Here is a 72,089-nt window from a genome sequence, read left to right as displayed (position 1 = left end):
GTCATCCTCCAATCTGCTGTCACTTTTGAAAGTCTATAAATGTTGGAGTCAGAAATTAAACTTCGTTTCTTTTTACCTTAGAAACTCCAGTATCCATGTCGTTTTATTTCGTATCCTATAGCAACACAGGTAGCACCACAAAGTGTCTCACCACTGTCAGTTCTCATCATAGCCAACCCGGGAAGAAAACCAAAATGTTTTGCATGGATTGAGCAGATCATCCATGCTCCTCCTTTAAAGTCCTGCTGCGCAAGGGAACTTGGCATCTAAACAGCATTTTGGCCTTTAATGCTTCGTCTGTAGATGCAGCCTATTTCCTCAGTATCAACACAAGTGGATTTATGGATAACTATTTTTTTAATGGATTCAGATTATGAAGTGGCTGAGATTGCTTGCAGATTTGCCTGGTTTTTTGTGGTTTTTTTTTAAGAATACCTGAAATTTTCAGTTGTCAAAGTGTAAAGCTATAGTGTTTAAAGATTTTTTTCTTCAAAAACTTATCATTCCAAGACTCACTGGAGCTACCTAGGAGAGAAATTCTCCATAAACAATTAAGGTTTGGCGTATCTGACTTGGGCAATCATTTGATCTGTGTTCCACTGATTTTTTATTATTCATGCTCCTTGATAACCAGGTAAAACAACCCTGCAGAAGCCCCAGTACAGGGCACAGACATAATTATTTCCATGAAATAAGTCATAATAAAAGACGCCAAGTTAATTGAGTCACACGAGATCAGTTGTTCATAACTTCATATCGATCGACATTAATTATACTATTTTTACTTAAATTTGTTATGAAACCATTCCATTATTTTAACTGACACTATATCAAATTGACTATAATGAGCCACTTATCCCTTTAATCCTCTTACATTTTGACATCAGCATCAAACCTTGTAGAACATCCCCTGTATTTCAGTGGAGTTGAAGCAGGGCTCACTCTCATGCTTTAGCCCTAGCAGGCAGCCAAGCACCACTCAGATTTTGTCCCTACTCACTTTTAGGGCACTGGGAGGAGCAGAAAAGTCCCTGAGACTGTGCAAGCACTGCTTTGGTCAAGGTCAGCATTAGCTAAAACATCGTTTATCAGAGATAGATTTGTACTTCAGAGCAGCAAGTTTGATAATTTTATATTTGTGATAGATTTAGGGTTTTCTTTAATTATTCCATGTGTATTTAACTTCTGAGAGGCAGATTTGGTAACAATAAAGTGACTGAATTTTACTTAAGGTTGGCAATATAGTACATGCAGAAAAACTGAAATCTCAGTTACGGTTATTGTTATAAAATTGGATATATTTTGTTAAATTGTTATAATTAGAACCCATTTCTGTTGAAGCCTGTGTTTCACAAACACCTCTAAAAAGTAAGCAGATTTAGTTCAAAAGCAAGACTAATCATTTTAACAGGCTAATCAGCATGAAAATATAACTCCATTTTTTGTTATCAAAATTTCGGTTCTGTTTTGTTAACATTTTGGAATCAATTTTGTTGCAATGAAACTAATTTAGATGATCTATACAACTATTAACATATTTCCGTGTTACAAAAATTAAATCAGCATGGAAACAGAGAGTTTCCTGTATTAGCTGATTTCACAACATTGTTGCTTACACAGCACTAATAGCATTTGTTTCAGATCTCTAAATAACAATTTGGTTTTTCTCACTCTGGCCATCCATATTTTCAAAACCACCTAAATACAATAGCAGTTGCTCACATTGTCAATTCATCTGACTGCTGAACACAGACAGCCCATGAATCTGTATATAATTTATTTCTGTCAAAACCAGGACATCATCACTTTTGTTTCAATACAAATCATTGTCTTCCATTTTTAAAAGTATAACATCTCAGTTTTGCAATTGATCTGTCAAAATACAATGAAGATTGATTGGTTTTGAGATAGAAATTGGGCCTTTAAGTATTTCTATTTCAAGCAGACCCTGTTGCTATTCCAAACAACTCTGTCCTTTCCAGGGGCCCTTCTGATCAGCCCCCTGACTTAGGAACTCATCTTAGGACCTCTCCTAATGTTATGGAAAATGTTAGAAGAAAAATTAAGGGACAATACATGGCACAGGCCTGTTAATAGCAAATGTAGCACTACAAAACCATCTCATCCAAATTCTTAGTTTGCAACAAATACATCAAATTTAAGCTTAGGTAAGAATAGAAGGATATCAAAAAGGAGGTGTGGAAAGTCATTCTGCATAATGAAGCAGAAGATGTGATAAGACCTGAGCAGGAATTGCTGATGGAGTTAGAGAAAGAGACGAGTTAATTAGAGGTGATTTTATTCAGCAAAATACTGTCCTTTGGCTTTTCCCCTGGAGAAAAAAAAAAAAGAAGACCTGCTATTTTGATATATTCATCACCATTAGTTTTAACCAAGGAAGGTAGGAGCACTTGGAAAAAATATTTCAATTTGTCCAATCTTTGAAGAATAAAAACAAAACAATGACATGGTAAAAATAACATTTCTTAGTGTGTACTCAGATAATATTCTCTAATATATGTGTTTTAAACACATACTTTTTAATTTCTGACTGGAGCTAACATGCAAAAATACAAAGGGTTAAAACCAATCATCTATGCATGGCCCTCCTGGGAAATTTTCAATGAGAAACAAACAGTATTCAGTTGCTGCATTGCATTTTGTATTCACTTCCCCACATTATTAAATGGATCCTGAGTCTAAGAACGCTGTAAAACAATTATTTCGTCAGTGGTTCTAGGGGAAAAGAAAAATGAAATAACATTAAAAATTTTATCACTGCAGTTGAAAAATATCTCATAAAATATGTAGCAGCATCTCTTTCACTTTCAATATTCAGATGGCTTCTGACAAACCTTATTAAACCTTTAAAATATTTGTGAGATGGTGATTTTGTCTGGAAGATCTTACAGGAATGTGTGTGGTTATTCCCATTCCAGCAGATCTGCCTTGAAACCTCTGCCAGGACACTTTGCCTCTTTGAACTCCTTCTCTCTGATGCAGAAAGAACGTGTGTTAAAAATCCAGAGCAAAAAGGTTCTCAGACAGAATTTTTCCCAGATTTTTCCTTGTAAATGTGGAGATCTGCTTCATTCTTGGGGAAATCTGAGTTCTCTGGGGTCAAAAGTCATTCATTCCTTATTCTGTAGGGAACAAGGGATGTGAGCTCCACAGCAATTCACTGGCTCTTAAGCAACTTTTCAGCTGTGCTGATTCTGTTCCACTCATGCACAAAGTTCTGGATGTCCAGCCTGGCTCTGGGAGCAATCACATTGCATTTGTGAGTACAGCAGAGAACACAAAATAATGTGGCCATTTTATTTATTATTTTTCACGTAACAGATTTTCTCACTTAGGACTTCCTGCTCCAGTGAGGCATTTTAAGTAATCCCTATAGGGATTATTTTTTGTTATCTCCCATTTCAACAAGAAAGGAACTGTGAGTTCATGAAAGTCCATATTTGTAAAGGTATAAATTTTCCAAAGTATCACACTTCTATGCCTGGCATTTTTGTGCACAATATAAAATAGTATTTTGAGTCTGCAAGAGTTAAAAATGGGATTAACATCACAAAAAGCCTCTTTCAACCTGTTCAGAGATTTTGACAGACATTTCCTATTTCATTCAGTTTTTCCTGGGAAAGATCCTTTCAAAATAAACATGGAAAAAACTTTCCTAAAGTTTTACTATTTGTTTTGTTCTGGTTACTATTACAATAATCACTCTTGTTGTAATGACAGTATTATTCATATTGATAGTAATATTAGTAACAATAGTAAGAAGGATTTACTCTCCCAATTTTTTTTTTTTTTTGATGTCCCATAATCTTGTAAAAACAACTCTTTGCATTTTGGTCAATCTGCTGCTATATGGATTCATTTGGCACTAAGAATGGCCACATTATGCAAAAATGATTATGATTTCATCACCCCTCTGTAAGATTTCACATGCAATATACTCAGGTAGATGTCAGGTGGGAAAATGAATCCTGTTTATCCTTCTGCAGAGGTGGCTCTCTTGAGATCACCTGCAAGCATATAGCAGGGCCCAGGAACTGCAATGAGTAAAGAAATAGAATATGAAATGACTGGGGACAGCAGCAGCGTAATCTGTTCTTAAAAATCCACTGCCAGAGTCCTGAAGCATCCCCAAGGGGTAATCCAAGATATGTTTCCTGCATTAAAACTTCCTCAGAAATTTTGGTGAAGGAAATACAAAGCATTAAGAAAAATGAAGATCCTGAGTTGGGGTTGCCTTCCAAAATCTGGTGTCCTGTCCCATAGGAAGAACAGAGCACAGCTGCAGTTTGATGTGGAGGCTGCTGCCACTTGTCTTCATTAAGATTTAGTTTAATCTTCTCCCTGTTTCCTGAGTGGCCTAGCTAGTTAACCTCCATCCTTTGTAAGTTTAATTTCCTGAGCAGCCTGCAGGACAAGAAGTCCATTTAGCTTCATCCTTCCAAATGCACATGAGCTGTCCAGGGCTGCCACAGTCCCTGCCAGGATAATAAACCTGTGTGGTTTTATCAGGCTTTACTTTAATGTGTATAACTAAGAATCTACCCTTTTCAGTAAGGCTGGTTATTGAATTTGAAAATTATTCTGTGAAAGTCAATCCTGAAGAATTTTGTAGACCCTTCCATTTTTAACTATCCCAAAACAGCTTCTTGTCTTGTCTCTATCTCAAGATATATTTGAAACCTATTTCAACTTCTTACAAAATTATTTATTTATTTAAAAAAAAAAAACGAAACCATTTTCAGAATAAAATTTAAAGGAAGTTTCAAATTTCAATGCCATTTTTGCAGATTTCTTTTCTTTATATTTCAAATATTTCAACGGCATAAGTTTTGTTTCACTTATAATTAAAAAGAGACATCCTTTTTTTTTTTTTAAGAAGTTAGTCCAACATGCTCAAAAGTTTTTTGTACAGGCCACTGTCTTTTTACACAGGTTTTAAAAGAGAAAAACATCCTGTGCCTAAGTCTTGCTCCAAGCTCAGTGGGAGAGAGGCTCCCTCGTGTGGAATATGAAGTCTTCATAACTTTTCACTTACACATTAAAAATCCCCTAAGGAAGTAATCTGTGCTTAATTTAGTTAGAAAGTAGTTAAATTTTGAAGGCAATCAAGAAAACAAGACATTTAGGCCAAAAGCTGTTATCAAATATTTTGAGATTAAAAGATTTGGGCATTAAACTCTCAGTGAAATCTCAGCAGCATCTCTTGCTGAATTTATCTCGACAGAGCTGAAATTTCTTTTTTATTTGAAAAGATTGGTCTGGAACTTTTACTAAAGCTTGCTGCTCTCAAATTTTCTAAGAGAAGGTTAAGCAGATTTGGAAAAACTCATGGAAAAACAGAGTGATGCAGGAATTTCCATCTAAGAAGAGCACCATTCAATAGTTAAGAGGCAAAATAACTGAAGAATGTCAGAAAGCTCCCCTGATGGCATCCTCTCTTTATCCTTTTCTGTTTAAAGAAAAGAAAGATGCAGACTTTGTGTATTTGAAGATCTGAAAAAATTATTTGCAGATGGATTATGCTGACTTAAGTTAAAATTTTCTCTTTTTTTTTCAGTGAAAAGGACTTTTGCTTAAATAAGGAATATTTCCTGGGTATACACCAAAAGCACTATATTAAGGATTTTTTTAACTTATTATAAAAATTTTATAGATTAAAATGCTTATTCACCATAATCTCTCTCTTAATTTTCTTCTTTTATCCTTACATATTTGAAAAATGCTTGGAGCATTTTTAAGGCAGTAGGACATTCATTGAAGAAAAGAAAATTATGATGGAATAACACCATTAAATAATGCATTTTTAAATACAATTTGCTTTTGGGCTCTTTTTTGGTGCTTTTTAATGAATGGTACATATGTGATATCACTGCTGCACTTCCAGTTCTCCATTTAATTAAGTGCATCACATTTTTAAAGAGCCTAGTGTCTTCAGGTTACATAAAATAATCAGAAAATTCAATCAAGGAGAAATATTGTCTGAGTTTTTGATTAGTGTCATTAGATTTTGTGTGTGTGTGTGCGTGTGTGTTTCAGTGCAACATTACCTAGGCATTAAAATAAAAAATAAAAGAAAACTAAACCCAACACCACAAATAAACAAGGTGGTACAGCCCTTATATTGTTTCAATTCTTAACAACATATTTCAGCTTACATGAGCAAATTTCTGTATGTTTTATCTTAGATAAATAGGAGCTACCATAATGAAGATAAGCAAAACACTCCCTTTGAGCAGGAATAGAATTTATCAATAATTGTAGACAATGGGTATTTTGGTTACAGAAGGCTTGTAAAGGACTTGTTTAGCAATTTGAAATAAGTAAGCTACAGTGGATCTTGCTTTTGAAAGTTGATTAATTGCTTTCATTCTCAGGCCAGCTGCTGTTTCTGAATAGGTTGGTTGTGTTCAGGTGTTATTGGTTTATAGAGCAAACATCCCCCAGGACAGTAAGCTCAGTTTCTATTCTCAGTCACTATATTCCATTAATTTCATCACTGGTGCACAGTAGGCACTGGCCAATTTATTCTTTATTCTTTATTCTTTATTCTTTATTCTTTATTCTTTATTCTTTATTCTTTATTGAGAATTACTTCTTAATAAAGTAATCATACTTTATCTTTGCCTTTTGTCTCTCAACCAGAATGAGTGGGAAACGTGCATGGTGGGAGAATGGAGCCTCCACTCCATTCTTCCCCTGAGCTTTGCTGGGCTGCACTTGAGCAGCTCATCCAACATTTCCTTCATTCTTTTCCTTTCTGTTGGAGCCCTGGATGCTGAGAATTTTAAACTTTCTGTACTGAAAGGCACAGACTTGCAAGAGAACACTGCAATTGACCTGAGGCTGTGGAGAAGGCTTCCAAAATTGATTGATAGCACTGGGATTACGGGCGTGTATTTGATTAGAAGTGTGTAATACCACAGGGTGGAAAACTTGGAGTTTGGGGTTTTAGAATACAGAAATAAATATGAAGCAAGATGGAGGGTTTAGGGCAGAGGCAGGTTGTTCTTCTTTACCTTCTTCTTCCTTCTTCTTCTTGGGTTTGTGTGATGTTTTGTAATTGGACAGAAAAGTCCGCATTGCAGGATTCGAGGGATCAGTTATTGGGTTAAAAGGGAAAATAATCTAGATGTCTAGTTCTTAATTGGATAGTTTAGTCTTAAAAGACCTTGTAAGAAGAGATTGTTGGCCATTTTGTGCCTTGCTAATGAAAGGCTGCAGAACTCATGGTTGTGAGGCTGTTTCACTGATAAGAAATAATAAACACCTGAGTCAGAGCATGAACTACTGTCTCAAGTGCCTTCAATCCTGACCTTGAGAAACCAATACCTTTCTGCCACTACAGTTTTATCAAAACACATCTCCATCAGTGGGATGTCAGTCTCATCCTGCAAGTTGAGGCTGATGTGTAGAAGAAAAAGACTTTCTTATAATTTTTCAGAGCTTTTAATTTCCATTTATCACCATTAATTGTAAGAAGAAAAAGTATATTTTCATTGAGCTAGAAAAGTCTATTTTTGTCTTCCAGATAAACCTGCTTCATTTAGGCAAACCATATCTTATTTTTAAACCATATCTTATTTTTAAACCATTAAGACTTTTAATGAAATATATGCCACACATTTATAAATAGACACAAAGTGTTATATTAGTAGGAGCACACTATTTCCTTGCATGAAACATGATGAAGCCATCCCCACTGATTTCAATCTTCTTTCAATTTCTAAATGTCCTTTTTTTAAACTGAACAGTTATTTCTCTATTTGCCCAGCATAAGCCAGTGGCACACATATATGTTCATAAAATGACTATTATAATTCTATTCAGAGAAAGAACAGTAACTTAACTAAGCATATCTTTCCAGCACAGCTTAAATTCCGTCTTTCCATGGTAAAGTGGAAAATTATCTCACTCTCGACCAAAATGACTCTTGAAAGTCTCAGTAATCACACATGACATAAGTAATTTCATTTTAGAAACTGCAAGAAGATGAGCGTCCAGATATTAAAATCCAATACTGCAAAATCAGATACAGCTGTAAAATTAGAACTCAAGTAAATAATCTGCTCAGTGTAGCAATCTGACTGCAAGCATAATTACTCCTCCTGTAATTAATTTTAATTAGATGAGATGAAAATAGGTAGATCAGTTTAGTAAACAAATCTTAATAAACATAATCAAGAGTGGCATTGCATCAAAATCTCCTGATAGCACTTTCTTTTCTGCTACTAGCTTCTTACAGTCATTTATTTTTCTTAAAGTATGTATTTTAATAGAGTTGCTGCAAAAAGAAGAGTGTATGTAAAACATGATTTATGTTACAGACCTAACTCTTTTTCAATTACAATTGCAATATGAATTTGCCCATGCCTTAAACAGGTGGATCAGAAATTAAATTACAGGCTGGTTACATCTAGCAATTAGACAATATTATTCCAATTCCATTTTGGAGTTTGGCCTGGACAGTCTCACAGAATAGTTGAGATGGGAAGGGATCTTCGGAGACCATCTAGTCCAAATGCTTGCTCACGTCAAGGTCAGCCAGAGCAGACTGCTCAGGGCTGTGTCAATCCTGGTTCTGTGTATCCCCAAGGATGGACAACCCACAAGACCTCTGGGCAACCTGTTCCAGGGGATGACCCCCTTTTTCCCCTAAATTAGCCCATGTTCCCTTTCCTTTTCCCTTTTAATTAGGGAAATTAATTCATGGAGCAGGTGATTATCTGTGCCCACACAGTAGATCACTCTTGGAAAATACAATCCATAGTGAAATGATGGACAGGAGTAGCTCATGAATATGATGGAAGACCGTATTCCAACTGGGTTGGCACAAATCAAAGGTATTCTTGATAAAATGGAAGGAAAATCTCTGTCCAGACTGTACTCATTTACTTACAAATGAATGCTAAGCCAATTTGGAAGTTGCATTTTTGAGCCCTAGGGAGCTCTGCTTTTCTTACTCTGGTGAGGATAAATGCATTTGAGAAAATATTTCAATCCTGATACCAGCTTTGAAGCAATGTAAAGCTGGATTTATTTGATCATTGAAATCTTGTGGTTTTCATTTTTCCAAGTACTCATGGCAGTGATGAGAAGTTTGGTTCCAAAGAAAAAAGTCTAAGTAGAACTGCAATGGTTCATTGTATTTTGTGTGTGCTGAGGCTGAAAGCAAAGCTCACTAAAAATGATTTGTGAAAATCATTACTCAATTAAAAATTGGCCTCTTGGCCTCATCTTATCTCACACAAACAGCCCAACACAACAGAGTGATAAATTCCAGTCCCAGAGAGTCATCCAGCATTGAGATTTTAACAGGGGCTATAAATTCCTTAAATTTTTGGCCCTAGACAGCTTTGATTTCCCCCTTCTTTTGCCTCATGAAAGTCACCACAGTTTGGAAGACACATGCAATATCTACAACTCTTGACTCAGAATCTATAACAGCAAAAATGAAAGTCCTTTCCTCAGCTTTGGCCATCTTCTTGCTTTACCTCAGATATAAGGTGGAATATCTGGGGTGCCCTTTTTGGAAAGTCTATGTAGTAGAGCTGTGACTGACTTCTGAGCCTCAAAAATATCTGTATGATACCCTTGGCCAGCAAATTACAATATTTGACTGATCTTAAGCCTTCCATGGAAAAAAAGATTTAAAAGGCTTGCACAGAGGAATCTTGACAACCATCTACCCCTTCTTCCAGAGTACCTTTGGTGTCATGTTCACCATATAGACCAGAATTTATTCAAAAAGCTGTTTTCCTTTGCTCAGGAGTACAATGGGGTTTTTTTAACTACAGTTTTGTCGACAACCACAGCACTGCATGTGTTGAACAAACTCTCTGACAGCTAATTGAGATTTTTTTATTAGCATGTTTTGGATTGTATGCTTCAGTTCTTTTTACTTGAAATTTATGAAGTTAATTAAACAACTCTGAACACAATTAAAAATTCTAACTTGGCAACCTATTAATTGATATTAGCTTGTACATCCCATATAATATTTGTACAATGCCTATTTATTTGTCAGCTGCAGGGAAGTTAGAGTATTTTGTCAGATGATAGTTTAATAAACTTTGAGCACAAGAAAAATTGCTGTTCAAATCAGTCATGTTTTGGTTTGGTTTTTTAGTACAGTGCCATTTATCTTTCTCAACAAAAATTTTCCTGTGTAGGTTTGAAACACAAATCAGTTTTAAAAAATAGTACAAAGATGTTTTAAACACTATGGTTCTTCTGAAATTAAAAAAAACTGCATGTTTTTATGCTGCAAATCAGAACATGAAGGCATAGCTGACAACAGAAGAGTGGCTGGAGTTGAGAAGTCTTATTTCAGCTAATATCACAATCCAACCAAAGCAGGACTATGTGGAACAGACAAATTAAAGAGTTATACTAAGAATGCTGATAGCAGGTATTGAGAAAGAAATAATGCAATAAAATTACCTTCTTTTAGCACTGCTCCTAGTAAATGCTACATACAATACTGAACAGTGGATAGAAATGAATATGTACACTGTATAGAAATGGCTCCTTTAAGGTTTCGCACATGTAAGAACACAGGACTGTGTCTCCATTTTATATTTCATTCCCAAAACAATGCTGTGAGATTACAAAGAACTACTACAGGTCAGTTTTTACCCATAGGAATAATTTTGTGGTTTATAATTTCTAGTTGATGGCCAAGGCACATACTGAGAAAAGCCCCTTGGGCAGTCTGTTACCTCCAGATGACATGGAAAATACACACAGAATGTTCATACTCAGCATTTTTTGGCAAAGTCATTTAATTCTTCAGTTCCAATGTCTTCATATTGAGTTTCTTTTCCTTCTTTCTAGTTTTATTTGGGGAGTAAAAATACGCTTGCAAGATTAATATCACAACATTAAAATCTCATTTCCAAAAGAAGCTGGAGTTTATTGCTAAAGTTGGCCTATCCTTTATTTGAGCCACTTTGAAAATTCAGTTTAATGCAGCCAGGTTCATATAAAGTTCCTTCAGTGTATTTACTGATCAAAATCCAAAGTTCTTATCATATCAAAAGGCATTTAAACAACACATGACTCATTTTCCGTTTGTTTACTCTGACCCTTTCCACTGCAAATTTTCCTATAATTTATTTATTGCCAGATTTTTGCTGGCCAGGCTAGAACTGTATATATTCTATGTGTGTCTAAACTCCCACATTTCTTAACTCAAAATCCTTGAATTCATAACCTTGGGGCTCTCTTCTTGAAGTTCTCTTAGTTAAAGCTGCAAGCTTTAATTTATATTGTGTGTCAGTGATTTGAGGGCTTTTGTGCCAGGTATACTCATTTCCAGGGAATGAATACTCATTCCACATAGTTATACTCATTTCCACATAGTTATCAGTGATGATAACTATTTTATAGTGATAAGATATAGAGATTTCAGGTCCTCTCTCCCCTGAAAGATTCACAGAAAAGTCTCTCCAGAGGGAGAAGCAAAATCCACTTGGTGTGGTTATTCTTCTGTTGCTTTTCCTTCAGGAGATGGCATCTGCATGGCTCATAAACACCTACACACGTGCCCAACCAGCCATTCCTCACAGTCCCTGTCACTCTGCTGCTCCCTTTGATGCTTCTCATCCTTGCTGCTCTTCTGTTGTATTTTCAGAGACCCCGGACAAAGGGAGGAAGGAATGATGAATCTGACTCCATGTTTTTAGAAGGCTAATTTATTATTTTATCATCTATATTAGATTAAAGAATAATAAACTATAACTATACTAAACTATACTAAAGAATAGAGAAAGGATACAGACAGAAGGCTAGAAAGATACTAATGAAAAAGTTGTGACTCTCTCCAGAGTCTGACACAGCTTGGCACTGATTGGTCATTAAGTCAAAACAACTCACAGCAGAAACCAATGAAACAACCACCTGTTGGTAAACAATGTCCAAACACATTCCAAAGCAGCAAAACACAGGAGAAGCAAATGAGATAATTATTGTTTTCATTTTTCTCTGAGGTTTCTCAGCTTCCCAGGAGAAAATCCTGGGCAAAGAAATTTTTCAGAAAATATGACAGTGACACTCTTCCTCCAATAAAATAAAGCCACTGAAATCACTGCATCCTGACCTCCTGGTTTGATACAGACCTTCAAAGACGGAAAAGTCACATGCAAGCTATGCAATATTCTTTTGAACTACACTGTAGACACAAAGAAAAAAATATTGAACAGCCTGTAAGAACTTGCTTTCCTGCATTGCCTTTCTGGGAAGCAGAATGTCATCCTGTGGTCAACTTTATACAGACTGGAGAGGCGTAAAATCCGACAAAAGATAGCTGGTCAACAACTCCCAGGGACGAAATCTCATTTTTCATAAAGATCCAAGAGAGTGGGGAAAATCACTCAGGCACTGTGCAGCAGCACAAGAACAACAAAGAGCAGCAGAGCAGAAGGTCCTGGAGGGCATCTGTGTATAAAAACACTACTATCCCAGAATTGAAACATTTGTGTGATGGTTTAGCCTGTTTCTTCTTAAATGTGCATGACAATAATGCAGCAGTTCCTCTGGTTTCCAAGACAGGACTCTGAGCAACCAGATCGAGGTGAAGACGTCCCAGTTCATTGCAGGGGGGTTGGACTAGGTGGTCTTTAAAGCTCATTTCCAACACAAATTATTCAATGATTTTTTTTTCAGGATTCATTCAATTATCTGAAATGGGGTCTTCCATATTTTCCATCAATATCCCACAAAAGGCAGTACCTTCCAATCTTAAAAGATATCATTGACTTAGCTTAATTTAGGTTGCCTCTGGCACAGAACAGGTTGTTTCTGTGAACAGAAGCCTCTCTGACAGATGAATGCTCAAAGTGATCCTTTCATTTTTTCTCTGTAGGAGATTTTTGAACTCTTAATGATTATCGCATCTCAGATGCATCTCATAGAGGCTAAATTTAAAGCTAAAAGCTCTCCTGATGGTCATAGTTAAAGTTCACACCTTTCAATAGATCATTTTGTTGGACATGCAAGAAATGTCTTTATTTCAGCCATGATTTATCACTGTTATTTCAATGTAAAAATTTAAAAACCAAAATAAAAACAAAGATGACTTTATTGCTCAAAATAAGTCTTTCCACCCTCAGTGGCCTCTAGGTTGCACAAACCAGTCATTATTTTATAGCCATCATACTTTATCCTTGTTACTCCTAAAGTGTTGTTCTTGTGCAAATAACCCTTTCTAGAGCTGTAATGTCCTGGATGGGTTATAATATCCTTGAGTGGAATTGTATTTTTAACTTCGATGTAATTTCAAAAGGCTACTATATTCTATCTATTTTTCAGGCCTCAACCCATAGTGTATGAACAGGTAAACTTCCAATTTTTTATGGACATCATGTCAGTTTGGTCCCAACAGAGAGAATATCCCACAATGTGGGATAATATCCCACAAATCTTCACTTTCTGCAGAATATAATGTGATGAGTATGAAACATGCAGACTCATTAGTACTTTATGAATCCCCATTTCAGTTTATAGTGTGATAAATTCAACCCACCCTTCCTTCTCTCTTACATAAAATAACTTTCTTAAAACTTTTACTGGCCTCTGTGACCAAACAGAAATTGTCATTTTTCTTTATTATTTGTCTCAGTAAAAAGTTTAGAAGTATAAATTAGAAAATAAATCATCCAGATTTTTAATGAGACATTTTATGATATCGCAACATATTCTGCTTTCAGAAAGTTGTTTTACATTTTCAGATTTATGTTTATTACAATAATTTAGCATATTTATAGTCTCATTACTATGCTTATTGTAACATGTAACTTGCCTATATTTCCAATCTTTTATTATTTTCCATTAAAAAGACACTAACAATACAGAGACACAATTCAAAGTTCATTAAAGTTTGGAGCAGATTGATTCAACCCCAAGTCCAAATACTTTCTTGCTATTATTATTCAATTCATGAAGTCTTTATTCTCAGTGTGAATAAATCTAACACCATTTCCCATCTCTTTTTATTATTCTTTCTTCATCATTTCCTACTTATTTCCTCTTCATGGAAACAGAAAATGTGGCTCTTTCCCCATCTCTGGGCTGGAAGCAGATTTCACCCTGCTCAAGATAAGCCATGGTGTTTACCTCCCCATCTTTGCTCCTGCCTGAAACACTTCCTGCAAAGTGTGCACTAAAGAAACCAAAGAGTTCAGTGAGTCTCACAGAACTTAATTCCAATATTTTCATGTGACTTTGAAGTCAAATAGTATATAAGCACATTTTCTTATAACTCCTTCAAAATTGTCATTAGCTATATTCCAAGTAACCTTTTACTAAGTTTGAAAAAGGAAAATAACACTTTGAGCAATTGTAACTTTAATTGCAATTTAATTCAAAGATTAAATCTCTGTGCTTTTTAATTTCTTTCTCAGTAGGCTACAAGATTACATAAATTCTGAAAAGGAATAACACTGTGTAGGAAAAGTGGCTGACAAGTGCAGTCACACTCTTCTTCTATGCACAGTAACCAAGAAACAATGTCAGTAATTAAAAATCAGCTTTTGAAGAACACAGAGAAGACCTTATGTTTGACAAATGTAGTTAAGTTTCAGCAAAACATCCTATTTTGATACACAGACACTTTTTTTTTTTCTTAGTTGCTTTTATTTCACATTGAAGCCCATAATATATTGTTATCCTTTATAAGATGGAATACCAATATAAAATTTGTCTTTGTGAGTACTTCTCCTTGTGGAAGAGATAAAAACAGGGATAGAAGGCTCTTAACTACCTGAAGAGCATTATTGCCATTTGATGATTAATACAAGAGAAATGGCTCAAAGAACCATTCAATTCATACTTAGAACAAAGCAATTGCCAGCAGAAGGGTCAAAGTCCTGGACTGGATCTCAGGATTCAAGACCTGTATGACTTTAGGCAAAGTGAAGTAGGAGATCTCCTGGGGTTTTCTGTTGTCTCCATTTTCCAACTGGCAAGTTTGGATTTGTCATGCAGCTTTTTGCTACCATGTTAGCCTGACTTACTGAGGTTATTTTTTAAAAGATAAATTCAGAGTGCTCCTGAAGTGGACACAGGCTGTGCCATGGGCAAATCCCAGCTTATACAAGGATGCAAGGCTCACTTTTTTTTTTTTTCGCCTTTTTTCAATCCCCTTTGTCACACCTTGGCTTTCGGGGGAAAGAAGTGTGGCTACATGAAGCCAAACATTATATAATGCAGCCATGTTATTTTATTTATATAGCCAAATTCCATTATTCTTTTATTTTATATAGCCAAATTCCCATGAATATGATGGCAGAAGCCCAAGGCATTTTTGTCGCCCACTTCTATTGCAGACAGCAATCCGTGGAAAGATACAATGAGCTCTGTACTGATACAGCTTGGGAAATATATGGATGAAAGAAGGGTCAAACCTCTACTCTGGTTTGGATGAAACATGCATTCCTTGGTCCCACATACAAGCACTGAATGCACAGATCTGTGCTCTTCATGTTGTAAGTAATTTGTTCTTGGATTTTTTGTCCATGTGGAATTGCAACTGATTAAAACCTCGACATCCCTGGAAAACAATTTACAGTCCTATTTCATAGCTATGAGCAGAGAAGAAATCCAGAGTTTCTTCCTCTCCAGTGAACTCCCCTGGACAGAAGAATGAGAGCATTAGTCTGTGCTTGTCTGTGCATTCCTCTGTGTGCTCATACACAAAAAATGAAGAGCCACATCACCCGTTACTAATAGACTGCCAAACCTCAGAGCACAGCACAGCCCAGCTCTGAACAGGGGCTCAGAAAGCTCAGAGCAGCTTTCACAATGGGGAAGGAGAGGAAACTGAGGAAAAAAACAATCCTAGGAAGCTGATACAACACAAAGAGATCTATATTAACAGTATTCAATTTTCTTTATTTGAGCTATTGCCAAGATGTTGTTTCAGAGCTGTGGAATACAGCATAGAAGACAGAACCTTTCTTCAGCCATGTCCCCATGATGGAGAAAACGGGAGCTAAATTACTCAGCCCAGGAGGGAATAAACAAACTGTTACTGATGGATCCCAGTAGTGAGAGGAAAGCTAATGGAAAGTAGCTCATGCATGTTTTCCAACTGACTGCAATTCCTACAGACACAAATTTTCATCTTCTTTTCCATTTAAAATGCATTAAATTGGATGTGTGCATTTTACATGTATGTTTGCCTATATATTTTTGATGAAACAACTTAATTTCCTTTCCATACTCTGGATTTTTTTTATTTTTGGCATCTTGCAAGAGAGCAATGTCTGTCTCATCTGGGCCACTGCAGTCTGAGTTATACTGAATTCTTTAGAGAGAGGGAGAAAGGAGAAAAAGGCATAAAGCAGTGACAGGAGAGACTCCCAGGAGAAGTGAGGGGCAGCCTGCAAGAGAGAACAAACCTGTTCAACTTGAGTCACCTGCCAGCTACTGCCAGAAGATTTGGTGCTGCTCCTTCACCTGCCAATCTTACAGAGAACCAACCCAATAAAACAGAAATTTCCATTTTTGCAGCAGCTGCAGCAAGGTAAGCCTGGAATCTCACCCTGTGACCAAGCTGCTGCTACACCCACCACAAAGGAAAGAACAAAAGCATTTAACTGAAAGTGCAAAAAAGAAGTGGAACCTATCATTTTGGCAGCAAACTATGTGAAAGTTGGCATTGCACAGCACCCTGAGACAGGCACTTCCTTAGCAAAGCAGAGGAGGCTGCAGGAGTTTCTGCAGTGTCCTCTTGATGGGCAAGGGGAAACAAACAGACCTGCAAGGATCAGAGGGGTCAGGAAGGAGATTTGTTGTAGTTCATCCATTTTAACTGTAAAAATGTCCAAAAAAACCTGTGATGCCCTGATTGATTAATTTATATTCTAAATGAAACAGTGATTTAGCAACTGAAGGCCTTTGGTGTTCTTTCCTTGTTAAAGAAACAGAGTTTGGGGATGCAATTCCCACCTTTCTGCGCACATGATTCCAGGTCTAGTGGGGAAAACTTTCAGCAGGGCTTTTAGAGAGGGCTGGAAAGGAACCTGTCAGTAACAGAAGATGCCCCCCAGTGATTTTCCAGTTAAATTACTGGCCACTGTGTATTGTGCAGTCCCTTCTTCCAAATAAGATCTAGACAAAAAAGAAATGTCCTCGTCTGCTTAGACTGCTTTTGGGTTGAATATTCCAGTTTAAATTGCCTGTTGAGATAAGAGCTTTTTGCAGCTGCAGGAAATAAATTAGCATCAACAGCATGTCTAGGGATCAATTAATTTTCATCAATGTCAAAAAAAAAAAGTACAACTTGAACAAGATCAGCCAGACTGGATTCAGATTGTGGAGAGACTGACAGATTCATTTTAAAAAAATCTCAAGTGTGTTGCCAAAACCAAATGAAACAGATTCAGTGGAGGCCAAGACAATATCCATCCATGCTGTATCTGCATTACTGACAGTGGCTGCACATCAGGGATGTATTTGGAAGCATTACTTCAGAATTTCAGGAAGTACTTCATCCCATTCTCTCATTTGGAATGATGGCCTGGAGTTGCCAAAGGGGAGTGAAATACAATGTCTGCTGGCACAGAGAAGGAATGTCCTAGTTATAGTCTTCATGGATCTAAAAATGAATCAGGATACTACAGAGAGCACAATGGGTCTGCACATATTTCTATTATTTATCTAAAAGATTCCACAAACTGGCAAAAAAAGCAGCAGCATCCAAATCTCCTGCTAACATGACAATGATAGCTGACTTCAGGAGAAGCAACACACAGCAAGGAACAATTGACTGGCACAGAGAACTTCCACTGTCCACATTGAACACCTGGACCAACAGATGGCAGGTGCTGTGGTACAGATAAGTATACATGAATTTATCGTGCAACAGGGGAGCAAAGGGGAGGCATGAGAGTGTTTGAGTATATTGATCAAGCCACAGCTAGAGAATGTTTGTAAGAACCCCCCCAAGGTTTCATCTCATTTTGCAGATGTCTGGAAGGCCCTAGGTGCCAAACTCTCTGTTTGGGTGATGCTGTCAAGTTTGGTTCATGAACACACGTGAAACACTTTGCAGTCTTTGGAACAAAGCAAATAATTTAAATTTGGATTTCATCCATTGCTTACTCTCTACAGGCTAGAAATATGTTTCTAACAAATATTTTGGTTTACTCCTTTAGACCTTCACAATTTTAAACTGTGTTTACACACTTGACCTTCAGCATTAAAGCTGATGTGCATTCTAAAGCCCCATGGACACTTTGCAAGACCACCAAAACTACATCAGTGGTTTGATGTTGAACTGCAAATCTCAAATCTCCTACAGATGTGTCAGGCAAAATATTTAAAAGCAATCTCAAAGCAAAGTCTACACATTACCACTAATCCAGGTCAAGATCAGGACAGTTAACCACAGGGACAAACTAAGAAAAAATCCTTTTCAGGGAGTCTGCCAGGACTGGAAATACCATCATAATAGTAGAATTTAATTACTCCTATGTATATTTAAATGTCACTCTGGTATTTTTAGACACTCTACAGGAATGTTTCATGGATAAGCTAGTCAGGCAACTCAAGGGGGAGCATCTGGTTTTGTCTCCCTTCCCAGTGGCACTTTTGGCTCATGTCACAATGTTACTATCGAGGATTATCTCTGTAATAACCACTAAAATGTGTTTATATTCAACATTCTTCAAGAAATGTGAAGGTCAAAAAAAAAATCCTCTGCACTAGTGTTTGGCTTCAAAATGACAGTTTAGAAGCAGCCAAAAATGCTAACTGAACATAAAGGAATTATTAGGTGCAGAATAGGCAGGAAAAGAAAGGACAGAGTGGCTATATCAAGTCCAAGGTGTGTCAGCACCTTAAATGCTATGTGCAGTTCTGTCATCCCATCTTAAAAATTGTAGAGTTGAGCAAGAAAAATGAAGGCTGATAAAGGTGACCTACAATCTGAAACAATTTGCATAGAAAGGGAGATGAAAAGGTTAGAGGACTTTTCAGCCTGGAAAACCAATTTCAGGGGAACATAACAGTGAACTGTGTAATCAGTAGAACAGACAGGATGAATAAGAAACCCTTATTCCTTTTTTTTTTTTTTTGTCATAATACCAAAAATAGATTACATCAAATGAAATTATCATCCAGCATTTTGGAACAACACAAAAGGGAATGTATCACCCCATACCCTGTAATTAAGGTGTATAACCTATTACAGAGGGGCAATTAGTCATGCAAAAAGGCATCATTCAAACGAATGGGGGAAAAGCATTAAAGACAATTAAACACAAAGGTAATGCCTCTGGCTGGAGACATCCCTGAGCTGCACACTGCTGTAAGTTGCAGAAGGATACTCAGGGAGTACTGTTCCACCTTTGTGCTGGTTTTATACCAGACATCCACTGCTGGCCACCATGACAGCATGGTAGCCTATTAGGGTAGCCTTGGTTCTTGTGCACTTCCTAATCCCTGCTGGAAATGCCTAGGATATTAGCTTTTTCCTTGTATTATACCCACCACTCGTTGTGCTAACAGCAAAACCTAGAAAGAGTTATAAACCTTAAAAAGTTTAGGCAAGTTTTTACTGCAAACCTTTTTGCATTTATTTTGAGCCAGGATCAGATTGAACTGTGCTTTTCCTGACCTCACTTACAAAAAAAAAAAAAAAAAAAAAAAAAACCCAAAAACCCCCAAAAAACTTCCCTAAACTGGAAGTCATTGTGTCATGGAGCAGATCCTGACAGCAGTCCTTGCTGGCTAGATGGATCTGCTGGGTTTACACAGAGATTGCTTATAAACTCTTCTGGCAGCTGGAGTCTAACTGAGGTTTTCCTTCCCCAGGAACAGAGGCCAGCCAGCTTTGTGCCTGCTTTGTGCAGTTAGGAATCCCAAAATGAACAGGCATGTACACTTCAGTGTCCTTCCAGCTTCATCTCCTGAAAGTTTTAGTGCATTCTGTCTTTCTCTCAGGGTGACTGGGGAGGATGGATGCATTACCTGGTATTATGCAGATGAGTGTCTGTTCTAACAGATCTTTCATGTGTGCATCCTCAGGTTGTGGATCAATAGAATGATACAGAAATAGTCTCCCATCATGCATTAAATACATCAAAAGCAGATTAGGAAGATATCTGTGTTGTTTTAGATACAATTAATTCTGTTTTACAGCAGAAGATGAGTAGATATACTCCTCAAGCCCCCTCAGCACTTATTTCTACAACCTTGCTAAATATAAAAGGAAAATAAATCAGGATATTTTAATGAAAATACGAATTTTCATTTTGCCTGAAGGACGGCTGTTGACAGTTCTTATTTTTACGAAAGTGTAGTTTTATCTCAAAGTTTTATCATCTTTTTGATGGAGGAAATATGACCAATGGAAGCTCTTTTATTAACACTAAGGAAAGAAAAAGTGTTTAAAATGTTACTCTAATACTTTCCTCAATAACCCCATCTCATACATTTCAAAATTAGGAGCCAAAAAATAAGAGATGCTTTTCAGTCTCTGGGATACCACATTTCTTAAGGAAAAACATTTAATTTCTCCATCCCTGCCTTGTATATAAAGATGAGACACCAGGCCTTTGGATGGTATTGTTTCCTTGTAGCACAAGGTGAAGTCAAAAAGCTCTCACACGTGCAGCACCCAATGAAAGAGGGCCTTGATAAAATTCAGAGCCTCTAGGTGCCACTGCATGCAATAACAGCTCAAATAAACACAAATAAACCCCAGTGTTCTCACTTTCAGAATATTTATACCTCCACCTACATATACAGCACATTCTTTTACCAAAATGTTAATGCCTGGGAAGGCATCCACACCTGAGACAACAGAATAAGTGTGTTACCCAAAGCAGTGATTGCAGCTTCCTGGAATTAGCCCCACTCCATTCCTTTCATTCCAAGCCCTGCAGACAGTCACATTGCACTGCTGCTCTTTATAGCACAGGATCTGATAGCACCATTTGAATGCATCTTCCCACATCTTTCCTGGCTGTCTTCCCAGCTCCCAGATGACTCAAGGACTGACAGATGCAGGGCATAACCTTTGTTCCAAAAACTGCTTATGTGTATCTCTGAGGCTGGAAAAAGGAGAAAGAAAAAGAAAAAACACACTCTCTTAAAGTATTACACTTGATTGTTGAAGTGAGAGTCTAAAAATGATAGGATGAAACAGGGATTTGGAAAGGAAAGAAATGAGGACAAGAGAACAAGTCTTAGGCACAGGCAATTGCTTGAGTCAGCAGGACAACAGTCCAGCACATGGACAGGGCCACGCTGTTACTTTATTGATGCTTAAATGCAGCATTACCAGCTTTGCCCATATTTCCCTGCTGCTCAGTTTTGTCTGCTTTGCCAGCAAGCCTTGAGCCTGCTGTGATAAACTGGGCAAGAAGGGCACAGCCAGGGGAAAGTTATCCACAAGATATTGACTGGCTGGGACAGCAGGGGCTTTGCCACCTTCCCCCAGAACTTGCTGAGATCACAGCGTGCAGGTGGTCCTGCCACACACAAAGGATCATCTGGGAGGCAGAAAATTTGGATTAATGCTGTCTCCTCCATTCTTAATCTCTGAAAAATATCTTCCCCAATGGGGCTGTGCAGCCAGACTGTCCCCTAGCCACAGTGCAGAGGAGCCTACTATCAAGTAAAACATTCTCCAGGATCTATCTGGGGAAGCTCCACAGGAATTATTCACAGTCAGGTGTGTTAAAAACTTTGTCTCATCTCCCTCTGTTCCTGCTGCCTCGTTCACTGTGACAAAACCCTTTTACATCATCACAGAGGACAGATGTCATTGTACATCCCCCTTTCTCTTGGGGACTGCTCTGCTGTAGCAGAGCACAATCCAACCCCATGACTTGTGTTGGGCAGAGCCTCCAAAAACATCCCTTGGCTGAAAGCAGCCCAGCAAAGCTCTCCAGCAGATCTCTGGCAGCACCACCCCATTGCCATTGGATCTGTCACTGTGTGGCAGTGACACCACACAAAGCTGCTCCTCAGACTGTGGCAGAGGTGTTACCTGGGGGCTACAGTCCTGGCCAGCTCCAGCTGCCCCCCTGCTCCAGGTGGGATAGACACCAACACCCCCAGCTGCAGGGAGAAACAAACTGAGGCCTGAGTGATGAAATGAACTTTGTTAAAGAGGGCAGGATGCAGGCGAGTCCTGTCCTACTGCACAATAAAAAAGAGAAGCCTGAGGAGCCACTGTTATCTGCAGTCCTTGGCTCTCCTGAGACATAAAGCAAAGCTCATGGCCATGCAGCAGTTTTGGTATTGCTCAAGTCACTTAGTCAGCTCTAGGCTATGGCCTGGAATTTCAAAACCAGCAGTTCCACACCCAGCTCATGGAAGTGAGTGAAGGTTTGTGACATCTCAATGAGAATAATTTTCATAATGTGTGTGTGGCTTTCCTCAGGCAATTGCTCACTTTGAAAATTTAAAGAGGTTTATTAAACCTTAACAAAAATACAACAAAGGGCTACATAAGGAAAAAGCTGCAGCACTGGGAACTGCCCTCACGTGGCCAGTTCATCTTCAAGATGGATGCTCAGTCTTTTACACCCCTGGAGGTTGCATCAGCCAGCCCTGGCCCCTCCCAAAGTCTGTCAGCCAGCCCTTCTTTGCCATTTATCAGTGGAAACTGCTTTCTGTAACTGGATTGGAGGTCAGGTGTTGCCATGCTGCCCCCTAAGCACCAAGCTTTTCCATTCCCAGCTGCCCCATGCCAGGGACACCTGTGCAGCTTCTTTGTACCTGTCCTAGACAGCCCAGGCTGTCTGATGGCAACACTACAGGGGGGAAAGGGAACTGTGGGGAGAACAGAGCACATCTAAACTACAACAACATAACTGTACATCACTAAAGCTTTTCTTAATAGTCACACAATAGTTATCTTTAAATTGTGAGAGCCAATCATCTCATTATCCATCTATAACAGCCTCAATCACAGCCTTTACTTCGTTTATTGCAATATCTCTTACAGGCAGAGAACTCCTATCACATTCATTTTACCAATGTAAAAATAGCACTTTTCCTCTAGGTGTCTCAGAAAAAAATATATATATATTTACTTTAAATTATCCTACAGGACCAAATGGATCATCTTCTTCACTGTTTCCAAAAATGATGCTAGAGTAAAAAAAAAAAAAAAAAGAAAGAAAAGAACAGCTAATGGAAGAAGATACAGACAAAACTGCAATAAGATGCGGTTTTAAAGCACGCAGGTAACTCTTTCCAAGCGCTCCCTGCCGGGGGCTGGCACCGGGCGGGCCCGGCCGTGCCGTTCCAGCGAGGGGACACGCGGTGGCACTGTGGCCTCTCGCTCCTCCGAGCGCTTCTCCTGGCCGGGAGGAGCGGGTCCCTTCCCTTTCCCAGGCGGGATCACCAAATCCAACCAGAGGGAAGGGGACACGTGTAGAAAAAAAAAATCCTACTCTTCCTGACTAGCCGTATGTACTAATGTTAAAAATAGGTTAGAAACTGTTGTAAGTTAGTTGATAATTGTTAAGCATGTCCTGTTAGTTTGGATGTTATATTGTAAAAGGGGTTTAAAGGGTAGTTATAAGAAATATGGTACTCAGTGTACCATAGCACACCTCAGTAAAGTGCAGCACCCCCCAGGCGAAACGAGCCAGCCTGGACAGAGCTGTAATGGGCCAATCCAGCGCCTTAAACCTTCATGCAAATGAAGGATCCAAAAAGAAACCAGTCCAAAGGGACAAAAAACAGGATAAAAAGGGGCATCTGACCCCCTGAATCTGTGCCGCTCCATCTAGGACATCGCTGCTGAGCAGCCCCAGCGCCGGCACTGCAGCATCCCCGACAGGAGCGCTCCTGCTCAGCCTGGGCCCCCTGCTTTAGGCCTTAATTTTTCTTATATAATAAGAAATTATATAAGATATAATTATATATTATATATATATATATATAATAAATACTGAAATCACTTTAGTACCGGGAGCCTGCTCCCGTTTTTAACACTTAGATACAACACCTTCAGCCACGAGATCCAAAACAAAAACGGGGGGAAAACCAAACCTGGAGTGAATGGCAATCCACTTTCTGTGTAGTCCTACACATTATTTCTGGGTGTATTTAAGATGCTGTCTCACATTTAAATGAACACATCAGTGTTCATACTCACACCCTTTTTTCCTGCAGCTGAAAATCAGCTGTTTCCAGGGCACAAACCTGGCTGGTTCCATAAGTCCTAGCAGAGAAAGAGAGAGGGAGACTGGGAAGGAAAAAAAGAGTGAAAGAACAAATCACCACAACTTTCACACAAATATCACTTGTGGGAAACTTCTGATGGAGAAAGGTTTTGTGGTTTACGCCAAGCACATCTGGTAAGAATAAGAAATATGTCTTATTAAAAAAATTAGGTTTCCTGATCTGCTTGACTGCATCGGACACTGGGCTGAAAGCAAATGTTTTTATATGGTGTTTCACATCCCTCAATCAGCACTTACATTGTAATTAATTCTCTTTTTCAAAAATCTAATGAGCAAACACAGATCACAAGTTGCAATCTTTTAGGGATAATCCCAGCTATGTTGTTTTCTGCCTGCAAATGTCACTGCTGAAGTATTTCACTCTCAAAAGTCTTGGGGCTTTTATTTTTAATTCAGTTGAGATGGGACATTAATCCAAAATGAATCAACTTCAAGGAATTGATGGGGCAATCAGTTACATGATATTTGTTTATTTCCTTCAGCTAAGAAAAAAACTTAATTCATTTCTATTTCGGATCTTGGCTAAGCATTTTCTGAATTGCTGTGCAGGCAAAATTCTTTCTTCCTCCTCTCTCCCCCTGCCTCCAACTTTCCAGTCAGCGCTCCTAGTTACAAGGAGAGAAATCTATCCCTATTTAAAGATTTTAAAGCCCAGAGCAAACTGCTATTTCTTTTGCCACGGATCTCACAAGCACAAATAAATGCACATACTTGCTAAATAAAGTTAGTAATTCAACAGAGGTGATGCCACTGCGCCAAGAGCTTGTAAACCTCTCTGTGCTGTCAGCAGCATCTGAGGACACCTTCTGCAAGAGTATTTTCTAAATATTAAATCCATTTCAGGTGCATTAGTTTGTGTTAAACCAAATTGGTTTTGACTATAAAAACTATCTAGAATTCGTGTTTGTGCTGGAGTTCAGGAATGGAGAAGAGGGCAGGGAAAAGAAGGAGGGGAGGAAATGTTTCACATTTTTTAGACTATTTCTAATCTCCTCACTCATACTGCCTGAGAATGAAGTATCTATTGTTTACTGGAAATGCTTTTGTGACTGTCTGCATGTGAGCAAAAGGGTCTAACATAGCTTCTGACATAGTTTACATTCCTTTCTAGCTGTGATGTGTCTTCCCCATTGTTTTTCCTACCCTATCCTCTCCATTCTTTCCTTCTTCTACCCTTGCACTTTTCTGTTACAATTATTTCCTGTCCATCCCAATTCTGCCCATATTCATCAGGAGTGTATGATTGACTGATGACATGAACACAGCTTTATTAACAGGTCAGGGTGCAAGTTAGTCCTGTCCTACTGCACGAGAAAAAGAGCTGTATGCCTGAGGAACAACTGTTATCTGCCGTTCTGCCACATACCTCCAATTTCCTCCTCTCCACAAATTCCTGCTCCTCTTTCCCAGCTGGTTCCCCCCTCCACCCCACCATCTCCAACCTTTCTGCTCCAATATATAATTTTTTCCCATTTATAAGGAAAGAAGTGTGTCACTCATTTATTCTCCCTCAACCAGAGAAACTATTCTCATGTATCACTAGCATGACCTCTCCTGTGCGTGCCACATTAGAACAAAGGGGAGTGACTTTAATTCAGAGAAGGGCCAGAGCTTCCTCCCCCTTTTAATGAAAAAACAGAAGAGACACAAAGAGTAAAAATCAGGGGAAAAAGGATTCTGGACCCAGAAGTGCAGAGCCAGTTCTTCCTCCCCATCCTGATTTTTGTGAGAAGGTGCCCCGTTTCTTATGTTGCAGTGTACTCTAAGTCAAAAATCACCCCAGCTCCTCCCCAGCCATATGTACCCCCAATGCTGTCTGAAATTTGGTAAAAAACAAGCTTCAGCAGCTCATTTTGAGTCCCAGCATGTCTCTGAAATAGCAATACGTGAAATTGAAAGCCGCGTTAGTTATCATTTGTTTTTAAGAATCAGCGGGTTTTCTGTTGAAATACCTACATCTAGTTGTTGAAATACCTACATCTAGTTTGGTGGAATTGGGTCTTTTTTTTAAATTGTGCAACACTGGATTGCCCAGTTCTTTTTCTGGAGCCTGCATTTTCCTTTCCCCAAAACACTGTACCTTCCCTTGTTCCTACTCCTTTGAACCCACCGTGAGTAGAGTGTTTGAACACTAAATCCAAGCTGTGTCCTGATGGTGTGAGAATTTCAGCCTTCCCCCAGCGGTACTTCAGGGGGGCAAAACCCGCTCATGACAGCAGGGGCAGAGCCAGCCGGGGCTTTTCCAAGCTTTAATTGAGCAATTCTCTCCTCACGTCTTTACAACCAAACGGAGAGAAGGCGGCTGTAACTCATCTCTCTGCAATCCCTTAGGGCAGCCTGGAAAAAACCCAGACAGCAGGAAAACCTCCCAAACCAGCAGCCCTACAACCACTCCCGCCAGAAAGTTTGGTCTGCACAGCACACGTGGACCACCGCACTTACAGCATCTTCAGCTGAAACTTACGTACAGAATGGGTAAAGGCGCAAGAACATAGAATTACCTGATATATACCGTGATGCAAAGCATCTGTGAGGGACAGCACGTGAGGACAGCAGATATTTATATGTTTAAAATGGGTCCATGTGTTTGTTCATGGGGGAGTGTGTGTGCCATGGGAACCTGGTGTCCCGGCGGGTGCGACACAAAGACACACAAAACCAGAAACACACACTCACAAACACACGCATAAACACAAACACACACACAAACTCACACAAACAGAAATACTCACACAAACACACAAGCAGAAACACACACACACACACAAACACAAACACACACACAAACACATACACAAACACACACACAAATAGAAACACACTAGCACACACAAACACTCACACACAAACAGAAACACACAAACACAGACACAAACTCACATGCAAACACACATAAACACATATAAACACACACAAACACAATTTCACACGAACACAAACACAAATTCACACAAACACGCACACAAATAGAAACACCCACACAAACACACACAAACACACACAAACACACACACGTTCGCGGCCCAGGAGCTCAGCCCCGGCCGCTCCGGGACTGCCCCGGCGGGAGGACGGGGACAGGCGGCGCTTCCCGCAGGCGGCGGCCGCTCTCCGCTGGCGAGGGCTGTGCTGTGCTGGGCTGTGCTGTGCTGTGCTGTGCTGTGCTGTGCTGTGCTGTGCTGGGCTGTGCTGTGCTGGGCTGTGCTGGGCTGGGCCGGGCCGGGCTGGGCTGTGCTGGGCAGCCCCGCCAGACCCTTTCCCGCGGCGGGCAGGGCGGGGGAGCGGAATAGCGGCGCGGGCCCGAGCAGGGCAGGGCAGGACCGGTCCCGGCGGGCCGGGGCGGGGCGGGCAGGGGGCCGTGCCTGGCACCTGTGCGGCGGGCGGGGCGCGGCTCGGCCCCGGCGCTCGGGAAGCGGCGGAGGCGCAACAGGTCCGCGGAGCCGAGCGAAACCGAGCCGAGCCCATGGCCCGAGCAGGGCCCGAGCAGGGCTACATCCGCACCGTGCTGGGCCAGCAGATCCTGGGCGAGCTGGACAGCTCCAGCCTGGCGCTGCCCTCCGAGGAGCGGCTGAAGCTGTCGGGAGATCGCGCCGGCGAGGAGAAGGCGCTGCGGATCCAGCGGCAGGTCCAGCAGACGCTGGCCAGGAAGAGCCGGGGCTCGCTGTACAATGGTGAGTGCCCGCCCGGGACGGGAGGGATCCGGGACGGGATGGGACCCGGGACACGGTTCCGGGATGAGACCCGGGACACGGTTCCGGGATGGGACCCGGGACACGGCTCCGGGATGGGACCCGGGACACGGCTCCGGGATGAGACCCGGGACACGGTTCCGGGATGGGACCCGGCCGGCCCCGCGGCTTCCCGGCCCTGGGGCGTGCGGACTGCTCGGGCAGGAAATCAAACTCGTGTCTCTGTCTCTCTGCTGTTACTCTTTTCCCACCGCAGGAGTTTCTCCCTCCCAATCTACGCCGTACTCGGTGTGTGCCGGGGCCGCTCCAGGCTCTCCGCTGCCCGAGACGGGAACCGAGCTGAAATTCTGTGCTGAAATTCTCCTAATCCAACAGCCCTTTCATGTGCTTATTTTAATGCCTTTAGCTTTACCCACTGCTCCTGTTTGCGAAGTAAAATGGGGAGGAATCCTAGGAAAAGTTTTGCCTTGCTTAACCGTGAAATTAAAAATTAAAAAAAAAAAGTTTGGAAAAGTAGCTCTAGGAAAGGCATGAATGGGGAGCACAGAACGATAACGCTATCGGACATTATTTACCCAGCTCTTTGACATGCGTGCTGCAAATTGACGTCAATCATCCATCGCTTCCCAGATCTCGTAGCCAGGAGGCCAAACCCGCCAGGAAATCCGCGGCCACACCTTGTGCCCCAAGCCGAGCCCGACCACAGCGCCAGGCACCACAGGGTGACTGCCAGCTGCTGGGGTTAAAGGCAGGATACTCGAGGGGTTTCGTCTTAGCTATTCATGAAAACTTTATATACTTTAATTTTGTTTTTAAATGGGAAGATATGACTGACTTGCAGGCTTACATGTCCTGTTGCTCCGTTGTCCTTAAAGAAGTTGTCACCTTTAATTTGCTAAAAGCTGTGAGACACAAGTCTTTATAACCATGCTTCAGTCATCTGTCTTAAGAGTCAGGCAGACGAATATTTTCTTGTTCTTTGTCTGGTTTCTATTTTAAAAAACAGCTCATGGCAAAAATGGACATATTCTGCTTTTAGAAATCAGTTGTACAAATCACATAAACGGGTGTGTAATGTGCAGATAAACATGCAAGTCATGACAGCTTGGCTGCTGTCATTTAAATAAGGATTCTAAACACTTTTATGGTAGCTTAATTTCTTTTTCTCTCAGCAGAGAGCCTCCAAAAACCTTTTTAAGAGTAGTTTATAAATGTTATAGTGTAGTGAACCTGAGCCCATGCCTCTAAACCATGCATAAAACACCATGAAAACAGAGTTCCCCTGCTCCCAAGTCATCCTGGCTTCTCTGGAGTACATTAACAGACCTGATGTATTTGGGGATAGTTATCTTGGTTTGCTTTGTTTTTCTAAAGGTCAAGTATTTGATGCCCTTGCATTTCTGAGACACCAAACCTTTTAAATTTCAGGATAAGGGGTGGAAAATGGCATGTCTGTAACATGTCTTGCTCATGCAAAAAAGGAACTTTTCTTCTTTCAGACTTATTTTTATGGGCAAGTTGCCATCCAATTTTTAGTCCCACTGTAAAACTCATAAAAAAATAATGAAAACTGAAATGCATTCCATTAATTTATACATATGTAAAATACATGTATAAAAAAATACATAATGTGAATCATAGCCAGTCTGGCATTTAACATGCTGGCTTTCCTGAAAAATATACATAAACTTGCCTGTGTGTCCCAATGTGTTTTCTATACAGACTTGCTCAAAAATTGACCATGTTTTCAGAAACATCCAAATTCTGATGTGTTAGGAACTTTTAAAAAATATGCCCTTTTTTGCATGCAAAAGCATCCCTTTCTGTGAATTACAGCCCTTTTCTGGCTACATTCATCAAGGTTCTTACGTTGTTTGCAGTTTCAGGGAGGATTACACAGATTTAGAGGGAGCAGGAGCAGTCCCCTGTGACATAACTGTCCTGTCTGCAGGAGTATTCCAGACTCTGCTCAGCAAGGCACTTGGTGCATACCGAGCCACGGTGTTCACATGCATGCCTAAAATTAGCCAAGCACATAACCACTGGGTGTGAAAAATCAGTGGCAGGGAAAGTTCTTGCCCAGTGTCATCAGTGCACACCCATTTTCTACTGACTCTACTCTGACTATACTCTGCTGAAACTCTGAAGCCACAAGAAGCAATTTGTCAGCCAGCATAATTTCTCCGTAGAGTTTCAAATTAGAGGTGTCTGCTTAGCCTTCAGCACTACTTTTATATGGAAAAGAATTTTTTTTTCCTCCTACCTCCATATGTTTGTTATTTCATGCCCTTTCCCCCCTTTTGGAAGGTGTGTTTCTTTCTGATAATAGAAATTCAGTAATCTTCAGATTTGAGGATTCCACCTGCTGCCAAAGGAATGAAGTTACATATGTGCTCAACTCTTTTCAAGATGTTGTCAAGCATTGTTAACAGCTTTTCAAGCAGTTCAACAACAGCTGCAACTTGTCCAGTTTACCCACTGCTGAGCCTTTATAAATTAAAGATTGCACTGCCCTTAAAAGTTTTGAACTAAAGCAGTCATATCAAATTTCTGGATGCTATTTAGGAATGGAAGTACAATGGTAGGTAGTTCCACCTCATCAAAGTAAAAGTGGCATTTGGAATCAGAGATTTTATTGACTGGTGTTTTGTTGCACATTCTGGTTTTATTTCATGTACATTTTAGGAATCTTATAAACTTCATTCTGTTTATGAGTCCGTTTGCCTCTGCTCTTGTTCCTTTTGGATTTTGATTAGCTCTTTAAGGCATCCTTATCAGGATGTAAATCAGGATGCCTTATCTGACTGTAAAAAATGAGGGCAGAATTGAGTAATGTATCACACAAAACCAAATGGCCTGATGAACTGCTGTCTGTGCACTGATTCTTTTTCTACCAAGTTTTATAAACACAGTGTGTTTATTAAAAAACCAAAAAAATAAAAGAAGAATTCAATCTTACATGATTTCCAAATAAACAGCATCAGATATAGGACGATGGAAATCAGAGATTTATTTATTCCTCACATTTAATAATTTCTAAAATTCATAGTATTTTCTTGTTGCAGTTGCTTTTTGGGACTCAGGGCACTTTTTTGTCCTTAGCTTTCTATTTTGCAGAACGCTGGCATGTTAACTGCTCCATAGTAATTTTCTGCTTCTATCTTTCTGGGATAAGGAAGTAGAAAAAATATCTGTGTTGACTTTCAATTTTTGTTGGTGTTGTTACATTCCTCTGCTTTCTGAGACAGGAGAAATCTTTTTCTTAAATTTGAACCCTTGTGTAAATGTCCTAACCAACACAAAATGTTAGAAAAACTCCTCTGGGACCAGGCACATGCTGGCAGAGTGATGAAGGAGCACCATCAAAGGGAACGCTCTTTGATTTGGAGATGAAGGGATTCAGTGCTGGTTTTGATATGCCATCATTAAAGAGCAGAGGGGTTCAGTTTGCCTCCTCCACTGACCACATCCAAGGTGTTCCTCGGCTGTTTTAGTTCACACTGACAGCAGAGAGGGAGCTGATAAGCAGTTCCACTCAGTTGCCCACACATGGGTGCCTGATGCTGTCTGAGATGCCTGGGTTGTCCAAAATACACTTATGGGTTGACAGACATGATGCAGGACCTGCAGCAAACCCATTTTTTTCCTGACTGGCTGCTGGAAATCGAGTGCGGTGTCCTATGGCTTCTCAAACAGTGTTTGTCCCCTGTGCGTGAGTAACTGAATCATGTGCTTATTTCCTGAGGAGAGAGTTTTTGGGAGACTTAAAACACTGAGAACCACAGTCAGAGATTATTAGTCCTAACAGTAAAAAAGAACATAATATAATATAATATAAATTTTAAAAACAATAATTCTTGGCTTTTTAAAAGGTTTTTGTAGTACAGTGAAAATAAGCTGAGGGAAGCCTTGCTGGCACAGGCAAGTTCTGATCAGGTCACCCATTCTGCATCTCATAACTATTGGAAAGGCACAGCACTTCAGTTCCCACTTTTTCCTTTACCACACTGACTTTTGGCACAAGTAACTAACCAGCACACAGTAAAAACCATGCCTTTCATGTCTGCCTAATAAATCTACAGGTAAAAGGCCAGCAGAATAACTTATTGATGTGATAAAAGCAAGCAAGACACAACTGCAAAGTGAAATTCCATAGGTTGACAAGTACTGTGTTTGTCTCTGAATGAGAAAAATTTTTGCTGATGGATGATTTCACAGGGTAAAAAAAGGGGATTGCTTGAATGATAACTGCATAGTACAATTTTTGATTTACTATATTTTGTTTTTCCCAGAGGGAACTATTAGATACGTTGTTTATCAGCCAGTTAATGGACAGGCTTGTTATTTTTCGCTTGTCCTCTTTTTTGTATTTTTATTTTTAATAAAGACAAGCTTAGAGTTATCTAAAACATGCAAAAATTACTTGCTGAAAGGGCCTTTATGCCTTAAGTAGATAACTGAGAATACTTTCTCACTAAGTACAGTAAACAGGAAAAAAAAATACAAACTGTAAAGAAACAGAAATTTATGGGTATTTCTATTTCATTATTTATTGTATGAAAGTCCTCTAATATGCAGCAATGAAGAAAGTGATTCTTTAAAAAGCCAACACTTAGCTGAAATGGACTCTTACTGGGCACCTGAAATAGTACATTTCTCTGGGAATTATGAGACATCCATATAAATCTGTAGATTTGGGATGTTGGTGCACAATTCTGTGAATTTTTTGCAGTATAAGAGAACAGTTTACTCCTGCCTCTTTCTCATGTGCTCAGGTAACCCTTGGGCTGTGGTAACCTTGTAATGTCAGGAAGGAATTATTACAATCCAAATCATGAGTTTGACCAAGCTGCACCATTCCACTCTCATGACACAAAGTTACTGTGAATGTGCCCTAACAAATCACCTCACACATGTTTAAATCTGCCAAAATGAGAGAATTGGAAAGTATGACTACACAGGCAAAATAATTGCAATTTATGTTTGAATTAGGCTTCAAATTATCACATTCTGCCATTATATTGTATTGTATTTTACTATATTATGGGATACACAAATTTGATCTTCAGCAACTGGTTCTTTAGATTTCTTCTCTGTAGTACCTCAGGTAATATTTGCTGGTTTGAAAATTGATGGCCAGTTATCTTCTTTATTGTCCACTGTTGCCTGTTCAGCCTAGTAGGCCTATTTATGACTGATTTGAGGTCCTGCTTTCAACTTCTATTTCACCTCTTTAAACCTGTGTGAATTACATTCCTATGTGCAGATTCTTGTAGTAGCATGGGAATCTCATAAATAATTATTTCATTAATATCTGTTGCTTTTAAAAGTTTCATTAATAGAAGCACTGACTCTTTGAAAATGAAAAGAGTGGAAAAAAAGGAACAGCCCGGAGGTTTTGTGGGCCTGTTTGAGGTTTTACTGGAAGAAATAACCACGATGTGCTGCTCTGTTTTCAGAGCTGAGTCATGGAAAAAAAGAGAGCAGATAACCAGATAAGATGTGCATCTTTGATATTATTTGTAGGACTAGTGAACCTTTCAGTTGCAGATCTGAAGTGCCGCTGGACAACCCAACTTTACAGCACCATGAGCTGTAGAGTTTGTCCACAGATCTTTGTGCTGCCTGGGAGGAGCACTGAGATCAGTGAGGCATTATTTGCTCCAATACTCTGTCATTAAATTGGCACCTGAGGGAGAGGAAACAGCAGCAGCTGAGGCAGACAGCTGTGAAATAAAGAGTCTATTCTCAGTGTGTGCTGTTTGTGTACAGCTGTACATGGTGAAATCTGCATCTCTAGCATGCATAGTAACAGATACAGACATCAACCTGTGTTTCTCAGCTCCAATCTACAGCTGCAATATTTTCATCTCTTGTGTACATAGTCAGCCAGGGTAAACCATGCATTTATATATTTGCATGTACATTCAAAGTGGTTACAGTGAAAAATAAGTGTTCTTAGTTCAGTGATATTGTTTCTCAGCACTTAATCAATTCATTATCTGGAATATTTAAACTATCAGCTTGCTTTGTTAAAACATTTTTCATAGCTGCAGGAGCTACTGGACTCCTAAAAGCTAAAAATAACTCTTAAGCAAAGTACATAGGGAACTGAAAATAAAGGCTTGGGAAAATGCAAATATCCCTCCATCACTTCCCTGTTCAATTATCAGCTTACGTGAATGTCAGTGCTGACTGCTATCAGTATGATGTATCATTCTTTATAAGAATGCCATGTTTTGGTAAGATCTGACTAATACTAGGTTTTGGTTCCAGGCAGCCTGCACCGTGCATCCAGTGTACCAGAGCGTGTCTACAACATGGGCATCACTGAGAATGATTCTGCACCAAGGTCTCCCTACAGTTTCTCATATTACCAGGCAAACCAGGTGAGGAAAGGAAGACAATGAGTACAAATAAAAATAGTATCACACACATAGTTTATTAATTTTGTTGCCACAAATAATAGGATTTTGATGGTGGTATGAGGTTTGTTTGCTTGTTTTGTTTTCTTCTTAAAGCCCGATTTTTAGAAAATGAGGGTTTTACAATGAAATCTCTTCATGTTCTCCCTTCCTTCCAATGACTTCAGTAGCCAAATTCCAGCCAATCATACAGATGGGCTGTTTGCAGTCCTGTTGGGTTTGTGAGAATTGGCATCAGGGTAGAAAATGAAAAATCATATTTACACTCCACTGAGGCAAAGGCTGTGACAAGTCAGATCTTCATCCCTCCCACCACACAGCAGCTCAGTCAGCACATCTGTACATCAGGGTGGCCAGAGGCCAGGCTGCCCAGGCAAACAGAATTAAGCATCCAGAACCAAAGGCAAACAGATTGCTTTAGTTTCACAAATACTTTAGTTTTCACAATGTAGAGTGGTTCCTTATCATTTTAAATACTCCTTTTGTAACCTGTTTTAGCATCATAAGAATTCCAGCAGTACAGTCCTTGCAGTACAATGGTGTTTCTAAACCATCTAATCATAAATTCTCTTGTTATTTTGACCAGCTTTTCTTGGGGTCATGGCCTGAATGCTGAGATAAATAATTGGTTTTCTGCAGGGTTTTTGACACAGCTCATAATTGGTTTTGGACTTATTTGAAGGAGTGACTGGGAAATTATCACAGCTCAATAGCAATGCTCCTGCACAATCAATTTAGTAAACTGAAAGCGTTTTGGCTTGAGAACAGAAACATTTATTTGGTAAATAACTGTGTATGAAGGGGGCAATTATTTCCTAATTTTAGACTACTCAAGAATGGCGCTTTGTCATTAAAAGCAATAGCCGAGCTTTTGACCAGGCTGTGAAGCAGCTCTGGCTCTGTACAGAGAGAGACAGAAGCATTTACCTAAACACATTTCATTCTCTGTCCTCCCATCCTCTATTCTCACCCGTCCTGCAGTCCCTAATATTTGACCTGAATTCATCCCTTCCAGAAGAGAGCAACAAGAGAAAAACTGGAGGTGACGTAGGAATCACAAGAAAACAATACAGTTTACCACCAGGCAGGGGGTGGGGAGAAAAGAGAAAAAAGTGTAAAAGCTGGGAAAAGCCACAAGGTCTAGTACTTCACAAAAAATGTTAATTATCCCCAAACAACAGATAAAGATATCCTTGCATAACTTCTGTAAAATAAACAGATCTACCCAATGATCTTTGCCGGAGCCTGCTAGTTCCTATAACCTTTACTCCTTTTGTGAGTCATCTATCACCCTCAGGATCTCCTCAACAATGAAATGAAGGGAATTCAGTCTGGCATCTATCTGCTAAGCACTGTTTCTTCAATTAAAAGCTTGTGTAAACTTCTCAGTTTACCTTAAAAAATGCCTTTAATATTTCTAAACTGTAACACAATGTGGAGATATGGAACTTTCTTTTATGGTTGTATGCCCCTATGCTTACTGAGTTTTTTAAAAATTGCTCCATGACTCCTCTATTTCAAGACCAGATAGTGTCCTAAGTTGATTTAGTTCTGGAAGGTTTTGAATGGAGAATGCAGTAAAAAAGTATAAGAATCAAGAGGCCTCAAACAGTACCTAAAAGTAAGAATCTTGAAGATACATTCTTCAAAGAAAGGTTGATGGCAGTGGATTTTTTTAGTTTAGAAAAGAGAAAATTGTAAAGCCAGATTATGATCTAATACAGTCTGTCCCCATTTGGTACAGGAAGAAAAAAGAATCTAAAATTGCAACTGTAGAATTAGGGAAGTCATTGAGATGGTGAAATGGTCATTTTAATTTTCTTGGAATATTATACAGTCTCCTTAATTTTTTTAGAGGCTAAACAATGAGAGAAGGGACTATCTCTTTTTACTAGGTCCTACCACAAATGAACACAAGTGCTAAATAACTTTCTATTAATAAGGTTATTATCAATATCAAAACACTTCAGTATAAAATTTTTTATATCTGATTAATTAATTTTCTTCTGTCTATTAGACAGCCTTGAATTTAGCTTTAGTAGCAGATGTTGGTGTTGATCCTTAAGGAGTTTCAACAGAAGATTCTCCATTAATAATCAATTTTACCAGTTTATTACCTGGCTAAATTGACTTATGCAACTGTTTTGATTTCATGACAAAAGACAGGATGCTTAGCCTTTGCCTCCTGATGTTTAGACTGTACTTCTTCCTGCCTCCATGAGGGAGGTACCAAGAAGTGTGGCAGAATCCCATTTGATGCACAATTTTGGCAACGTTGACGTTTGTTTTTTTTTTTGCGATTCTGAGAACAGACCATAGAATTTTTGCCTTTCCTTTGTTTGGTTTGGTTGCTCTTGGTTTGGTTTGTCTTGGTTTGGTTTCTCTGCTGCTAATCCTAAGTGCTGTGACCTTACTGTGGCTCCTGTTGTTTCGTGCCCCCTGGAGCAGGTTGCCTCCCCGTCCTCTTACACCAACGGCTGGGGAACAAGGATTGCCTACAGGACAATGGAGGAGAGAGCTCAAAGGCAGCCTCTGAAGAGACTGGAGGTTTCACCCCAAAGAAATCCGGACAGGTTGGCCTATGTGCCCAAGGATTTTCACTATGATGGAGGGATCTCAGCTGGGCTGTCCCTGAGGCATGGAGATGGCCTGAGGTGCAGCGGGACCATGCCGCCGCGGTACGCCCGCTCTGAGATCGTCGGGTACAGCCTCCGCGACTCCGTGCACAGGGGCCGCTCCTTCAGGAGACACTCGCGCCTGGGGGCTGCCAGTGATGCTCTCCTCGATAGTGCCCACCCCAGCCCTGCTGTCCCTCTGTGCCACCAGCCTGGCAACAGCCGCAGCATGAGCAACCTCCTGGAGAAGGAGAACTACCTGGCCTCGGAGAGCGCCGTGGGACAAGTGAGGTCCCCGGCCGTGTCCCGCTTGTCGCAGAACAGGCACTCTGTGAGGTCCAGCTTCTACCAAACCGCCTTCAGAAACACCCAGAGCAGGAGGGAGGTTTCCCAGCCAGCTTCCATAGGCAGTGTCACTGCAGAAATGGACGGGAAGAGGATGCCAGTGACAGCTGCCGTGGCCGCAGCGGGGAGGAATGGGTTCCTGCAGAGCGAGCAAGCGACCCTCAATGGATCTCAGCTGGGGTAAGCACAATGCAGGACCTGCTTTGGCTCTGGGCTCTCACAGCTGACAAGAACGTGCTTGTTAGAAAGTCAACTGATAGCCTTTGGTTCAGCAGCCAGCACCATGCATGAAATATCAGTGCAGAGCAGGCAGAAATTAGACTGGCTTTTAAAAAGCCACATCCAGTGCAATGGAGGAAAGGGGAGAAAAAATGTGTGTGTACGTACAGTGCAAGTTATACATCTCCTGCTGAAGTTTGGGACCCCCTTTTGCCAAGAGTTAACTTTATCAGAAGACATGAAACAGTCATGCAGTAACTTACAACCTAAGTCACAATACACAAAATTGTATTGGCAAATATTGTGTTCACAAGAGCCCATACAATATCAGCACTGGTTCTCATAGGAACAGGTCAGAAAAGTACCAGTGGGACATTTTGGAAATTGACAATTTCCAGTTAAAAATCCTCCATGGTTTCAAAGACACCTCTTAGTTTTTATAAACTTTATCAGGAGATGTGAAACAGTCACTGAGTAATTTACAACCTAAGTCACAATACACAAAATTGTATTGGCAAATGTTGTGGTCACAAGAGCCCGTACGATATCAGCGCTGGTTCTCACGGGAACAGGTCAGAAAAGTACCAGTGGGACAGCTTTTGGCAAATTGACAATTTCCAGTTAAAAATCCTCCATGGTTTCAAGGACACCTATAAGTTTTTATAAACTTCAGGCAGAAATTTTTCCGTAGCACCATCCCTCCCTAGAACAAGTACAAACTGCTCTGAATCCCAAGACACCAGAGCCTCCCACTACCATGAGATCCTACATGCCTGAGGGAGTCATCTTAATTTGAAGCTCTGTTAGCTCCATGCCAAAAAGTCCCAAATCTACCCCCAGACTTCATGAAAATGGTTTAAAATACTGGAAAGGGTTGTTTGGGTTTTTTCCCAAAATTACTTCCCCCACCAAAAATTCCTTTCCAGAGAAGATTTCAGAATGTTTAAAATATGTTCCATTTTCAAAAGAGAACTTTTGTTATTTCTGAATTTCCCCTCAGGAGTGAATATCTTTTCATTTTAGAATAATTCTGAATGTTTCCAGAGCTGTTACATTTCAGTGGACAGAACAAGCCGCTTGGTATACAGGAGAAGGTTGCATGTTTATTCTGGTTTTTGCTGCTGTTTCAGAATTCAAATAAGGATCCTAAAATTCCTGTTTAAGTTAATCATAGTGTAATTTACAACACTGTTATTAAGAAATGGCTTTTTTCCCATAACTGTGTAGCTGTTAAGTTCATTTTTCTGAAGACCTATCTTTCTTCTTTTTCTGACTTCCTTGCTTTGTGAGAAAAGGCATCACCTGACATCACTGCTATATGCAGATCAGGTATTTTCTGTTGTCAGCTACATGCTGTGTGTTATGATTATATTTGCAAACATATATGGTATTATGCTCACTTCTGTTCTCGATAGGAATTTTCATCTCTGGGTGATGCAGGACTGAGGAGATCTGACATTAATTATGTTGACTTTTAAGTATTCAGACTTTGCAGCTAGTAAGTCCAAAAAAACCAGCTGAGAGCTCACAACAGCTAAAGATTTTGGAGAAGTAGTACTGAAAATAGGTACCCAGCTTTGTTTTTCAGTAGGGAGGGCTTTGTTTTTCAGTACAACAATTTGCAAACATGAATCCCATTGATTTTATAATCTGCTTAACTTTTGGCACATTCTAGAATGCATTTCTGAGCCACAACCAACAATTTTTATCTTGAATTACGTGTAGGAGCAATTTTGGCTTTTCTTTTGCAGGTGCAGACAGTGGAGTCTGGTTGGCTGTCTGCACAAGCATCAACCAAAATATTTTAATACCTTCAGATGTAAAAATCAGTCTTGAGTCATTGTGCAAGTGGCTTTAATGTGACTGTGTTAACTCAGATGGAAGATTTGTGATCTGCTGGAAATCTTTGTGATGGCATAATCCCTTAAGTGCCAGTTTTTAGGTTCAGCATTTGCCAGAAGTGCTCTCAGTTCAAGGAATTTGTAGACACTCTCAGTTTTCTTGTTATTTCTCATTCTTTTATTTGAAGGTTGCATTTATCTGACATATTGCTACCTTACTTGTTGCTCCCTTAGTAATGTAAATAGGAGAAAAAAGATAAGCTTGTTTTTGGAGTAATTTAATTTTTCCAGAAATCTATACTTTTTTTTTTTTTTTAAATTCAGGCCACAGTTTAAGTCTTTCCAAGTGAATTAAGAGAATGTAAAATAGTTGTGTAAGTTTAAAGCTGTGTACAGCACTTGAAATGTATCACAAATGCGTTTTTAAACTTCCTGTAAAGGAATTAGCTCATGCTATGAAAGCAAAGTAGAAAAAATCAAAGTACAGAGATGCTATCTCTGTATCTTCTGGTGAAGTGAATCAGTTAAGAGCATGCTTATGATTAAGAGCTTAGAAAAGAGAGAGGCTCAACCTGAAGCTGTGTGAGAAATGTCTGCTTGCAGAATCTGACCTCTGAATGTGCTGAAAGCTGCCACAAAATGTATTTGTCTGAAAACTGGTATACTTTGGCAATTAAGCTGAAGTCAGAATCTGTCAAAACATTGTTCTGTTGAACAACCTTTGCCTGGCTGACCATTTGTTTGGTGTCTCTTCATGTGTCAGCCAGCCACAGATCTAATTAAGTTTGCCTGTAAATACTTTGAGGGTGGGAACGGAATCTTTGCATCAAATTCTGTTTTGACAAGAGTTAGGGTGCTGCAGCTTTATGAATACCACTGAGGCTCAGAGATGGTATTGCATCCCTTATTGCTGCCAGATAAAACGTTAGGGAATGTTATTTTTATCCAGTGGAGAGCAATCCAAGTATGGCAGTGCACAACAGGAGAGAAATCCTCTGCCTGCTGCATGAAGGGGTAACTGTGACTGGGGAGCTGCATTGTGTTTGCAGGCACCCTTGTGGCAGGGAGGAATGATGCATCTGACTCCATGTTCTCAGAAGGCTAATTTATTATTTTATGATACTATATTAAAGAATACTGTACTATACTAAAGAATACAGAAAAGATGTTTACTGAATGCTAAAATAATGAAAGCTTGTGACTCTCTTTCCAGAGTCTTGACACAGCTTGGCCCCAGTTGGCCAATGAATGGAAACAAATCACACCAGAATCCAATGAAACAATCACCTGTGGGTAAACAATCTCCAAACACATTCCACGTGAGCAAAACACAGGAGAAGCAGATGAGATAATATTGTTTTCCTTTTCTCTGAGGCTTCTCAGCTTCCCAGGAGAAAATCCTGGGCGAAGGGATTGTTCAGAGAATGTGAATGCCACAGAGGTGGTGTGAGTCTCAGGGCAGAGGTACACCCCAGCACCTAGAAATGCACTGTCTGCCTGTCCGTGTGTCCATCTCAGCCTGGCAGTGGCTCCTGGTGGACTTTCACTCCTCTGGGACACCCCTGGCATCCTGAGGTTGAGTTCCCACATAAATTCTCTGGAGTGCCCTGAGGGATAAGCTCATGCTTGACCTTGGGAAGCCCGTGGTTCTGTTCCTCTTCAGCTGCTGGTCAGTGAAATGCCACCATTTAGTACATCAGAGATGTCTGCTGCTCACAGAAGGTGATTGAATTTGGTCACAACACTCCAAAATTATTGCTGTGTCCAACAGGTAGACATGGTTGGTCACATCAGCAGGTTTATAACATGGTCTCAAAACCTTTGCTGATTTAAGACAGAGATAACTAAAACCAAAGTTTGAAAAGCCTGTTTTTCAGTTCCACTGCAGAGTAAAAAGAAGGAATATCATCTGGCTAATTTTCCACATTCCACTTTTCTGAGCATTGTTAATTATTATTTAATATTTCTTAGTTTAAAGAAAAAAATATTGCTTAGTTTAAAGAAAAAAAATTTAAAGTTTCAGGTTCAGTTAATCTACTTCCCAGGTGCTAATTTTAATGTAGAAGGCAATTGAGTTAAAACGTCTAACTACAGATTCATTTACTGAGATGATTATGAAGTAAACCATTCTGGTTCTGGTAGCTCTGCAGTAGGGAGTTATTGCCAATTACTGCTTGTTTTGCTGTGGGTCACAGACTGCCCTCTGGCTGGTGGCACAGCTGCTACTACAAAATGCTCTGGATTAAAAAAAAAAAAAAAAGAATGTTCACATTCTTGTCAACTTTTCTCTCCCCATTTTTTTATCTGGGTGAAGCATATTTGAAACCAAAAGTAAATAAAAAGTCTGGGGAGCATAACCACCTGTCCCAGAGCTAATGCACCTGATTGTGCCATTAATTGTTTCATGTTCCATTTACTGGGGAAAAAAATGTGTTTAGTGACCTCTCTTTGCATTTTTTTATATGGTTGTCTAACACAATCAATCATTTAAGCAAACATGTTGGAAGGGGAGTGGTGGCACATATTTCTGATATTCTCTACATTGGCTTTCTACCACAGAATCTCTATATACTCAGTTTAATGAGTGGCATTCTTATTTTTCCCACCTGAAAAATAGCTTTGCCCATCTATTTCAAACAAGAACAACTTCCTTTTTTGAAAAAAATGAGGTTCTGAATCCTGCATAAGTGTAGTCTGGGAGCTAAGATACTGATGAAAGGCATGAGGACAAATATAGAAAAAACAATCGTCTCACTATTGAGGAAAACATCAAAGTATCTTCACAGCCAGTAATAGTCACTCTGACATGGTTATGGCCTTCCTTTGGTCCTCATCCACTTCTTCATCCTTCCTTTCACATTCTTCATTCATCCACTGGATGGAAACACTGGTACAAACATCTACTGACATTTCCATTTTGTTGTTAAAACTTAAAGCATGACTTGCTTTCTCCAGAACCACACTTCTGTTTATGACTTTCTCTTCCCCCTGAATGTCAGTACCTCTGAAAGCCATTACGATATTTTCTGCTACTGGAAAGGAAAAAAAAATTCTAAGAAAACCTAGAGTCACATGAAAACCACAAAAATCCAATTTTATAAGACTGATCATTTTTCTGCAGTCTTTCTTCACTAGATCTCTCTGTCTATACTTTGAAGGAGCCCAGAAGTGGAGATGACCCTGGAGCGTGCAGTGAACATTCTGAAGAGTGAAAATACACAGTCCACCCCCAGGATCCTTGCTGCAGTGACTTTCATACAGCATGAGTGCTTCCAAAAAGCAGATGCCAGGAGAAAAGTAAGTAATTATTCTTTTGCCAGTTACAATCAGGCAGAGAAAAAAGATTCTATACTAATCTGTACTTTATTCTATTCTGTACTTTATGGCACTGTGTGGCATAAGAAAGAAGGCACTCTGAGTAACCTTCTAGGATACTGATGTTAGATATTTTCTCTAACATGCATTTATGTGTTTTGCTGCAGATTCTTTTGAACCTACTCACTGTATACCCACTCATTTTCCCCTTTTTCAGCCAAACAAATTAATTCTTTCAGCCTTTATAAATCATGGAGTCTGAACTTTTTGTCAATATAGTTGCTCCTGCCTCCCATTTTTGACTTGCATGCAGAAATATCCAAAAAAAAAAATTCTGAGTACAGTGCAAACTTATCCAAGCTTCAGGATTTTAGGACTGCACAAATGTGTTAAAAAAGTACATGGATTAGCAAAAATGTTAAGGCTCATGGATTAGCAAAAATGTTAAGGCTAGAACTGTGCACATGCATTAGTACATTGTTTAAATTTACCAAATTTTCAAGATTTGAAATTTTCTCTTACAAGAAACTTAAGTCTCTTAGAAGTTTTTTGAAAGGGTCTATTAAAAATATTCTCTCTTCCTCTTCTTTAAATGCCACTACTGAACACAAATATGTCTCTCCTGCTGAACAGTTCTGTACAGTCAAGTGTAAGGTGATTGTTTATTTTAACCATTAAAAGACATTATTACACCTGCTTTGGTTTGTAATATGCTCAGTAATCCCAGCCTTACTTCCATAATTATGTGCACACAGTCCAGTTCAGTGACAGCCAAACATCTCTCTGTCCTTTTTACTTGCTTTAGGGTACGTCAGAGTCAGTTTTGGGAGAAAATAACAGTACAGGTGTCAACCTTAACTTCAAACTGAGGACAGAGCTTCAGAATTGAATGTTTGAAAGTGGGTTATTAAACTGACCTCTCAGGCAGCTTCCCAAAAAAACAATGGCTGAGTAGTGTTCAGGTTGGAGCAGTCAGCCTGAAGCTGCCTTACATTTTCCTGTCTATCCCACATATCCTGTAATGAGCTTTTCTGTTTGGTGCCCATCAGATTTGTTCACGTTGGCATGGTCTTGTGTCCCCTTTTTAGCCTCTCGGCCTGCATTCTTTGTCTATTGTTCCCTGATATTTGAGAGTTTGTGGGTCTAGTGGTTTTTCTGTTTCTGTGAACTTCTCAGTATTTTGGTGAATTTTGTCTTCTAATGAAAATTCAGAAGGACCAGTCAATAGCTGTTGTAAATTCTCGGCAAATTAGGTTGAGATAGCACTCCTTTTACAAAAGCTATAAATGCCTTTAAATTACTGACAAAAAGTCTGCAGAAATATTTTAAAAAACCAAACAACTACAGTGTTGGTGTCAAAGGGCTGATCTACTGCAGTGAAACAGGCTGATGCGCCTTCAGCATGCTCTGTGCACCACTGCCCTCACCACAGATATTCCTGTGTTCCACTCTGCTGGCATTTAGGTGATTGCTGAGTGACTGCAGGGGGAATCAGCTCAGCAGAGCAGGACAAAGAAACTGTGCCTTTTGTACAGGTGGATCACAGGAGAGGCTGCCAGGCTGTGTAGTTTACTCCATGAAGGACAAAAGGCTTTGTTGCATTCCATTTCTTCGTGTTGCCAACACCTGCTGGTTGCATTGAATTCTTTTTGTCGTTAAACTCTGGACTGTTTAAGACACTTGTCTCAGATTTCTGAGCCTTTCATGTGCTGTTGGTTCTGCACAAGGGTGAGTTTGTCCACAAAACCATATGGCATTTTGAGATGCTGGAGGAGACTGTTGGCAATGGTACATTAATGTAAGGTACTTCCCACAGTAAATTCATTCCTGAGTCAGCTCAGGCTTGCTTGTCTCATATCACAGTTTGTGTGGGATTCTTCATTCACCACAACAAACTATTTGTTTCTATACAGCTACTGTAAAATAACATCTTTTAAGGCCTTCATTCATTTGGGGCCAAAAGCTTGTTTTCTGAAGATTTCAACACTGAAAAGTAGTCTGTTCTTAATGTGACTAGTTTGGTAGATAGCTGGCTAACAATGCTTAATGCTCTACATTTTGGTGGTTATTTTTACTATTCTTCCTCTGTGTGGCATAGTTAAGAAGTATTAAGTATAATGTATTGGTTTTTAATACACTTTCAACACATGCATTGGGAAGAGCACTGTCTTCTCATCAGGCTGATTGCTGAGGAAAAAAAAAACACCTGTTTATAAATGTTCCAGAACTAAATCTCAAATATTCATTTCGCCAACATGGAAGCTAAAAGGCAGAGTGATTAAATGTCTTGTCAGAGAGTACGAATCTGTGGCAAAGCTAGAAGAGATTTAGCATCATTCTCTGATATTAATTATGAAAACATGTTGCCTCTCCTAGTTGTGGATTTTAAGTATTAGTCATACAAAAGCCCAGAGGTTAATAGTCATGTCCAAATGATTAATGATCTGTGCTTCAGGTCTCTCAACCAGGAGCAAATTAAAGGAGTCCCTATAAGTTTTGCTGGGGCAGGGGGAAAGGGGAGTTTGTCATTTACAGCATCTGAGCATTCTCTGCTGTGCTCTGTTTTCCTCACAGGTTTTCTCACTTGGTGGTATCCCCAAGCTTTTGCAGCTCCTTGAGGTTCAGAATGAGGACATTCAGCGGGCAGCGTGCGGTGCTCTGAGGAACCTGGTGTTTGAGGACAATGACAACAAGCTGGAAGTGTCAGAGCAGAAAGGGATCCCACTCCTGCTTCGCCTGCTCCGGCACACCAGGGACATAGAGACCAAGAAGCAAATCACAGGTAGTGTTTTCTCTGCAGCCGAGCGTGAAGTGCTTTAAGTAGTGCAAAAGCTTTCAGGGAGAGGTACATGATTGTTTAGTGACTAAATACAAAAACATTGTCACCTACTGTGAGCAATTCCCGGACGGTAAAATTCCAAGGTCATTACTCAAGACCAGTCTTTCAGTCAGGAACAAGAGATTGGGAACTGCAACTTCCCCTCTTAAAGCTTCTTCAGAGATGAAGTGAGTGTGCTTGCAGGAAGCTTTAATTCCTTGATATTCCAGAAAAGAAAATCAGGCTCCATAGGGACCATAATTAATGCCTGCTGCTTACACAGCAGCTCAGCCTTCATTTTTTGACTCTGTGCTGACAGCACGTACTGGAAGTTCCTTGTTGAAGGCTGTCACCCAGAGCTGTCCTATGCCCTGGACAGAAAGTGCTTGTTCTATTCCCCACAAACCCCCTGCCCCAGATTCCTGCTTCATCCCTGCAGTCCCATGTGTCCCTAATGTGTCTCTTGGAATTCCACTGCTTGTGACCCACATTCTTTCTAATTAGCATGCAAAGGAAGAGCAGGCTTATATTTTATAAATGGAAAACATGAATAAATGAATGGGGATTTATTTCAAGTGAGCTTTAAAGACACCAGGAACAAAATCTATTAAGAGAACAGTGCGTGAAAAGATACTGAAATTACCAAACAGTCCTGTGCTGAAGCAAAGACATGTTGAGACTTTCTGTAATTCTGCATTCTTTAAAGTATTTGAAATACTCTGCTCCGTAAGCTTGAGAACAAAGCTTTGTATTGTTGGCTCTTTTTTAGCTCAGTTCTGCAGCTCTGCAATGTTAAAATGTTTTAAAGTTGTTCACACTCATCAGTTGCAGAACTGGGTCACATAGTAATTTACTGTACAGTGCCTTAACTCTCAGTGCTGTCACAGACCAGTGAGGAAAGCAGTGAAAGTGGTGGCAGAGTGGCCAGAAAGCCAATGCTCTTTCCTTGCTAGCAGTTCCATAATTTCTGACAAAAATGTTGAATGTGCCTGATAACTCACATGCATTTTGAGTTATATTATATTATATTATATTATATTATATTATATTATATTATATTATATTATATTATATTATATTATATTATATTATATTATATTATATTATATTATATTATATTATATTATATTATATTATATTATATTATATTATATTATATTATATTATATTATATTATATTATATTATATTATATTATATTATATTACTGTCTTCCCCTTCCCCAAGTGGAAATGGATAAAGGAACATTTTCTTTCAGCAATTACTGCTATCAGTGAATGTGAATATTTACTCACAAAACAAAGAAGACACCAAAAAATATTTATGCCAAGCAGGATGATGTAGTTTGTCTAAAGCAAAATATTATGATGTGCTTTCATGCCTATCAGTTGCAAAGGACAACTTTAAAAATACACCAAGAGAGAAGTGTTTCTTAGTTTGTTCAAGAACAAATGTGCAGCCAGGAGGAAATACACTGGGTAGCTTAGTGAAAATGCCACCAGGGCATACTTTTTGCCATCACTTGAACAGTTCTTCCAGCTCCCCAGCAAGCTGCAAGGAGCCTACAAGAGCAAAGGGCAGTCTGGATGAATAATTTCACCTCTTGCATTGCCTTTGGTTTCATACAGGACTAGTGGAATATCATATCTATGCAGGCAATCTCTCCGAAGTGTGCACTTCCAGGAAAAGGTTAATGTGAAAGATTTGATCTTACACCAGTCAGCACCAGAAGTCTGTTTGTCTTTCCTCATCCTGCTCTTGACTATAAATTAGGGACTTCCAAATGTATGGCATCATATTCAGCTAAATGTCTTTGCCCATAAAAGAGTCATAAAATCATCTTGGTACCTGATAATACCTCATTGAACTGTAGTGAAAAACTCCTGGCCAAGGATTGAAAGCATGCAATAGATAATAAAGATGTCTAAGCTCAGCAGAGGGAAGTTTTTTGTTTCTACTGTTATGTGGGAAGCATGGTACCAAAGCACTCCACCTGAGAAAAGTATATGAAATCAGGCAGTTTTAGGAGAGAAGGAAATGAAAACTCTGAGATGGAAGTTTTCTGATACTGCACTTCATTACCTGTCAGAAATACAGTCCTGGTGCACTTGAGATAAGTAAATCTCAGCCTTAGAAGCTTATCTTTAAAGGTCAGTGGTTTATGAGGATCATCAGTGTTAATACAGACAAGCACTTGCCTAACATTAATCTGTATTTTATCATATGTTCTCAAGGAATACTTTGATGGCCTGGATTTTCTTCAGGACCCAGGCTTAGGAATACAGAGTGAGCCACTGTGCCTTCTTGTATTGTGCTGAGAAATGACTGAGAGCAACCCAAGTGTGTGGAGATAAATGCTGATTACAGCACGTGCCTCACAGTCTGTGAGTGCACCAAAACCACCAAACCAAAGCAGCTTTGTGCTGATGACAGGGGTTTGGGAGCTGCTGTGGGCCAGCCTGCCCAATGCCCCCCTGCAGAAAAGAGCTGCCCAGTTCCTCTGCAATTTCTGTGCTCATACAGGGAGAATGAGACCTGCCCAGCATCACTGAATTTGACTGAATTTGGGAGCTTCACAAAAGCATTGATACACATAAAGTAAACAGAGGCTCTGTCCTTTGGCACACAAGCTACTTAGAAATCTCTTAGGAAAGGAGTGAAGTTCCTCCTAAATTGTAGGAGAGGATTTCATTTGCAGGAGCTAAGACAGGACTGGAGTTTTGTAGTATTTGGAGAGCATACTGAGGAACAGAGAATAAAATGGCTGTGGCATGAAAGAACCATTTTAGCTTTTAAAGGTAAGCCAGATGAGCCTCCAGGGAGAAGCTAACCTCCTGATCCTGTTATCATGCAGCATAAATATAAGAAATGAAAGAAAATTTTTCCTGCGGGGAAGATTACAGCATGAGCAGAACTGTCATTAAAAGAAATGTAAATCTAAAAGCAGACCCCACCCCTTTTTCCAAATAACCTTCTAGGGGAAAACTGTGCTCCTAAGAACTTAGCAAAGGTGCAAGGAAACAATCCACTCCTAAAGACATTTCCTAATGCGCACAAATTCATCCACACCCAGAATACCACTGAGAGAATTCTTTTGAGCCCAGGGAGACAGTGCCTGTGGGTAAAGGTAGGGGTTTTTGTTGGGAAATTTACAGTGAGAGCACTATTTCAAATTTTCTTCTGACAATTCTAACTATCTGCCTGTAATTCCAAATGTATTTTTTCTTTTTCAAAGTATATTCTGCCCTTGTGCCATTCCTTGCATTTGTGCCCTTCTGTCTTAACTTGCTTAGCTTAGCAATGCCCTTTGGACTGCTTGTCTGTTTTCCTGTAAGCCTTACCCATCCTTCAGAAAAGCACATTCTTCCTTTCATCCCCTGATTCAGAGGCTGAAGAGCTGATCCCAGAAGAAGGAATGGGCTGCTTCTGGCTGGCTTTTGTTTTGATTTTACTGTTGCTCACAATCACCGAAATTAAATTCAAAGTGTAAGGAGATACAAAAGAAACATTTTTGTTGTTGTTCTTGTTGTGAGCTGATGAAAGGAACATTCACTAATACTCTGCCAGTGTGTGGAGGAGGAGGTCTGTGAAACTTGGAGCAGCAAGCTGGAGGAACAATGAATGTCTTTGTAGTGAAAAGCAGAAATACATGTTGTTTTCCAAGGGAAGAGGACTTTAAAAAGAATTGTTGTCTGTTGGAATAGAACATAATGGAACCTGTTAAATTCAACAAGATTATATTTGAAATTAGCCTTGGAGATTGTGAGTGGACAAGGTCTGTAGCATTACTGAATTATTTATTTAGTGACTAATGTCTGGACAGTAGCAGCCAGCTGGTGTTAAGAGCTTTCCCTCTTATGAGAAATTTTGCTATCAAGTGTTAGAGAAGCTTGGTAATGGGCATTTCCTGCCTTCCAGCAGATCTCCTGGAAACTCTCTGGAAATTTACCCACCTCCCATATATCCCTTTTGCAAGTTTGCTTTGCTACAGAGAAGGTGATTGCAGCAGATGGAGATTTGCAGAGCCATGGAAAGCTGCACTTCTTGGCTGGGAATTAAGACTGTGTAGAGATTTTACTTTATTCACATGGAGAACTGTGCCCCCTTTTTTGCTCTGTTTCCATGTCCCTGGATCAGGGCTGGTGAGCATTTACCAATCCCTTCTGCTTCTTTCAGATTATCAGTGCCAGGCAGGCTCTTCACTCATTAACACCAAGAGCTGTGAGATTTAAGTCTTCCAAAGTGCAGAGGAGTCTTTTTGCCTCTCTGATTTTCTTGTGGCTATTCCAGGTTTGCTGTGGAACCTGTCCTCCAATGACCAGCTGAAGCACCTGTTGGTCAGAGAAGCCCTGCAGACACTGACTGAGGCTGTCCTCATCCCACACTCAGGCTGGCCAGACAGAGATTACCCAAAATCAAGTGTTCTGCCTGACCCTGACATCTTCTACAATGCCACAGGATGCCTGAGGTGAGCACTCTGTCTACAACCACCCAAAGCAATGGTGATGACAAAACAGGTCTGCTCAGTTATTTTTGGATAAATACACAGAGTCCATCTCAGGCCACAATCACTTCTCATGCAAACAGATGGCTTAGAAAGGGGACATGGTACCTGCAAGCACATAAATATTTTCTGTTTCCAGCTGCTACCAAAAATGCTTACTTGAAGATATCATGTGTGCCTAAACTGATTAGAAAGTGGTTCAACTTAAATTATGGGACATCCATTTTTTAAAGCAGAGTGAGCCCTGTGCAGCCTTTTGCACAAGTTCAAGCAATTTGCAGCCATGGGATGGAGGAATAGATTTATAGTTGTGTATTTAGTACTGCAATCTGCTAATAGACTCGTGGGCACAGTAGCAGCTACTACAGAGAGACACCCAAGGCCTCAGTGAACACACCCCTAAATGGCTGAAGTATAAATATCACATCTTCAATAAAAACATCTTTAACAGTCTGTAAACTGGGGGTCCTTTGTGAGTTCAAAGTCATTGCACATTAAGTAAATTTACACAGTTAGAAATGCACAAAAGGCCAGAGTTTGAGCTGCCTAAGGAGTAATGTACAACTGCAAAGGCATGACCTGAGGTTTAAACTCCTTCTAGGAGTACAAGGAATTTAGTTTGGAATTTGGAGGCTGGAAAGGTGCCTATTTTGCCTCAGACATACCTGCTATGCTGACATGTCCTACAGCAGAGTAGTTGTATGTGTATGGCATTGGTTTTTCCTGTGCAATATCTCTGTATCTCACTGGTGTCGTTTCAGAAGACAAATGAATTGTAAGCTATACAAAATACTCAACAACAATACACCTTTTTCTGCAGGAACTCCTGTCAGCCCACTAACTGCTAATTAACTTCATCTCTAAGTAATAATTAACTTTTATTTACTCCGATGACTCAAAAACAAATACAAATAAATACTGACCACCCATAATAAAACCTCTCTAGCTAACACTTAGTGCTGCTGTCTAGGAAATTAAGGAGGTTCTCTTTGTTCATATTAATTAGCCCAAGCTGCATTTTATGCAGAAACCAGTCTGGCTGCTCCTCTCTTGGTGTTTGGACTCTGGAACTGTCTCTTCCCTATGAGGCAGCTGATGGGGGCACAGATAATCTCAGGTTTGGCTTGGTGTTGCTCTTCCTGAGCTTGTTTCAGCAGATTGACAGGACTTGTTCTGTGACAAGTAAGGTGTAACAGTACCTGGGTTCTTTTAAATGAAAGTGGATTCCTGAGTTAACCTTACTCTGGGCACAAAGTCAGTGCTTGGGGCTGCTCCAGCATTGCTGTGAGCTCTCCAGCTTTAGTTAAAAGTCTCTAAAACTGCCCTTATGTAGGTGCTTAAGTATACATTGCCTATTTTAAAAATACGATATCCACATTCTAATCCTTCTCATTTATAAGAGCTTCAACACTGAAAATTAGAAACAGAAAAAGAAGGGATTGAAAACTCCCAGGAAAAGATGATCTGCAGGATTGCCACATACTTTCTAGCACAGAATAGTTTTGAATGAGGCTTACCTATTTGTACAGGCTAAATAGCTGGGATCTTTAAGATTAATCAGTTTGCATTTCTTCTCTGGAAATTTACCCACCTCCCAGATTAGGTCACTAGAAGTATTCCTTCCTTATGTATTAGGAAAACACAAAATCTCTGCATCAATAAAAAGAAGAGCACACCATGGAGTAATGAAAGTGTGCACTTGAGGGAATGATGTCACTTATGAATATGTTAAAAGAGTCTACTTATTTGCCAGAATATAAATCTGTAATTAGTCTTCCCTTTTGTGATGCTAACATGTTTGTTGGGTGTGTTGATAGAGTCTATAGCCTGCAGCTCCTATTAGAGGGTAAAAATTGTGCTTTGAAGTGCAATACATTATGCACAGTACTGTACTTAGTTACAGGAGAATGCCAGAACTTCTTTTCAAAAATTTCCATACAACTGTTGACTGAAAGGGACAAGCACAGCCCAAACCCAACCCTAGCATCTGGTGGGGGCATATGCACTGCACCACACCATTACCAGATTTTAAATTAAATCTTCCTTCATCCTTTTTAAGAAAACAGCATCAGGAGAAGTGAATCCACATTTAGCAGATAATATTGCAGGTACTGTAAGCACTGGAATGAGAACATGACCAGACCAGTCCCCAGCTCCTTCCAGAAGTAGTGGGGTCCTGAATCTCTGTGCCACTGATAAGGAAGTCTGACCTTAGAAGGATTTGTTAATCCCATTCTCTAGGTCTGCATTTTGTCTTAAGACCCTGTGAGAAGCAAAGCTGTACAGAAACCACAGGTCACAAGCTTTATGTAGTTAAAAAAAACTGTGTAAACCACGGAATTCTGAATTGGCAGTTAAAATAAGTAACAGTGTTGTTTGGTTGTGAAATATGAGAAAATGCACTCTGCTTGGACCCACAGAGTTAGCCAAATCAACAGAGTTCACTGGCTGCCTGACAATAAACTGAACAAGTAAAACTGGTGTATTAAACTATCTAGAGGGGTGTTACAGACATTTGTAGACAAGTCCTGTAGGATTTTAAAGGTAAAGTCACTTTTTCTTGGCCTGAAAGTCTTACACATAAAAGTTCTGCTTCTAGTTCCAATACAAAGGATAAAAATCTTCAAGATATTTCCCCATACTGCTCTGAGTCTGAAAGGATAAGATCCCAGCAGCATGTAGAATGCATAGGTTTGAATATTATCTATATACATAAGTGAACCTGTGGCATGGCTTCTCCTCTGAAAGGAAGGTTAGTGGAAGGCTGTAGTATCACACCTTGAAAGCTGATAATGGACTGGTTCCATTTTTATCTTGAAACACCTTTTCCCAGAACTTCTGCAATGCTGAACTTTTCCAAATTTATACACAGTTATCACATTTTCCCCTGCAAAACATGTAATTTAAGTGCTGAAGCTGCTGTACTTCCTTACAGAGCCTTCCTTTTTATCTGCCCTGTAACTGAACGTCCTGTGCCCCTATGTATTCTAGTTTTTCAAAACTTTGTAGACAACTGTTTCCAGGATAGTCAGTTTCTCTTCTCACCCAGTAAAATTAAAGTCATCCTTCCTTTTTCATTATTATTTTTTCACAGTTTGTCTGTCCCAGCCCCTGTCTGAGCTCCTTGTGAATTACACAGTGACCACAAGGACAGTGGAGAGCTGTGTTTGGAGGGAATTGTGTCACTGCAACCCAGGAGGCTGCAGAAACATCTGCTTCCATTTACTCTGGAGAGAAGCGAAGCCAAAGCTCTCCCCATGTGTTGGAAAGCTTGGACTCACAGTGGCAGCTTCTAAGAGAGAATGTAAAACAAGTGACTGATGATAATGAGTCTTTGAACCAAGGCCTCTTGCATAGCATTGCCATTCCTTTAAGTTTATTTCCATCCATTCTTATCTCCTCTTGCCTCCTCTTCAGTTTATCTGCTCCCCCAATTCCTGAAAGGAATTTTGGTACTTCCAACAGGCAGCTTGAAGCCTGGCACATCTAGTTACCGAGTGGATCCCTGATACCTTTGCCTCCTTGGTGAATTTTTGAACTGTGCAAGGCATGAAGGGAATAGAATTTCCCAAAATGCTGTCTGGTAATTGAATTACATTCACATTACCAGTTTGAGCAGAATGAGTCCCAGGAGCAAAATCCTTCTTCTTATCAGGTACATGGACCATTCAGAGCAGTTCAAGAACCTTCTCCAACAGTCAGTGCATGACTCAGTGTTGGCTTAGAGGGAGTATCCCTTTCATTTGCTGCCATTTATCAGCTAACAGAACATTTATTATCATCATTCTGTTTACTTCAAAGTCACCCTTGGTTTAACTGTGTCGAATGTCTTTGTATCTGCCTCACGACCCTGGATCAAAATAACATTTCCCAGCAGGAAATTAGCTGATCCTCACCCCAGGACTGTGGGCAAAGAGCTATTTTATATCTGATTACAGTTGCACCATGCATGTGTGCAGGAGGGGACAGAAGCAGCAAATGCAAGATGAGATAAATGAGATGTGCAGATCAGCAAATGGCACAGTTTGGGCATGTCACCAGGATTACCACAGCCAAGCATGCCCAAAGTCAGGCATTTTTCATAAGTGGGTGCTGCCAAATGGTAAATTCTGAGTCATTTAGATGAGAGCATCCCCACAAGTGGCAATCTCCCCAAGGCTGTGTTCTCCTCACTTTTACAAGCACTGAGTATTTCAGGGCCTCCTGGAACTCCACTACAATAAAGTCCAGCTCCCAAGCTGGTGGGTGGCATTTCAATTGTCAGGAACCTCAAGTCTTAGGAAACCAAGATGAAGTCAGCTTTTAAATTCTCTAAGCAAAATGTCTCCATTGCTTCAAAAAATGTATATTTAAATGTACATTTCTGTGACACTTCTCAGAATTATTTTTTTTAACAAATCAAATTATATTTTTATTTCTTAGAATTCCTCAAGCTTCAGTCAGCAAACAAATTTAAGCAGTCAGCTGAGGTTTTGCCTGAAATGCTCTTGTCTGACCCTGTTTTGAGTAAGGTGGGAACAGCAGTGCTTGGAGGGGTGGGAGAGCAGGAGCTCTTCCCTTCGCAGTCCATGAAGTCACCCTAAGGACACAGGGAAAGGGGGAGAAAGGAGGAGCCACATGTGTACAGGTGTGCACAGGGACACACACCGATACCTGAATCTGGATGAGCATCAGCTTCTTAATGAAACAGAGCCCAGGAATTCATTTCCCTTGCAGAACAGGCCAGTCAGTGCCCCTAATTCAGGCTCTTCTCTGCCTCCTGAGCTAGAAAAACTCTTTACTCTGTTCCTGCTGACAGCAAAGCCAGGGCATGGCCTCTCCTTTGCACAGGCATTCAGCAGGAGCAGTTGTAAGAAGTTTGGGGATTTTAGAATATATGGGACAAAACCAAACACTGCATCAGCTGAAGTGTCTTTGGCAAGGGAAATTCCACACTTATCTTTAACAGTATTTTTAGTCTGTGTGCCCCAGAAACTATTTTTGCTATGCACCAGGAGGGCTGTAACATGCACACTTCTGTCAGCATGAACATAGGAAAGGGTGACATGCCTTGAATGTGACACATATAGGTAAAATTAAGTTCCAAAGGGATTTCTATAGCAGGCCATGTTGTGGGATCTGAATATTGATTCTGTGATATGCAATTCCATGAGAGAATAAATGAACTCATAAATAGAGACATCCTTAACATCATGACCTAAAGAAAAATTCTAATTACAGTGCTTAGTATGTAACCTTAATATGTAGTTCCTAGAGGGAAAAAAAAAAAGAGTAGAGGTAAAATGACAGTGTGTAAAATGCTACATTCATTTTACAGTCATAAGCCACAGGAAAGCTTAAACCTTACTGCCTTTGTCATTAATAAAACTGTAAACATTGTAATTTTTAGTGGGCAAAGTAGGCATGGAAAATAAGCAATCTGAAACTATCTAAAGGAACATGTCCCTCTGTGTTTTGATGGATGCTAAGATTGACATGGGCTAATATTTAATGTTATTTCAAACAAAGAAGTTTGAATGTTCAGTCCTTCGTCCAGCAGAGCTGCAGAAGTCAAAAAAAAAAAAAAAAAAAAACCACCTGGATTTACAATTCTGGTATTCCATAATTCAGACTTTGCTGAGTTGTAAAAATAATTATACCCCAAAAGTGTAAGTGTTGTTTCTTCCATGGAAATCAGTATCTTGTTTAGAGCCAAGCAGCTTCAAGCAGCAAGCGTGTGTTTGGTTTTTCAAGGGTTTTAAAATCAGTTTTGTAATTCATCTGTAAGTTGTACTTGGTTTACTACAAAGCCCAGCAAATGTTACTAGAAAGCCAGGCAGTGGGTGGGTCTGTGCATGTGGATGTGGAGATGCTGCTGAAACTCTCAGGCCATGTGCCTGTGGATGGGTGATCTTGGATCAAGAACCAGCTCTGTGTAAGTAAATTAATTCTAAATATTAAAATTATAACTGAAAATGGAATAGGGAAAACAAGTCCAAGTTTTGTTTGTTTGTTTTGGGGTTTTTTGGTGTTTTTTTTTTTTGACTGCTTATAAAGGATTGACTCAACTTTGAGATGAAAATTTGAGTCAGATCTCACCTTACCCATCCAACCACAATGGTTTGTTTCCCTGGAGTATTTATTTTTGTCTGGGAGTGAAAATTTTATCTAGAAGAGGCTCAGATTGTCTTACACCTCTGAAGAAAAGAAGCAGTCAACCTGAACTTCAGTATCTCTAAGTTTTGGCTGGAAAAATTTGTCAGAGGAGCGCAAGAAAATGCCTTTGACTAAATCTCTTCTCCCCAACATTTTCTTTCCTGCACAGAAACATGAGCTCTGCTGGCCCAGAGGGAAGGAAGAAGATGAGAGAATGTGAGGGCTTGATTGATTCTCTTGTGTATTATATCCAAGGAGCTATTGCAGACCATGAGCCCAACGACAAGGTACTCTTTGAGATGAAAAGTGTTTTCCTAGGGGAAATTGCCAAGTGAACATTTTTCTGTTGTTGTTTAGAAACCAGTGTTCAGAACCAGCTGTGATGCAATTACAAAATTTATTTCTTAACTATTTTAAAACTGCCACCAAAGGTGAAAGTCCAGTAAGAAGCTTTTTGAAGTATTTTTATCCTGCAATCTAAAAGAATAGTATAACTCAGCACTGGGAAAACATTTGCAGAATCTCTAGAGAAAAAATGTAGAAACTTCTGGGGTTTTTCGGTTTTTTGGGTGTTTTTGTTGTGTTTTTGTTTGGGTTTTTTTTTGTTTGGGTTTTTTTTTTTTGGTTTTTTTTTAGTGACATAAAAGCACAGCTTTCAGAAATGCTGGAACACAAAAGAGTCAGGTGTTGCCTTTTTGGTCGTCTCAAGGTGCTAGCTGGCTAGAAGCTTAAAAATTAATCTGGTTACTCTCCTATATATTTAATGCTATTCTCCTATATATTTAATGCTCCATACCCCTTAGGAAATGAAGAATCTAAACCCCTTTGGGTGGCAGTGTGATTAAGGAGCTTGCACCATTTAGAACAGAACTAATTTTCCTAGGTTTTTTTAGGGAAAAAAAAGCTGCACTTTTTTTCCTTGCTGCCTAAGCCTGAGCCAGTAACTGCAAGGACATGGACACCTCCAGGTGCCAGTTTCTCTCACTCTCCCTCCCCGCAGTGAGTGCAGGTGAACCCTGGACACAGATTCTTGGAGCACAGGCTTGTCTTTCAGCTGGGTGAGGTTGGGTGAGAAGAGCAGCTGTCACTGGCATTGGCTGCAGCCTGTAAGGCACCTCTGGTGGGCCTGCCATAGCTTGTGCTGTGCAGTGGTAATTACTGCACATTTATAGCTCTCTTCTAGGATTAGTTACTTGAGCTTGCCCATCTCCCTGCATCCAGTGCCATTAGCTTCAGGGAGAATCCAGCACATTACATGTGTGCCAGAAGCTCCCTGCTGCATTTTGTCTTAAAACCACTCATTCCTTTTTGGCTTTCAAAAGAGGAGCAATGGTAACAAAGCTCTTTGCCACTGGACTCATCACTCAGAAATTGTAGACCTGACCTTTGTCACGTTCAGGAAGGGATGTCTTCTTTTAAAAAGCATTCTTCCCCAGAAAAACGCTTCTTTCACTGGGGAAGATGAAAAGCTTTCCTCTTGCTGATGCTATGGTGAGGTGTGTACATGAGCATCTTTACTCCTAAGCCCTTAAACATTTCTTGGCACATTTCTGTGTCAAGCAGCACTCGCCCAAACAATTCCCAGGCACAGCTGAGGAATTGTGATGTCCCAGGACCGTTTCCAACAGGCACAGACCCCACTCCCAGTGCAGCCCCGAGTGCCAGCTGCCCCCTGGGCTCAGGAGCATCCCAGAAATGTTTCATTTCTCAGGCTGGTGGATCACTGCCCTGAAGCCTGGCTCTTCCATGAGTCATTAGAAACTCTGCAGTCAGTTACGGAAGATCCACAAATCTCTTCCCATGTCTGTACCTGTCCCTTCAACACATGCCAAAGCTTTCAATTTCTCTTCTTTTGTTACTTTAGGCCACAGAGAACTGTGTGTGCATTCTTCACAATCTTTCCTACCAGCTAGAGCTAGAGCTCCCTGAGAGCTATGCCCAGAGCATATATGTGCAAAGAAGAAATATTTCTAACAATGATAAAACACCGGGCTGTTTTGGAACACGGAGCAGAAAAGTAAAAGAGGTAAAGTACATGATTAGTTACATCTCATTTGGTTAATAACTTGTAGCAAACTCTGAACAATAAGGCTGTAATCTAATTAACAATCTGTTATTGATGTATCTGGTAGGGTGACACTTCCTTGCCCCAAAAATGCAAATTTATTGATAGTCCTTCTTGACGCCAATCCTCTGATGGCAGTGACATAGCAAATGTTTTGTTAGTTGAGGAATACTCACTGGCTGGACTGGCCACTATCATTAAGTACTGAAATTTTGCACATTATTATTTGAGCTCAGAACTTGACAGCCTGCAAATAACCTGTTTATGCAGAGTTACAAAATGGCTAGTTCAGCTTGTGGTGCATAAAGCTACAGAGATCACTGTTTCTAAAGGCCTGATCTGTTGGCATGTTTAGAAGCAGCAGGACACCCCGCTTCCTGAGGAAAAGAGCAATCCCAAAGGTGTTGAGTCGCTCTGGCATTCTACCCTGATTAGGATATACCTCTCCTTAATAGCAAAGAGTACCAGAAACTACACCCAAGAAGCATCCCTGGGAGCTCTCCAGAACCTCACAGCTGGCACTGGACCAGTAAGTCAGCTTTTTTCCTTTTCTTTTCATCTAGTTCTTGATGCGAATGTGCAGAGTTCAGGGCTGCTGTGCACCTGAGCTCAAATAAGCACTGACAAGTCACTGGCTCACTGACATGGGGAAGGAAAATGAAGAACATTAAAGGCAAAGTCATAACAAGCAGTGCAGCTTTTCCTTGCTTGGCAAACAGTGGGATCTGCTTCTTCTCCTTTTGTGTACAGCTCCATGTGTGGAGTTTGCTAATTCAGCACACTATGAGGGATGAGCAGATGTTAAAAGCACTAAAAATGTAATTTTGTGGAAGACAGTCCTGTGGAGAGAGGAGGGCTCTGACACAACAGCAGATCGCTTTTGTGTTGAAGAAACTAACGCTGTCTGTCTGTGGAACTAGCCAAAGAGCACCTGGGGGAAAGAGGGCTTGCAACTTCTTTTTTATCACCTCCCTTTCCTGTTGCAACTCATACGTAACTCTGGCTTAAAACTATTTGAAATATGCTTAAACTGATGCAGAGAGCTGGCTTTTTCTGAGGCTCTGCACTGGTGGCAGTGACACAAAGTGCCTCTCCACAGATGCCATTGGCAGTGGCCCGCACTGTTGTGCAAAAGGCCAACGGGCTCCCGAGCATCCGCGCCATGCTGCACGTCAGCCACCCCGCCGTGAAGAAGACAGCGGTCTCCCTGCTCAGGAACCTGTCCCGAAACCCCTCCCTGCAAAATGACATAGGTGAGCAAAAACTCGGAGCTTGCTCTGCTCTCTTCACATCAAAGTTTCCTGCTTTGAAAGAAAGCAATGCTCGAAAAACCCGTGATCTGTGAGTTTTGTAGATTTTTCACCAGATATTTGCGGTCACTGTACAGGGCTTAAATAAATAGTTTTGCCTAAACAAGCTTTTCACTTTTTGGGTATTCTTCTTCAGATACTTCTATTGGTGTTACTTTCAAAAATACACAGTTGAAGTAAATTCTACAGAGAGAGTTTTTCTTCTTCTCAAAATAGGACAAAGGAAGATGATTGCAGAGTTCTGTGCTACCACAGCTGCATAATGCTTTGCAAGAAATCACAGAACATCTCTAATTCTTCAAGCAAAGATCAGACTCTCTCTTATTAGACACAAAGCTTTAGAAGTTTGCAGCCCACACAGTTTTCCTGCAATTTTTTTTTTAATAATGGAAGCTATAAGGCGCTATAGAAAAATAGTTAATTCTTTTAAGTTATCTCATTTCTAAATAAAGCCATTTCTATTCTGAGTATTCTACTTTCAATTTTTTGTGCATTTAAGACTTTTTCCTACTGACAGGATAAAATATGTTCATATAATTTGTTGTCCTTTTTCATGTTCCCACCAAGGGGGAAAGGGGAAATTCCAGGTATAAAGATATCTCATGGGACAGATTACCCTCCCGAATTCTGAAGAACAGTCTCTGGGCCTTGTTTGAGCCTTAGAGAACATTCCCTATTAATGAAAATCTTAAAACATGTTGTTGGGCTGATTTCAGGGCATAATCCATATGGTGTTAACAATTACAGGTGGTGAATCCCCCTGAAAGAGAAGAAATTAACTGATAAGTTGGGATGTCATCAGGAAAAAATCATTTATGAGAGTATGGGAAAGACAGAATAGCACAAAGCTTTGGGGGCAGGTGCTCCATCTTGCACATTCACAGTTGTTCTTGTTTTACCCATAATAGAGAGGTCTGGGGGAATTTCAGGTGAACTTTTTCTCTATCAAAAGATGTGTATTGACTGAAAGCATGTGGGAATTCAGGTCAAATTCCAAAAAGAACAGCTTTGGCCAAGGAAAACATTTGAGAGGGCACACTGTTTTCTAGATTATAAGGGTCTAAATTTATCAAACAAAAAGAATCTACATTTATCCAAATTTATCAAGCAAAATGAATCTCCATATCAAATGGAGATAAATTTAACATAAAACACCTCTAGCAGGGAAGTGGCAGCCTGCAGCTGGCACATGCCTGGTTGTGGTATTTTGTGGGGTCCCACCGTGGCAGGAAGGAATGAATCTGACTCCATGTTCTTATAAGGCTAATTTATTATTTTATGTATTTATATTATGTTGAAGATTACTATACTAAAACTACACTAAAGAATAGAGAAAGGACACAGACAGAAAGCTAAAAGATAATAATGAAAAACTCGTGACTGCTTCCAGAGTCCTGACACAGCTGGACCGTGATTGGTCATTAAGTAAAAACAATTCACATGTTGGATAAACAATCTCCAACCACATTCCAAAGCAGCAAAACACAGGAGAAGCAATCAGATAATTACTGTTTTCATTTTTCTCTGAGGCTTCTCAGCTTCCCAGGAGAAGAAATCCTGGTGAAGGGATTTTTTCCACAAAATATGACAGTGACATCTGGTGAGTTCAGTCCAGCACATGAGCTATTAATGGGCTGTGCATGAGGCCAGGTACAGGCTGCCCATTGTAGTGTGGGTGCAGCTTCACCTGAATTTTGGGGATGTTATGCAGGTAGGAAGCCATGAGTGTGTGTGTGGTGGGAGCACAGAGCTCCCTGCTGAGGGAGAATGGGAGGAATAAGCTGAATCTGCTCCTGTTAGTAATGGAATTGCTTGTCTCTCTCCCACCTTGCAGCCAGAGAAGTCCTGCCTGACCTGGTGTCAGTCCTGCCCGAGTGTGTGCCAGGCTGTGAGGTTGCCTGTGAAACCACAGCATCCATCTGCTACACCCTGTTCAACCTGACCCAGGGCAGCTCGCACAACGCGCGGCTGCTGCTCAGCGCCCACGGCCTGCCCAAGGTCATTGCCATCAGCATCAACGACAGGTGAGGGCTCCTCAGGGTCATTGCCATGAGCATCAATGACAGGTGAGGGCTCCTCAGGGTCATTGCTATCAGCATCAGTGACAGATGAGGGCTCCTCAGGGTCATTGCCATCAGCATCAATGACAGGTGAGGGCTCCTCAGGGTCATTGCCATGAGCATCAATGACAGGTGAGGGCTCCTCAGGGTCATTGCCATCAGCATCGGTGACAGGTAAGGGCTCCTCAGGGTCATTGCCATGAGCATCAATGACAGGTGAGGGCTCCTCAGGGTCATTGCCATCAGCATCAAGGACAGGTGAGGGCTCCTCAAGGTCATTGCCATCAGCATCAGCGACAGGTATGGGCTCCTCAAGGTCATTGCCATCAGCACCAACGACAGGTGAGGGCTCCTCAGGGTCATTGCCATCAGCATCAGTGACCTGATGGCTCCTCAAGGTCATTGCCATCAGCATCAATGGCAGGTAAGGGCTCCACAAGCCTCAAGGTCATTGCCACTAGCATCAACGACAGGTAAGGGCTCCACAAGGTCATTGCCATCAGCATGAACGACAGGTATGGGCTCCTGAAGGTCATTGCCATCAGCATCAATGACAGGTAAGGGCTCCACAAGTCTCAAGGTCATTGCCATCACCATCAATGACAGGTAAGGGCTCCACAAGCCTCACTCTGTCCCCAGGCAAAAAAGAAACTGCGGCCTCTGCCTCTCAGGGGGGGAAAAAAGCTTCATCTCAAGGTACAGGACAGCCCAAACAAGGGATGTGAATAGAATTGCACTGATTGGGAAATACAGAAAGATCTCTTAGGACAACTCTCCCATCCACAGCTAAATTCACCAGGTTCTGGCATTTTACATGCTCCTCATTTAAAGCATTAAAATAACTATATAATATTAAAGTATTTAATATTATATAAATTTATATAATTTAATTTACATAATTTAGGCATATAAAATAACTAATATTAATAAAGCATTTTAAATAACTCCTCAGAATATAACTGCACCACATTATCTGTATTCTGGTATATATGTAGTGACTGATCAGCAGATCTCATCTGTACCCAAAATGTCTTTCCTGTTCATTGTAACACAGCCCTGATACACTTTAGCAATAAAGTGCAGGGATACATTTTATAGAACCTATAGATCTGTACTTAAAAATATTGGCATTTTAGAAAACAGATTCAAAATTTAATCGTTCTTTAATATGTAAACAAATGCAATCAATATTTTCTCCAAAGATAATTAATGTTTTAAAAATATGAGTAAGTATTCCATTTGCCTTGCTCTCTCTTTGCAAAATGAAAGAGGAAATCAATCTCAGTAAAGGAGGCCTCATGAGGACCTGAATAGTTTAAATCCTGTCTAACTAACAAGAGATTTTACCTACAGGAAAGATTCTTTCAAATGGTTGTTGTGCTGAGGTTATTTTCCTCAGCTGAAAATGCACAATATGATAGCTGCTGTAAGATATAGGGCAGAGCACTTGATTTCTCCCTAAATTTGAAGAATGAGTGGAGCAGGGAGGCATGTTTCATTTGTTTCAGTAATAAGGACAGCCTGAAACATGCTACAATACTTAAAGGGTGGCAAACCAGCACTTAGGAGTAAAGAGAGGTAAAACAAATGCTATGAGGTTATGTTTGCTGAGGTCTGCACATGCACCATGAATATGATGTGGAAATTTAAATATGTTTTATCATTCTTTTTGCAAAATGGCAGCAATATGTTCAGCAAAGCCAGTAGGGCTGCTTCAGTCCTCCTCTACTCCCTGTGGTTGCACACCGATCTCCACAGTGCCTACAAAAAGGTAAGCACAAAGAAAAATAATCTGTTCCTTCAGACCTAGAACCCTTTTATTTGTCCTTTGGGGCCCTTAGCACTCCTGTACATTTAAGAATCGACCTGTGATAGGATTCAAGTGGTCCCTGAATTTGGTTTTCTTATTTACTTGTGCATAAGCAATGCATGGCCTTCATTTTTGCGCCTCTGTGTTCATGTTCTCTCCCTCTGTGGTTTTATACCCACTGGCAAAGCTTATGAAAAGCATTGCTGCTCCTGCCAGCAGTGTCAGGTGGTGGGAGGTGATGCAGAGCAGGTGCCCAGCCACACTGGCTGAACCAGCCTGGCACGGAGGAGCCACAGAAGTGGCAGCCAAGCCAAGGGCAGGGCAGGCAGCTCCCTGCTCTAAAAGCAGAGCAGCTCTGTCCCCATTGCTGTTTGCACAGCCTGCTAGCCCAGGTTATAGTCACACAAAACCTAGGGCCTGGGAAAGGTGTTGGCAAACGTTTACTGCCATAGTCAGATCAAACAAAAAATGGCCAGCATGAGTCTGCCACAAACCAGTTTGGCTTTTTTAAAGCTCTGTGCATGCTTTTTCAACCCCCAGCTGAGTTAACTTCCACCTACCTACCTTCACCCTGCATCTCAAACTGATTCCAATCCTTGTGTGTTTCCTGTTCAGGATGTGTCACTTCAAATTCCCTGTAACCTAAAACTGTTCCAAGTTCTCAAGCAAGCTGTTAGCATTTGTCATTCAGCTGTTTCTCTTTGTAGATTTTTTTTTGGTTGAAATTTGCTCCAAAAAACTTCCTTAGTGTAAACTTTAACAGTGTTGCATCACACTTAGCAGGTATGGCCCCACAAACCAGAAATCTGTGTTCCAGAATAAGGCTATTGGGCCATAAAAATTCCTAACTAGCTGTCTCTGGTTTTTTTACAACTGCATTCCTGAATTTACCATACAATAAATTTACCATACCGTCAGCAATATCCCTGATGGCATGAATTTTATGAATTTACTTGTAGTTTAGGAAAGTCTATAGGACACATTTGTCAGACCTGATTTTCCAAAATGCTGATTATTTGCTCTTCCTATGCAAATCAGATCCCCTAGAGACACCAGGTATGACACTGAAAACTTCAGAACCACCTAGTGCCCAGATAGTTTTGAAACTTTAATAAGTCACAGAAATCACTTGATCAAATGAAACTGATAAAACCCTGAGTCATTTTGGCATTGCCCCGTGTTCTTTGTTCTGACAGGGCTAATCTCAGCTAGGTTGACCTCAGCTAGGTTGATCTCAGCTAGGTGAATCTCAGCTATCAGTCACCTGAAAGTTAGGAGTCTGTAGAGCTGAGGTGGAAGAACAGGCTCCTGGTACAGTCAGTGGAGGGAGGTCAGCAATTCCAATTGTCCTCTCATCTATCCTGGGCTAAACGAGCCTGTTCTATCTCTGTGACTGCTCAGGACTCTGCCTAGACCCCTGCCATGGCTCCTTATCCAACTTTTAGGCAGCTGGACCCTTGCAGAATCAGCACTGAGAATAATGAACTGTTCTGTTTCTTCCCTTCCAAAGGCTGACTTCAAGAAGGCAGATTTCGTCAACAGCAGGACCACAAAAGCCTACAACTCACTGAAAGATTGAATCAGAGCACAGCACCAGGGAAAACAGAGATCCTACAGCAGCCACTGTAACCATCTTCACAGGGCTGGCGTCACCAGCATGATCCACAAAGTATCCCAGAAAAAAAAAAGGAGCTGATTTGCTATAAAGACTTAAGTGGCCAGAGAGTGACTTTTTTGAGTTTTTAATCCTCATCACCTCGTTGTCACTGACAACATCAATACCAGTATGTCAACATCAATACAAATGTCAATACAAGAATAACCAAAGATGGATTCTCCAGGATGTCTGAGGTGAAGTTTCATCCAGGTTTACCACAAGTCAGAGCTCCAGATGACTGCCTTTGTTCTGTACAGAGAAGTTTGAAATGCTGGCGGGCAGCAAATTCTTTTCAGACTCTTTTATACCAAAAGTTTTCTACAGTGGGTAAGCATCAAGTGCACTGCTCAGAATTTAGTAGTTTTTCACTCTTTTGTTTCTTCACACAGCTGAATAAGAATCTCCAGACTCTATGAGTATGCACAAGAAGCTGCTTCACTACATGAATGATAAAAGCACCAATGAAGTTAAAATTACTATTTTTGTATTGCTTGTTTTCATGGGCTCACTGGTTCCTAAGCCTCTTTCCTTTGAGATTGCATCAGCAACAGGAGCAAAACTGATTTTACATAGATCTTACCATCCCTTGCTCCTCTCATCCTCCCTCACATGGCTGTTGCATTTTACAACTGTGTCCAGAAAGGATTTTAACTAGAACCACTAGGTTTAAGGCACTGTGTTTCAGACACTTTGGGCTGAACTTAAGCTCATCATTCTTTGCTAATTGGTGGAGAAATTATTTGTGGGTGTTTCAGTGATTGTTTTAAGAAAATTGCAATTTCAAAACAATTCTGTTGATAATCTATATATAATAAAGGGAGTGGAGTCTTGCCTTTATTTTTGAAGTAACAGACACACACAAGGGGCTGGGCTCTGTGCTGATTAAGGAATTCATCTGATCCTGCTTCATATTCTCTTACTTGAAATGATCATCCTCCCTACAGCAATTACATGCAATGTGATAACTTTGGGACTATGCCTGCACAAGTGGGAATGGTAATAGGAGGGGAAAAATTCCTGAGGACCTGAAGGCTCAGGTTTTCATTATATGATGCTCAAGATGGTAAAGAAGCACTTAAAAAAACCCATCTGCTACATTTAGTAAGTCAGATTTTTCTCAAAAAAAACCCACAAACCCAGGGGTTAGATTGTCCATTAAACCAGCAGGAAATTCTTATATAAATAAGAATGTATTTCTGCAGGGTTATCAACAGATGTGATCTGGCATTACTCTTCTGAAATCAGGGGAGGTGAGCTACCTTTATGGCAATGGATATTTTGTCATGTGTATTTTCAAGCCCTGCTGCTCCAACAGAGCCCATCCTGTGCCCTCACTGCTGAACTTGTCCAGAAGGAGATGCAAAATCCTGGGAGCAGGGACCTCACAGGGGAGGTCACCAGCCCTCCTCATTTCAACACTCCTGGCTAAAGGTCTGCCTCCTGCCAGAAATGTAGAGCCAGTGGGTTGTACCACTGCACCATGTCCAAACATATTTCTGGATATCTGGGAGCTCAATTCTGCTGGCAGATGCCCACAGCTCTCCAAGGAGTCCCAGAAATCCCACAAGTGCACACAGGACAGACAGAATGTGCCCCAGGGAGACAAGCAAACAACTCTGCTTTCCTGTCACTGATCATTCTCAGAGGGCTCTTAGTCCTCCACATTTGCTCTGAATAACTCAAATCAAATGCACTCCAGTAGGAGGTTTTAAAAATACTATTATTTTTTTGTAGGATGTCATATTCAAAATACTGCAGGTCCAAAAACAACACGGGGAAAGGGAATTCACAGCACTGCATGTTGAGGGAATTGTTTTTATAACTTTTTCAAATATGATAGAAAACAGACAATTAAATCCAACTTTGCGTTCTAACTTGTTAACCCAAGTAACTCTGCTTGTGCCATGAAAGAATAAATACCAGCAAACCTGGACAAGTCTCCTTTTATTGCCCAAAAGAAGTGGTAGGCAAAAGTAATACAGAAAGAGTAAACCTGAATACAGAGTAGCATAGGAATGAAGAACTGCAGTGTAAAAGATCAAGAAGGGAGCTTTTAGAAAGGCTCATGCATTTAGTCTTATTAAACTCACATGCTATTTAAGAAACAAAACAAGTAATGGTGTTAGGTACTTTTAAATATATGTGTACCTCTCAGTAAGATGTCCTTAAAAAGGAAATGCAGAGTTTTTGGATTGTTTCCATTGATGCAGTGATTTTAAAGGTCCTTTTCAACCAAAATGAATCTATGGTAGTGCCCCTTTAAAATCCAAGCAGTGTTCAAAAGTCACAAAGAATTATCTCAGACCTGGCAGCACCACGAGAAACATGAGACACGCCTTATTACAACTGATCTCCTACTTGTACGCAATCAAAAACATTTCTGCAGGGCTCCAAAGAAAACAAAGCAGAGAAATAATAAAGTGCTCTCTCTAATGCAAAAAAGCTGTCTTTGGTCTTTTTGTTATTAGTGAACCTACTTGGCTGGGATGCAGCAAATGTATTTCTAAGCCTTAGCCCTTCCTTCAAAAGGGCAAACTCATTTTTCAATAAAATCTAGGTATGGAGACTTAAGACTTTCCTGCAACAGCACAGTGTTACTGAAGGCAAGCTGTGTAATGCTCCTGTTGGCATCAGAGGCCTCCTGAAAATAATTTCTTTGTCCAGTTTTGCTGACCTGTCAAATCACCCACAATCTGCTATTTTCACCTCTCTTTAATTGGTATTTTCCAGTAAACTTCACCATGGGCCACTGGAGATCTCAAAAATAATTAAATCAACCTCACCACAGATCTGAGAAATAGAACATTCCCACTTGCTCTGTTCCTGAGAGGAGATTGGAAACCTGGCATTTAAACATGCTGAGCAGTGCCCAAAGAGTTTTTGGCTGAACAAGGAACTTACCCCAGGTCCTCTTGTGTTGTGTCCTAACCACAGCCCAGTGCAACCACCTTTCACAGAATTGTTTTAGTAGAAACTCTGGAATAGTACAGATAATTTTGGAGTAGGTTATAGACAATACCAGAGAATTAGTCATTCCTTTCCTCATTTCATCCTCCTACCTTATTTTCTATTGCTCCTAAACATTAGTGCTTTCTCTTCTCCCTCTTTTCCTAAATAGAATTAATGTAAAATAATTCTAAAATTATGTAAAATAATTTTTTTAGAATGATGTAAATTATTTTCTAGAATTATGTAAAATAATTCTAGAATTATTTTACATAACTCTAGAATTATGTAAACAATTCTAGAACTATGTAAAATAATTGCATTATATTGTGCATGGGCACAGGGTTTGGGTTACTTGTCTTCTTTCTGGGGTTTTTCTTTAGAGAAAGCACATGCTTTCTGTTGAGAGAGGTTCCACCTCCCCTTCTGGGCCCATAAAGAAACTGAAATGAGCTGGCACCATCAAAACCCCAGCCCTCCCCTGGCTCCTGTTTAGCCTGGCAATCCCTGCTCCAGAGGCAGCCCATGGAAGCTGGGGGCAGTCAGGCTGCCTGTTTGGTTGATTTTTTGTTTGTTACCATGCTCAGACCTTAGATTCCAGCCTGACAGGAGCATCAGCATTTTCCCAGCTTTAGTTTTCAGGGCCAAAAAGCCCAAGAGTGTCTCTTCCCAGCCCTCCTGGCGGGGTGCTTCAGGAGCTGGCCTGATGAGCAGTCACACACTGAATCATGCTCAGGCCATGTAGTGTTGGGAAGTGCTTCCCAAGCTATCCCAACTCCAGCAGCTGCTCTTCCATTCCTTTACTCAAAGTACTGCTGATTAAAACCTCAGTTTACATTCCTGACTCATGCTCCAGACCCATCCCATGGGGAAGATAACATGACCTTAAGGCATCATCTGATAGGAGACAGAGATCTGGAAACAGCAATCAGAGCAGAGGAAATGCATATTTCCATCACAGCACACCAAGGACAAGCCCTGAAACATCAGATACTGGTGCAACCATGAGAGTTATGCCTGGAATATTGGTGTAGATGTTGCACAGCCCCTGGAAACCCAGCAGAGAGATTTGCTCAAATACACAAAAACCAAAAAGGGCTTCAGTGCAGACACTGTACACAGATCAGGGATTTGCCTTTCTCTGCAGGCTTACTTTGCATATATGAATAGGTTTGCATATGAAGGGGAAATAACCTAATTTTGTCTTATTTCATGTGTTCAGAGCTAAAAACATCCTAAAATACACATTAGAGGCATTCCAGGCTTATCAGAAATTAGAATTTGCCTGCATCCTTCCTTCCTTCAGCTGTATCTTCCAGCGCCATACCCAGGGTGACTGTAAATAATTCAAGTTTAGGAACTTAACATTTCTTTAACAATTTTCCAATTATTCAAGCTAAGCTCCCGTTCTCTTATTAGTATCTTGTTATTCTTAGTCCTCTCTCAGACCAACCTAAACATGCACAGGTACAGAAAAGAGGAAGCAGGCATGTCCTTAGCAGCTACAATTTAGAGCCAATACTGCAAAAATCCCCATGGTATCAGTGTTCTGCATGCTCTAACTTGTAATCAGCTGTAGGGCTATGAGTCAAACTATCACCACTCACACCTTGAAAGGAGCTGGGTCCACAAAATCCCCACCCTGCTCTTCTTTACACCACTACTTAAACATCTGGGTCCTCCTGCAACTTCAGTAAGAGACTAAAGGTTGTCCTCAGTTCTAGAGAAATTTAAAGGCATTTTTTGGCCCTCAAAAATACATCCTTACTGTGTTTTCACCAGAAAGGGAAATAGCCATGTCTGAGCCACAGAAAAATAATAGTGATAGCCCAAGAAGGGTAAAATCTTTCCAAAAGGTCAGAAACTTTCTGAAGGCCATGAAGGCCATAAGAAAATGGGTTCCAGGCTGTGTTTGGCTTGGAATAACAACAAAATAAATCAGTGATGTTGTGTATCAGTGTTGAACTCTGCCTGGAAAGCACACTGTGCCTTAGGATAAATAAGAACACTTGAGTTTTAACTCAAAACTCTGGACATTGGGCTTAGCCCCATTACAAACTGTGAATGAGTTTAAACCCTGCACTATTGTTAAAGACCGGAGAAGCTCAGCAACCTTTGCATTGCAGTTACAACACAGCAGCACACAGGATTCTGCAGTGAGAGCCAGGGAGGTATTGTGTCTTTATGAAAATTAAAATAGGCATTCTTAAGGAGTTTTTTCTTTCCTGATGCTGGGAAAAAGAAGTGCTCTAAACATATGATACACAGAGCCTTGAAATACTCTTTTTATAATATGATAATGTTTGTTATTTTAAAAGCATATGGACAAAAGGTAAGAGTTTTTAACACAAAGGGAGCTGGGATGAGAAGCTCAGGTCTGATGATATAAATACATGGTGATAAAAGGAGAATCTACAAATCAATATTTGCACCAGCATTGTAGTGGGTTTTTGTGTTTTGTTTTTGTTTTGTTTTAGTGGTACTACTGCTCGACCTGAAATTACTTAAAACCTGGAAGTCAAAAACTGGTGCCTTGGATAGCAGCAATATTCTTGCAGAAGTGTTATTGGAGAAGATTTGGCACAGTTGAAATGACACAAAGAGATGGAGGGAAGATTGTCTTTTGGGGTGATAGACTGGAGCAGAGACCTTTGAAAGAATTCCTCCTGAGTACATGAATTACCCATCCTCCAAGGACACATTTCCTGGTCACATCAGTTATTTTCTGCTGTTTTGCAGAGAGGTGGACAAATTCACCATTACCTCAGGGTTGTAATTAACTTATTGTGAGGGCTATTATGGATAATAAGTAGGCCACAATGAATTCTACAGTCTATAATATGCTCACCTATAAAAGAAGAGCTATCTGACAATGGCACTTTGTAAAACCTGTGTTTTACAAAGCAACCTCATGTTCTTCACATCCACTGTAGTGGCTACAGATATAGATTTGTTAAATAGGCATTTAAAAACAAAGAGAAAGAGAAAAGCCATTAAAGTGAGCAAACAGCAGTGAGCTGAATGCCAACAGGAACGAAAACCAAGGTAATGAAGGTGTAGCCCTGGACAGGGACGATCCCTGATCTCTCACCTGTTCAAACCAACCACTTGTGGTAGATGCATATTTTGCTCTGTCACTGTTTCCACCCCTGCAGTCAGGCAGTAAGACCTTGGCTAGCATTTTTTTTTCTCAGTAGACACAAAGCAAAACTAAAATTAAAAAAACAGTGTAACATCTCAAGCCTGAAAAATATTTTACCACGATTCTAGTAAAACATGAAGTTCTTGTTAAATGCTCATGACCCTGTGGTTTGGGCAAGAAGACACCCTCCTCACTGCTGACAGCATCACCAGAAGGACAGGAAATAGCCCAGAGTTTACACTGGCTTATGCTGCTGTCCTTTAAGCAGAGTCCCCTTTTTGGAAGGGGACAGTTTAATTTTTACATGCATGCCATTTAACAATTGCTTTTTCAGGGTAAGAAAGAGGAAAAGGAGAGTTTCTGTGAAGATCTTGCCAACATTCTTTCTGAGCTGTAACAATAACTCTCCTCCTAAACTAAGAAAAATATGATTCTTGCCCAGCCTCTTCCAAGACAAATCAATTCCTGTTTTTTCAGGATGCCCTGTGTACAACAGGCATGCTGAAATGTGCAGGCGCATGCTATAAAGTACAAACTGGTTTTGTTCTGCCCTAGGAGACAACCTCTGGAGGTGACAAAGCTGAGAGCAGAAATAATCCAGCAGTCCCATCTCTGCTCCCACACCAAACTCAGTTCCATTTCCTATTACATTCAGCAGCAAAGTCAGAGTAACACTTTGCTTACCTCCATAAAACCCAAAACCACAGACACAGGAAATTCCCCACAGGGTTGAGGGAAAGGAAGGTCTCAAAACAAAGGATGTTTTGGGTGTGGCTTGAGGATTTTCTTTCCAAAACAAAGTCATATACATCATTTTGAGTCCTTCTTCATTTCAACAGTAGCCGTGTTGATAGAGTGGTGGCTCCCAGGGCTACAAGGGATTTATCAGGAGATTCAGCCTTGCTCACTGAAACTTCCTTCACATGGAAGGAAAGTTCTGAAGGGACAAGACAGCTGTGCCTGGCAA

General features: G+C 40.3%; 1 protein-coding gene across 1 annotated transcript; it reads left to right on the top strand.

Moving 5' to 3' along the window:
- The first annotated feature begins 27,594 nt into the window (after positions 1-27,594).
- PKP2 (plakophilin 2) lies at positions 27,595-67,452 on the top strand. The gene is made up of 13 exons (XM_030960917.1): positions 27,595-27,898; positions 34,193-34,305; positions 36,790-37,481; positions 42,520-42,658; positions 45,251-45,458; positions 49,784-49,961; positions 56,302-56,419; positions 57,997-58,158; positions 58,553-58,726; positions 59,297-59,450; positions 61,342-61,531; positions 63,251-63,338; positions 64,888-67,452. The coding sequence occupies exons 1-13, from the start codon at positions 27,691-27,693 to the stop codon at positions 64,954-64,956; spliced, it is 2,493 nt and encodes an 830-aa protein (XP_030816777.1). The 5' UTR covers positions 27,595-27,690; the 3' UTR covers positions 64,957-67,452.
- Positions 67,453-72,089: the final 4,637 nt, after the last annotated feature.

Source organism: Camarhynchus parvulus, chromosome 1A, assembly GCF_901933205.1.
Source record: "Camarhynchus parvulus chromosome 1A, STF_HiC, whole genome shotgun sequence".
In the NCBI taxonomy this organism is placed as follows: Eukaryota; Metazoa; Chordata; class Aves; order Passeriformes; family Thraupidae; genus Camarhynchus; species Camarhynchus parvulus.
This window is presented reverse-complemented; position numbering and strand designations above follow the sequence as displayed.

What these genes read in the sequence shown, in the direction of transcription:
- PKP2 (XM_030960917.1), top strand. Translation starts at nt 27,691, where the DNA reads ATGGCCCGAGCAGGGCCCGAGCAGGGCTACATCCGCACCGTGCTGGGC. An exon ending in CCGGGGCTCGCTGTACAATG is followed by an intron (nt 27,899 to 34,192) that starts GTGAGTGCCCGC and finishes TTTTGGTTCCAG; the next exon opens with GCAGCCTGCACCGTGCATCC. An exon ending in AATGCCACAGGATGCCTGAG is followed by an intron (nt 49,962 to 56,301) that starts GTGAGCACTCTG and finishes TTTCCTGCACAG; the next exon opens with AAACATGAGCTCTGCTGGCC.